This window comes from Medicago sativa, chromosome 8 (genome assembly GCF_051527215.1).
Source record: "Medicago sativa cultivar Bolivia chromosome 8, Bolivia_mono, whole genome shotgun sequence".
Classification (NCBI taxonomy): Eukaryota; Viridiplantae; Streptophyta; class Magnoliopsida; order Fabales; family Fabaceae; genus Medicago; species Medicago sativa.
The window spans coordinates 77915668-77980347 of NC_140756.1; the positions used below are offsets into that span (position 1 = coordinate 77915668).

General features: G+C 35.2%; 5 protein-coding genes, 1 long non-coding RNA gene and 2 pseudogenes across 11 annotated transcripts; 2 read left to right on the forward strand and 6 right to left on the reverse strand.

Annotated features, from left to right (window-relative positions):
* Nucleotides 1–317: 317 nt before the first annotated feature.
* On the reverse strand, nucleotides 318–2862 carry LOC146901810 (uncharacterized). Its single transcript, XM_085737083.1, has 4 exons — nucleotides 2299–2862; nucleotides 1229–1960; nucleotides 912–1049; nucleotides 318–815 (listed from the first exon to the last, which is right to left on the reverse strand). Exons 1-4 carry the CDS (start codon nucleotides 2860–2862, stop codon nucleotides 318–320), a joined length of 1932 nt encoding a protein of 643 aa, XP_085593209.1.
* A 5295-nt stretch (nucleotides 2863–8157) lies between these two features.
* LOC146901811 (AAA-ATPase ASD, mitochondrial pseudogene) lies at nucleotides 8158–10238 on the forward strand (annotated as a pseudogene). Its single transcript, XR_015022794.1, has one exon. The product of XR_015022794.1 is annotated as an AAA-ATPase ASD, mitochondrial pseudogene (transcript).
* Nucleotides 10239–11962: 1724 nt separating this feature from the next.
* LOC146901812 (DDT domain superfamily) lies at nucleotides 11963–19387 on the reverse strand. The gene is made up of 12 exons (XM_085735618.1): nucleotides 18859–19387; nucleotides 18655–18765; nucleotides 17407–17493; nucleotides 17264–17301; nucleotides 17101–17182; nucleotides 16427–16533; nucleotides 16145–16310; nucleotides 14700–14792; nucleotides 14425–14548; nucleotides 13576–13618; nucleotides 13261–13449; nucleotides 11963–13180 (listed from the first exon to the last, which is right to left on the reverse strand). Exons 1-12 carry the CDS (start codon nucleotides 19264–19266, stop codon nucleotides 12397–12399), a joined length of 2232 nt encoding a protein of 743 aa, XP_085591744.1. The 5' UTR covers nucleotides 19267–19387; the 3' UTR covers nucleotides 11963–12396.
* A 3158-nt stretch (nucleotides 19388–22545) lies between these two features.
* LOC146901813 (uncharacterized) lies at nucleotides 22546–25868 on the forward strand. The gene is made up of 2 exons (XR_015022795.1): nucleotides 22546–23641; nucleotides 24202–25868. It is a non-coding gene; the product is annotated as an uncharacterized LOC146901813 (long non-coding RNA).
* LOC146901814 (HIPL1 protein-like) lies at nucleotides 24494–29016 on the reverse strand. Its single transcript, XM_085735619.1, has 7 exons — nucleotides 28836–29016; nucleotides 28546–28706; nucleotides 26950–27750; nucleotides 26630–26846; nucleotides 26136–26314; nucleotides 25519–25760; nucleotides 24494–24950 (listed from the first exon to the last, which is right to left on the reverse strand). Exons 1-7 carry the CDS (start codon nucleotides 28930–28932, stop codon nucleotides 24554–24556), a joined length of 2094 nt encoding a protein of 697 aa, XP_085591745.1. The 5' UTR covers nucleotides 28933–29016; the 3' UTR covers nucleotides 24494–24553.
* A 1975-nt stretch (nucleotides 29017–30991) lies between these two features.
* ELF5 (proline-rich family protein) lies at nucleotides 30992–37813 on the reverse strand. Of its 3 annotated transcripts, XM_085735620.1 has the most exons (9): nucleotides 37559–37813; nucleotides 37261–37354; nucleotides 36336–36421; nucleotides 34517–34566; nucleotides 34359–34428; nucleotides 34030–34111; nucleotides 33518–33924; nucleotides 32295–32825; nucleotides 30992–31408 (listed from the first exon to the last, which is right to left on the reverse strand). In XM_085735620.1, the coding sequence occupies exons 1-9, from the start codon at nucleotides 37640–37642 to the stop codon at nucleotides 31175–31177; spliced, it is 1638 nt and encodes a 545-aa protein (XP_085591746.1). In that variant the 5' UTR covers nucleotides 37643–37813; the 3' UTR covers nucleotides 30992–31174. The 3 variants fall into 3 exon arrangements, with proteins under 3 accessions (XP_085591746.1, XP_085591748.1, XP_085591747.1); XM_085735622.1 differs by lacking the exons at nucleotides 36336–36421; nucleotides 37261–37354; nucleotides 37559–37813 and adding an exon at nucleotides 36019–36215; XM_085735621.1 differs by lacking the exons at nucleotides 36336–36421; nucleotides 37261–37354; nucleotides 37559–37813 and adding an exon at nucleotides 34952–35038.
* Nucleotides 37814–46745: 8932 nt separating this feature from the next.
* LOC146901816 (protein EARLY FLOWERING 5-like) lies at nucleotides 46746–52439 on the reverse strand. Of its 2 annotated transcripts, XM_085735625.1 has the most exons (8): nucleotides 52164–52404; nucleotides 51856–51949; nucleotides 50876–50961; nucleotides 50599–50751; nucleotides 49478–49527; nucleotides 49031–49397; nucleotides 47834–48355; nucleotides 46746–47382 (listed from the first exon to the last, which is right to left on the reverse strand). In XM_085735625.1, exons 4-8 carry the CDS (start codon nucleotides 50689–50691, stop codon nucleotides 47149–47151), a joined length of 1266 nt encoding a protein of 421 aa, XP_085591751.1. In that variant the 5' UTR covers nucleotides 50692–50751; nucleotides 50876–50961; nucleotides 51856–51949; nucleotides 52164–52404; the 3' UTR covers nucleotides 46746–47148. The 2 variants fall into 2 exon arrangements, with proteins under 2 accessions (XP_085591751.1, XP_085591749.1); XM_085735623.1 differs by lacking the exon at nucleotides 50599–50751 and having other exon boundaries at nucleotides 52164–52439.
* A 5134-nt stretch (nucleotides 52440–57573) lies between these two features.
* LOC146901817 (PKS-NRPS hybrid synthetase cheA-like) lies at nucleotides 57574–63954 on the reverse strand (annotated as a pseudogene). Its single transcript, XR_015023239.1, has 4 exons — nucleotides 63810–63954; nucleotides 59292–60534; nucleotides 57844–59161; nucleotides 57574–57765 (listed from the first exon to the last, which is right to left on the reverse strand). The product of XR_015023239.1 is annotated as a PKS-NRPS hybrid synthetase cheA-like (transcript).
* Nucleotides 63955–64680: the final 726 nt, after the last annotated feature.

The following is a 64680-nucleotide window of genomic DNA, read 5'->3' on the forward strand; positions in this document are numbered from 1 at the left end:
TTGTTAACTGCCGCTACGTGCTTGCCCATTTTCCAGAAGCTCATTTCCATCTTCCTAACCAATTTTAACTTTCATTTTCATCTAAAATTTTTATCAAATAACCAATTGAAAATTCTTCTAAAATTTTCATCTAATAATACCTAAACATATTCATCCAATATTTAACAGGAACATGGTAAAATTAAAACGCAAGAAATAATATAAAACGAACGAACGTACGTATATGTCATATAAATAGGAAAATGTATCGAACATGTCATAATAACACATCATGATCATCATAGTCAAAAAAATACAAAAAAAAATCCTAATACTAGTCAGCCCTGCCTACCCTGCCTCTGCTGCCCCCTGCGCCGCCTGGAAATCTGATAAGTAAGGACGGGCTCAGTAGCACTAACTATCCGCAGGACCTCCTGGACAACCTCCTCTTTGGTCATCTCGCCATGCCTGGCCGCAATATCTCGGGCTATGTGAGCCACATCCCGGACGATGGTCAGTGTGTCAGGCATCTCCCTGGCATGCTCCTCCTCAATCAGCTGCTCCACATTCGCCGGCCTGGGAGGGGATCCCTCATCAGGTGGGAGAATGCGAGGGTGAGAGACTGTGGCATACCAAGCCATGTAGCCAGGAACACGATGCCATGGTGTCTGACACCCATCTACCCAACCACCTACTAACCATGCAGCAGCGTCCATCAACACGGTAGTCAGCATCTGTGTAGGCACCTGAGGGACAGCTGAAGGATGTCTGGGAATGTCCTGCACAAAGGAGAACTGCCTCTTCACCCGCTCAGGCAAATGACGGTACACCCTCTCCTTCCCGCACATGAGCCATCCAGAGTAAGTGCACAATATCTAAAATGGGTGGACGTCTCTGCGATCACCATAGGTGGAAAACCTGACGTCATCCACCTCCATGCGTGATCGGTAATGGTGCACACTCGTATGACCTTTGGTAGTGAGCCATCTCCCAGCACATGGTGTCCGCAGGTCCCAATCCGGGTTACGCCTCCTTGGGTAAGAACCTGGCAAATGCTCCAAAATCCATCCCTGCAACAAAATAAATAATAGTCTAACATTATAAATGATAGTCTAACAAAATAAATAATAATCTAACAAAATAAATTATTCGAGTTAAATATTCAATAAATCTAAAACATTATAAAATAGTCTAACATGATAATAAAATTTATAAAATAAATTCATAAAGAAATTAAGATAAATATTACCATCAAAAGAGTCGCAGAGCCAGCCATCGTTGTGTTATTCAAGATAACAGAATCATCCAGATAATCATAGAGGTAGGCTAAGGTCATCCCTCCCCACGACCACTTCCCAATCGCCCCCAAGTCCGCCATGCAATCCAGATATATCAAGTTGATGTGTCTGTTCGTTTTGTTAGTGAACAGCGCACAACCGACAAGATATAAAAGGAAACTCCTCACACAACACGCCCTCCTCCTGGCACTCTCCTGCATCTCCTCCCTCGACTGTGGACGCTCAAGCCGTCTAGCCTCAGTCAGGTGCTCCTCATAAACCCGCTTCAGTGCGGGATAACTAATATGACCAGGAGATTCCTCCCTAACCTGATCTCTGGCATCAGCATCTGACATGCCCAAAAGCCTGGTCATCATATCAATCGATCGGTCCCGATCCATCGACTCATCGTGCTCCAACATGCGGCCGTAAATAGGAATGTGTAGAAGATTATGCACATCGTCCATAGTGATCGTCATCTCCCCCACAGGTAGATGAAAACTACTCGTCTCCGTGTGCCACCTCTCGCACAGAGAACGTATCATCGCATGGGTCACAGTCGCATACCCAACGTGTATCAAACCAAGGAGGCCAGACTCCTCCACAGGCTCCCAAAACCATCTCAAAGCCTCCTCCGGCTTATCAAGCTCGATCAACCTCTTCCCTGCGTTTACGCACTTATAACCCGCTTCATCATGCCACATCTGAAATTCAAGTTAAATAAGACATTGTCACTGTTTTAAATGATTCAAAAACTTACGCTACATTATATTTAATAAATAAAACACTTACGCTACGCTATATTAATTAATTAAATCACTTACGCTACGTTATATTAATTAATTAAAAAACTTACGCTACCTAATTTTAATTAATTAAATCACTTACGCTACATTATATTAATTAATTAAACAACTTACGCTACGTTATATTAATTAATTAAACAACTTACGCTACGTTATATTAATTAATTAAATCACTTACGCTACGTTTTATTAATTAATTAAACATTTAAAGAATTTTAAACAATTTAAACACTTACATTATTGTGGTTCACCCAAAGAGGGTTCGCCACGTGTCTCGCGTAGTCGGACAACAATTCCAAGGTCTGAGGTCCTCCAGGAAAGGGAGCCTCTCCAGCAGGATAGGGCGGTATCCGCCGAGCACGACCACCTCGTCGTGGCCGAGGCTGACGCTCAGGCTCACCCTCGGGAATAACATTATGTGCCTCCATATAATCTGCCACTACATCCTCTAGCACCCCCTCATCATCTCCCATCTCCTCATCCTGTGCCTCGGCCTCCGGCAGCGGCTGATAAAACATCCTTTCCTCCTCCATCCGATCATATCCAGCAAAACCCTCATCCGCATACCCAGCATAATCATGCGCTGGTGTCAGATCAACCACCTGGGAGGAGTCATCCACATGTGCCTGTGACTGTGAGCCCTCTCCATGAATCCTCGGGTCCCTGCGCTTCCGAGGCTTAGGGACATACGGGTCATCAACCCTCCTTTCTCTCCGAGCACTAGCGGTACTCGCCTCTTTACCTCTCCGCATCCTATCCTCTCTAATAACCCGCTGCTGCTCATCCGTATCCCTAGCCATATCTGTACAAAACAAATTTTAAAAAACATATATTAATATTAGTTCTATCAATTTAGAGAATGCATGTACTTCAAAGAAAATTTACAAGTACACATACACATATTTTAAAACATCTCATATTTACACATACACATAGTTAATAATATATTGAATCCGTAACAGAACATTGTACATATACATGCATTACTCAGAGTAGTTTTAAGTTCTTTATAAAAATAACTAATAACCAACACTAATAACTAACACTTACGCTAATCTCAATTCATAGCCAACTCATAAACAACTCATAACCAACACCAATACTAATCGCAATTCATAACCATAATACTAGATACATATATACATTATTAAATTTAACATATTTGGAAGAAAAAAAATCACAAAAAAAGCAAGATTATTTCACTTAGGCATTTCATCAAACACCTTAAGTGCATTTTAAAATACTAGCACAATTAGTGTTATTTCAACATCAAATTCAACTACATTGAACATAAACCTACTCTAAACAACAATGCCAGCATAACCAAGCCTAAACAACATCTAATTCTATCATAATTTCCAATTTTCATACCTAACCTAAACCCTAAACATTTTGCTAAAATTATGAAAACTAACAACCTAAACAGCCTACATTACATGTAAATAGGAAGAAAGGTACTTACTTGTTAATTACTTGAAGAAATTTGCCTCAAATCCGTGCAATTGAAGTTGGGGTGAAGTTGGTTTTGGGTTGGTTTTGTGTTGTTTTGAAGTTGAACCAGAAACTGGAAGCTGTTTGCGTTCTTAACATACAGAACTCAGCGGTTGTTAACAACCGCCAGGGGTATTAAGGTCATTTCCATGTGTCAATTGGAAGTATTCCTTGTCAAAAAAGCAACTCTCTGCCCTAAATTCCCATATATATGAGAGTGGTACTCATGCTATTGCTATGCATTTTTTTTTATGTTAGCCTTAATTTAACCGAGGGACCAAATAAATTGATAGAGAAATAGTTTATGAACTTTTTAATTAATTTTAATAGTTTAGAGACTAAGCGTCTGTTTGGTTCCACGTTGGGAGCCCATAAACGTGGGTTTGAGAGTTTTCACCGTGACTTTTCCATTTTGAAGTGTGTTTGGCTGTCTCTTCCAAAAGCCATTCAGCCTTGCAAACGTGATTTTGGGAGAAGCCACAAATCCTAGCTTTTCCAAAATCAATTCACCATTTACTGTAGCTGTCAATGAAATAACCCTGTTTCTTCCTTTATTACCCTTTTTGTTATTACTCTTTTAACTTTCATGATTTTGTGCTCAAGAGAAGAAGACGAAAATATTTGGATTTTAGGATATTCAACATTCACCCAGCCTCCCTGTTTTTATTTTTCCTGGTTATTTTTTTCCGCAGCTGCCATGCCTATCAGTTGGAGTATTGCAGTCACCACTCACCAGGTTAGGGAAGGAGTAATTGGGCTCCAAAACCCATTTATTTTCTTTTCTTAATAAACCCATTAACTTAAATAAACTAAAAAGCTAAAGAAGTCTATTTCGAACAAAAAAAAAGATATGAACAATACATAATATATATTTGAAATTAAATTCTCTATATTTGTAACAAAAAAAAATTCTCTATATTTTTTTGACAGGTATATTTAAAGGTTTTAAAAATCTATAATTAAGGCTTAAAAAACATCTATAATTATGTATTAAGAAAGTATATATATTTTTCTTTACAATGGATTACTTTATCATTTTTTTTTTACATATTTTGATGCTTATATTCTCTTAAAAATTACCCAATTGATAAAAAAAATTATTAAAAATAACTATTATAAATTAATATTATTTTAAAATGAATTTTTGAAGCAATAAAAATTCATTTATAAGTTGAAATAATTATCTAATGAGAATAATATATTTACTATAAATACAATTAAAAGGATAGTTTGGTCATTACACATTCAAAATCAATTTTGATTCAAACTATCCAAACAACATCAACTCATTAGAATCACTTTTAAGAAAGTGTATCCAAACATAAATCAATTCACATCCAACTCACTTTTAACCAAAATCAATTTTTTTAAACTCAATTCTATCAAAATCAATTCTCGCCACCACCATACCAAACACACACTAAACCGATGAAAAAATGAAAAATTTATGGATGAATCTGGTTATTTTTATACAAATAATGTGATATGCTTATGTATACAATATAATAATATAAGTGCAAAGATTTTTTTTTTTTAGGGAAATATAAGTGCAAAGATGAGAGTGGTTACTGATGGTAGTGCTATGCATGTACATTTCGGCTAGCTTCTATTATTGCTACACATATTTGTCTTGTTGCCGCATGCACACAAGTACACAACTCAAAATATGAAGAAAAATACTATAAATTGATTCAATTATTCTAAAAAAATTACAATTTACAAAAGTTCATATCGAATCATCGATCCAATCCAACTACAGCTTTAATTAGAGCTAAAATAATACGCAAAAAGTAAGTACAATAGAGCTTTCTTGCTTACTAGTGTATTTCTTTTCAATCATTTTCGTTTTTATCCTCCAAGACAAACTATATATTCCTTTATTCATTTTTAATAAAAACATTTGAGAGGAATTGGAAAGGTTTTGAGACCATTTTGTTGTAACAACAGTGGAACTTGTGTCTTTTTGTTGAATACTAGGGTTAAAGGACGAGTTTGCCACATGGGTGACAGTGATAGTAATTTTGTCTTCTTAAAGTCCTTTGCAAGCAAGCTCATCAAAACTGCATAAAGCTGTATGTTCCATATATAGTTTCTGTTACGGATTGATAGCTACTGAAAATTACTTTTGAGAGGGACTTAAGGGTAAATGTGTCATGTGATGAGTATAACATCTACAATACAACATGTTTAATATTTGTTTTGGTTAAAAAAAAAAAAATTGTTTTCCAACAAATTCTATGAGAGATAACCCAATTCAATGTGTGTGGCGCATCAAATGTGAGCACTTCTTTCAACCGAAATTTAAACCTTAATTCAGCATGTCGTAGAAGTTTAATATCTTCGGTTAGATCCAACTTTGTTAAAGTTTAAATAGCATTATTGGGGAAGTACTGCATGCCCTTGTCATCAATATATTTTTTTCTCCATTTTCTATGAGTGTTAGTATATTGGTGACATCTTTTGCAACGTCAATTTCTACTAGAACTGCATGATTCAGATTTCACGAAATAATTACGTGACAAACTTGAAGTGATTTCAAATCAATATGATGAATGCATGATGTGAATTAATCACTTAATGTGTGTAACTGTGTACTTTTTACTACCATGAATAAGTGAATTAATGTATGGTTACGTACCTCCTCATTTTCTCTTTAGAAATATAATATATATTTTCGATTGGTCATGCAAGCTATTTGATGTTACATAAAAAGAAACCCTGTTGTTATGTATGCTACAGACTATAGTATAGAGGATTGAATATGAATATGAAAATGAAACATAAGTAAGCAATTACTTTTGCTGATAAAAATGTATATAGGCATAGCTATAGCTATATGATCATATCAGTTGGTAACAACAGCAGGCATCACATGGGCATCACTTGCGTAGATAATAAGTTCCTCATATTCTGCTTCTGCCAGCCAGGTGTGATCTTCATAATTTTGATTCCTTTTTCTTCTTTTGGCAAAATAAATACGCGTGTCTCTCTCTTAAGGTAAATGCCATATGTGGATTCTAGTTCATATTGGTGAAATGTTTTGGTTTTGGATGGAGTTCCAGCCTGGCCTTGAGAACTTCTGATAGAAAAATTGTCAGAATAATGATAATTGATGATTAGAATTTTGAATGTTGAACCATAAATAAAATAAGTATTGCTAGAAAAATAATTGAAGGAAACATTATTATGGAAAATTTTACATCCATCAATGTACATTATAAAGAGTTAAATAAACTCTAGGGAGGCATTAATTTGATGACCTCATGGTTCTCTGCATCATTATGATAAGGGAACACTCGTCAAACATTTTAGACCACATAGTTAAACATGATTCAACTTAATTTAATAAAAGTGGTTAGTGGTTAATGGATAAGATTCAAACATCTAACATGGATCAAATTTGAAAAAAAAACATTAGTGGAGTAACTTTAACAACTTTAATTATTCTTGTCATTGCCACTGTGTTATTAATATATGCATGTTTGAACAACTTGAGGAAAATGACATGTCATGTATTAGACAATGAGAAGTAGACAGAAGAACATGAAATTAAGTATTGTCCCTTCAAAAAAATGAAATTAAGTATTGTCAATTAATGTTAGCATGAGAAGGACCCCATTATGTGTTATGTTGAGTTGAGAATCTCATCATCTATCTACATTGACGGCTAAGTACCAATTTCAATAGAATTTCACTTGTTTAGTCCAAAAAAACCCTTGATAAATTAGGAGGGGCCACATTTGTTTTAGCCTTTTAGGATGACACTTAATATACAGGAGTAAAAATAGTGTACTACTAGGCATCCAACTGATTTCAACCCATGTCATCGTTTTTATATGACATATTTAGATTTCAAGCACTAAATGTGTGACATATTTATTGATCATGGTTGCCCTATCCAAGCACTAAATGCGTGACATATTTATTGATCTTGGTTTCCTTATCTTAAGTTAATGGTGAAAATTATTGAAAAATTACTCGTGAAAGTGTAATGTGAGCCGCTTGATCTCAAATCGATGACAAAATTCAATTAATACATGTAATTGCGTGTTTTTTTTTAATGCAGCGAATCCATTTTATGCCATGCGTTGTTGCCACGCTGGCGGCCTCTGACATCCCTCTCCTCAGTTTTGTGAAATCCACTTCAACTACTCTTTTCTGTTCGGTCCACGCCTAAGCTGATACCACACCCTAGTGCCTCGCTTTTTTATACAAACTTAGCATTCGTTTGGATCCGCGTTCGTTTGTACAAAATTGCGGTGAAATAGCACGGAAGCACAAAAGCTTCACATTGTAGCTTTAGAAATATCACGTCCGACATGAAGAGACGTGAGATTTGACATACCAACGCGGATCCAAACACACCATTAGTGCAAGTTTGGTTTTGCTGTGAGTTTGTTCAAATCATAGTGTCATTGTGATTTCGTTAAATCTAGCGTGATATCAAACATGCACTTCATAAACTTCTTCTCCGGTCCCCATGTTCCTAGCCTCTATGATTAGTCAATTAATGTGCACATGTAAAGACACCTGATTCTGGTTTTTCCTCATTTCATAAAGCTTTCTTGTATAATAAGACACATATCATACAGCAAATCAGCACATATTTTTCAAGGTCTTAAACCACCCTCCACATCTATAGTCCCACCAAATCAAATAAACTTAGTGGAACCCAATATTCTACCTTAGTTGTCCTTTTCCTATTTTAATAAATAAAAATCACATTAGAAATTTGCATACTATATACTATCTTAGTGTCATTTGACTCATTTTGCTTATATGCATTGGCTCTTTCTCTTCTTTGTCATCTCCACTCAATTCTTCTTTTTCTTTTCCCCTCTCATAACCATAGAGGTTAAAGAAGAAATCTTTGTAATCTCTCTTTCAATATCATCCAAAACAACACAAAGAGCCACAAAAACACAAAACACATAACACACAAACAATGTTTTCCTACAAAATGACTGAAATGTGGACAACAATGGGATCAACCTTAGCAAGTTTCATGTTCATTTGGGCTATCATAAGACAATATTGTCCATACCAACTTCTACGTTTCTTTGAAAAATACAGTCACAGAATCATGGACTATTTCTATCCTTACATAAGAATCTCATTCCATGAATTCTTAGGTGACAGACTCAAAAGAAGTGATGCTTATGGTGCTGTTGAAGCTTATCTCAGTGCTAACACATCAAAGAGTGCAAAGAGACTCAAAGCTGAGATTGGAAAAGATAGCACCAACTTGGTTTTAACCATGGATGAATATGAAAGAGTAACTGATGATTATAAAGGTGTCAAGGTTTATTGGGTTTGTAGCAAAGTTATGTCACAATCAAGATCCATGCCTTATTATCAAGAGCAAGAGAAGAGATTCTATAAACTCACTTTTCATAAAAAGTATAGAGATACAATAACAGGTTCATATTTGGATCATGTGATGAAAGAAGGGAAAGAGATTCGTTTGAGGAACAGACAGAGGAAATTGTATACAAATAGTCCTGGTTACAAATGGCCAAGCTATAAGCAAACTATGTGGAGTCACATTGTTTTTGAACATCCTGCAACTTTTGAAACAATGGCTATGGAACCTGAGAAGAAGAAAGAGATTATTGAAGATTTGGTTACTTTTAGTAAAAGTAAGGATTTTTATGCTAGAATTGGAAAAGCTTGGAAAAGGGGTTATTTACTTTTTGGTCCTCCAGGTACTGGTAAATCAACAATGATTGCTGCTATGGCTAATTTGTTGGGTTATGATGTTTATGATTTGGAGTTAACAGCAGTGAAGGATAATACTGAGTTGAGGAAGCTTTTGATTGAGACTACAAGTAAGTCAATTATTGTTATTGAAGACATTGATTGTTCACTTGATCTTACAGGTCAAAGGAAGAAAAAAGGTGAAAGTAAGTTTTTTTCTGATGATGAGAATGAAAATAAGGCTAATTTTGATGCTGTGAGGAAGGAGGTGAAGGAAGAAGGAAGTGGGGGTGGGAATAGCAAAGTGACACTTTCAGGGCTATTGAATTTCATTGATGGAATATGGTCAGCTTGTGGAGGTGAAAGGTTGATTGTTTTCACAACAAATTATGTGGAGAAGCTTGATCCTGCACTTATAAGGAGGGGTAGAATGGACAAACATATTGAACTTTCTTATTGTAGTTTTAATGGTTTTAAAGTGCTTGCTAATAATTACTTAAGAGTTGAGAATCATGCATTGTTTGAGAGTATTGAGAAGCTAATTGGTGAAGTGAAGATTACACCTGCTGATGTTGCTGAGAATCTTATGCCTAAGTCTCCAATGGATGATGCTGATAAGTGTCTTTCAAATTTGATTGAAGCTCTTGCTGATAAAAAAGCTGAGGAGGTGAAAAAGAGTAGTGGTTTAATTAAGGAACAAGATGAGGAAGTGGAACATGTTGGTCCTATTAAGGAAAATGGTGAGGTTGTTGGTGATGAGAAAGAAGCTGATCAAGCAATGAAGCAAATTCAGAGGTAGCAAATTTGTGTCATAATTTTGTATGGAGGAAATTATGACATAGTTGAGGGCAAAATGTTAGGCACATTTCTTATCATTGTAAGTAGTATAATATTATATGTTTTAGCATATAAAATTTCTGATTTCCTACTATTTATGAGACTAATTTTGAACTTTATTGTTAATGGTATGAGTAACTCCTTTATTTCATTTTCTTTTACTCTTGAAAAATATTTGCGGTTACATTACATTGACTCCAATTTGCAACATACATATTGAATTTGGGTTGTGTGCAACCAAAGTCCGGCGTTACATGCAATCAACTACATTTGAATTGTTTGATCAAACTCAAACAGTTTTAGATTTAAAATTTGGTGTGTTGACTAAGCATGTGTTTGGAAATGCTTTTGCAAACCATTTTTCACGTGGTGAGGCATTTTCACCGTGAAAATACAAAAGCTACAAAACTAAACCTCTACGTTGATGTGGGTTGTCACCGTTTTAAAAACGTGCCGCTGTTCCAAACACATGCTAAGCGACTCTACACACGATCCAAATTCAAAAATATGATGGGATACACAAATGTTCTCCAAAGATATATAATGCTAAGGAAGTGTGAGCATATTAAGAATGTCCTTTCTAGGCTTTATAGTATAAAGTGTGTAGATATAGATGTTACTGATTGCATGCGTGGATCAGCAAATTCACATTTTTCTTTCTTCTCAATAAACCATTCACTTTTTAATGGGAAAAATGTCCTTTAATTTGGTATTCCGTTAGAAGATAAATACAATACACTTCTTTGCCCAAATTTGCTGAGTTGTATTAATGAGAAGACAAGACATACACAAGTAACTAATTTTAAATTGCGGTTACAAAGTGACAGTATAGTCACGCGACAAAATTTAAGTTCTCATTAAATATGGTATAAAACTATTTTACACCAACAATGCATTTTCATTGAACTGTACTAGAAAAAGACCCGCGCATGGTGCGACTCAAAATTATGTTTGATGTATTTTGCGATAATTTATAAAAGAAGAAACTAATCTTCAATACAACGAATACTATGAAGGATTTTAGTGTGACGGGTATGTCAACAGAAACGAAGAGGGATCAAATAAGCGTATTTTGAGATAAAGATGCAAGACTTTAGTTCAATTATGAGATACATTATGAAGAAAAAAAGAGATTTGAGAGGAGTGAGATGAATTTTTTAGCAAGTGAACTTGAGAAGGATTGTGGATCAATATCAAAAGATAATAGAAGATGATTACAAAAGAAGACAAAGTGACAGGAAAAATACCTTTAGAGAGAACTGAGGATTACAAACGCAAGAAGAAGCATGAGGTTATGATCTGAATATATCTCTAGGTGAGAACATGAATCGATATTTTATAAGATGTATCAAATTATTTTAATGTTGTTTTGTAACTAAACATGAAATGTGTAACTGATTTAATGACATAAATGCCTGTTGTATTGCTTGCTAATGAATTAGAGTGAACCCAAGAAAGATTTTCGGAGTGACACATTGGACTACAGAAGGATGTGGCATAATTTTGATTACATGACGTATATTTGATGAGTTGTCGACAAATGAGGTGTAGGTAGCAACTCAAAGATGTTCTATTTGATTTATCTGTTGGAGGGAGTGATACTGTCTGGAAAAAGAAAATTTCATTTACTGCCTGTTCTTAACAAGTCCTCAAATACATTTGAAACAATACAACATCAACTGTTTTTTTTTTCTTCATTCAATACCAAATCAACTTATTTGGCATAGAGGATCAATAATCTAGATCACTATTATCCATAATTTCTATCTAATGTTCGATTTCTAATAGAAACTAACTTGATTTACTCAAGATTCTTAGTCTTCCTTAGTCAGTTTCATTACTATTAAAAGACCAATTTTCAAACAGATCAGAATATGGAGAGAAAAACTCATGTCAGCCGAGACGCTCATATGTTCATGCTGATTAACATTGGGTTCAGGATAGAGAACTACATGTTTATAATCTGAAAGCCACTTCTCTTTAAAGTTACAGTACCTGTTAACAACTATTGTACATTGATTGGATGAGCTAAATAAATAACCCATAGCAATTTCTCATTCATTTTGGTGGGTGGGACCCTTTGGAGAAAAAATAACTAACTAACTAATCTACATAACTTAACATGCTTACTGTTTCTGGTGGTAAATCATGCACCAAGGGCTTCTCAGATTATGCCATAGGAGGAGACCTGATAATAACTTCCTCTGGGGCTTATAACAAAATTTATAATTCTACTATCACACACACAGGCTTCATCCCTGATATAGATAGAAAACTACAATCCCTGCACTCATACAGAAGAAGAAGCTTCAGTAGTCATTGTCTTCATCTTTCATAATTGTATTTGGACCATCATCAAAACCAGGGCTAGGGGCAAGCTCATTCAAATCAAGGAAACGTCTCTTTCCTGTGCCCTCGACTTCATCTTGACCAGGAGGACTACTTGACTTTTCAGGAGGCTGGTTTTGTTCATTCTCTTCAACTTTAGTGTCAGGGGCAACAACAGGCTCGTCTACTTTCATTTCATGATCTCCGTCTTCAATGCTATCTGAATCTTCACTTTCCATCACATATTCCCCATTCTCATTCTCATTATCATTCTCGTTCTCATTCTCGCTGGGATCTGAGTGATCAGCTGATGCAATAGACTTCCTGGGTTTGGTGAACTCGGTTTCTGAATCCGACATCTCATATTGTCGGTAATCTATACGATTTCTAGTAGCCCTCCTACTGCGTCTTGGACTTGATTGAATCTCACCCACAGACCTGCGTTTAGTTTCCCTTCTAGTTCGGCCAGGCAATCGTTGGACTTTGCGGGGTTTGTCACTATCCTCGCTGATGCTTCCCGAGTCTTCCTCATCATCTTCCTCTTCTTCTTCATCTTCTACATTATCATCATCCCATTCATCTTCTTCATCTCCTTCAGAGCTACTAGAATGCTTCCTTCTCTGCTTGCGTTTCTTGAGATACTCTTCATCATATACAGCTTCTCCAACAATATCATCATCACTGTCAAACTCTGGCTCATAATCTGATACTTCTTCAACAAACTCGTTCTCTGAATACCGCTTAGGTTTTGTTCTTCGACGACCGCTGATGTTAAAATGAAATTATTAGTCAAAATTTAAATGGAAGGCATCTGAGCTGATTTGGAAGAAATAAATATTACACACCTTCGGTCCAAATTGTCAGTATTATCATATTCATCAGAGTCAGAGTCAGAGCCGGGTGATTCTGTAGATGAGATACCAAAATTCTGATGTTGTGCTGCGTGTGAAGGACCATGGTTACCATTAGTTTGAGCGTCAGATTTTGCTATTGGTTCTCTCCTGGGCATAGGTTCTGGAGATGTCTGTTTCCGCCTGACAATGAAGGAAAAAAATACACATGCCATGAGAACACAGTATCAGTGAATGAGTATGACTGACCCATCTCCTTCCCCATACACAACAAATACAAACACAGAAGGAAAGGGTATTAGCACATACTTGGTTACTTTGATTGCCTCATTGATGGATCGATCATAATCATCTGCAACGACAATAATGGCAAAAGTTAGGTTGGTGTAAACAAGCACATAGCGTATACTCTGGATGTAAGATGATTACTGTCCAACCAAAAATAAATGTGACAAGGAATTTACTCATTTCTAAATTGCCTCACCACATATCACCACCACAATGGTAGGATGTAACTAATGATACTTTTGTTTGTTGGATCTTGAACCAAAATGATTTCAAAAAGAAAAGGTGGCTGATCATAAGTCTAAAACCATTGTGATGATCAGGAGGCAAAGGCAGCATGGGAGAAGTTGTTTCTACAACTAAAATCAGTGACCACGATGCCATAGGGTATCAAGTGCAATCTCACCATTGTGCTAAATCTCGCCTTATATTACCAAAAACCAAATATGGCATAAAAACTTTTTTTTTTTTTTGGTATCTAAAAACTTGATTTGTCAAAAAATCTACCATGTTGAAAAGGGCTAACCATCGTAGATAGGAAAAATTCAATATGACATTTATTAGATAGGAGTAACCAGAAAGTTTCAATACATTATCACTATAGCAACTCTACCAGCCCCCTCACCCTTGGGTAAAGCCGTAAAGGGCAGTACTACTAATACAGTTGAGTTTTTACGGACATTCTAGCATTTTATACGAGGACTGCAGACTAAAACACAAGGACTAGATAACTGGTATAAAGAACACGAGAACAAAAGGGAAAACTCCCTTCTGTCATATCAAAATTCAAATCCATCCTTATGTAATATAGGCATCAACTACCAACACCGTGAAAATGTTGGAACGAGTTATAATTGAAATGTTTGCTCTTACCAAAAGTGTAAGTTACATGTTTCCTGTCACGAAGTGCACGCCCAGCAGAAAGCCCATCAGTAACCAAGTAATTATCAAGAAGAAGAGCTTCTCTGTGTTGCTTTTTCAGCAATCTCTCTTTTTTCTGTGCCAACATATTTTATATCGGTTAAAAATGTAACTAAGATCCTTAAAGGAGCACAAATCAAGATTCTTTTACTTTTGTAAAAAATAGCACACTTTGAGTTGAATAATTAGAATACCAATTCTACTCAAATTTCTCAACCCTAGAGTACCTTGTGAACTTTCTCAATTTCTGGAAGCATGTCTATCTTCAGCTTTTTCCCAACAGAAGTCTCTGTTCTGTTTTTACTAGAGAAAAGTTTCTCCTGAGTAAACAGGTGAAAGAATTTATTAAATATAGGAAAAGTATATGCGATTTAAAATAAAAGCAGCAGAAAGGGTACCCAATTCTTTTCTTTGGTTTTTTATATCCTAAAATAACTAAAGATGGAAAGGAAAAAAAAGGGCGGAACCATTCATCAGGATTTAAACAAATATCAGCATTATTAAAATTTTATGTATAAATTAGAATAACACAGATAAAAAGTAGAATATCAAACAATTGACATGACAATTGCTTCCACATTAAACATCTGATTTCATTAAATAATTGTGGCAAATAACTTCGACCTGTGTGGTTAAAGATTGCTTGCGAGTTCAAAAATAAATAACTCTCTGATTCAATCAGATTTAGGTATTAACCATGAAACATGCTAGACAAAGATGGACAGATTTATTGGGTTTTTTGAGAGCAATTCATCCCAAGATTGCAAAAGATTTTGCATGCCTTTGTTTAAAACCACTAAAACGTAAAACCGATAAGCACTCATAACATATGTATGTTTAAGTTCTACTAAATTGGAGAAAATTGTCACTGGATTTTCAGAAATCAAGCTGTCATTTTATGCGTGATTCTCTGATAATTTGCACATGGTACTTTTTCCACCACAGATAGCAAATGGGATGATTCCAAAAGGGTATGTTATCGATTTTCTTCTACTTGCCTTGCTTCTGCAAGCATTAGCAAATTTCTCTTCCTAGTGTAATATAGTTTTTTTGTGCACATAGTAAGAAAAGGTTCCCATCGATAGTGAACCCATGAACAATTCTCGCAGAAACTTTCTCAAATCAGGTTAGTCAAATCCTATTCAACCACAAAAAATTTCAATCTGTCCATAATAGCTTCAGTATGCTAGTAATAATTTAATAGCAGCCTTGTGAAACGACATCGAATAATGATTTATTAGCAGCCTTCTAAAATTGAATAATGAGATAAATATTAATACAATCTTTAAGAATCTCTGGTGATTCTAAACATGAAATCATTTAACTTATGAATAGGCACTGTTAGATAATTTGTGAATTTAATGTATTTGTAATTCATAGACAATACGTAATTTGGAATTCCTACCCTGTTACAGTTTTGTATTTTAAGTTTCCTTTGAATACAAGTTGGGATTTCTAATAATAAAAAAAAAATAAAAACTAATAGGAAACATTTTGTGGTTCCCAACAAAACGATGTATTTATCTTTAAACTTTTTAAGTGATTTGTTATCTGGCTTAACAATTTATAACACCAACTCCAAGCAATCAACCCAACAATTACTACATGTTCACTGTTCCATGGAAAGTCGTAATTAACAAGAATAGATCAACCAGCTAAAGCAGCAACTTACAGAAACATCTTGAAATTCATCAAAATTGGTAGCAACTGCTTCCCACTGGTATGACGTATTAGAGAGAACCTGGGAACCTCTTGCTCTCCCTTTCCTTGGTTGAATCACTTCAGTTTTTCTTATTTCTCGATATAACCTATGACCAATCATGGGGTCATCTTCATACCTGCAGTAATCAAATTTCAAATGAATAAAACTACAAACAGACTTACATGTACAATAACTTTCTAATATAAAATTCCAAATTTTGACCACGATGAAGGGAAAGCAAAAGTATATTACCAATAAGAAATTCCATTTGAATCACCTCCTATACGCTCTTTACGGAATGTTGAAAGTTGAACACCATGTTTGACTGAGTTGTCAATATAATTTCTGATATCTTCTTGCTGCAAGATATTGCTCAAATTTGATCATTACATCAATGGTAAAATAGAAAAAGGGATAATCAGAGTAAGACCATGCCAGGCCATTGTTTCTCTGCCAAGGGGGAATTGTGGATGTACCCAGTGGGTTTTGACTACCCCCCAAAAAAAAGGATCCATGGAAAATAAGGGCTAATCAAACAGAGAAGGCTTTGGTCTTTGAAAAAGAAAATACCACACGGCCACAAGTAAATGTGGATTGTAATACATGACATGGCAATATATTGACGCCGATCAACCTTATTAACAACACAAGTATAAAGATCGGCTTTATTTGAAAGTTAAGATGCATGAAAAATAAACCAGAACAGATTCGTTGTAACAGAACAAAACAAAAACATACGAAAAAAGAGATATAATGTCATGCACATACATAATCGCAGTTCATTCTGGCATGGCATGAATCAACCATGCCTAATCATCCACAAATATTCAAGTTCGCATAAGGGAAAGGAATGTCATCCTACCATACCAAAGTTCACCCATTTATGATTAAAAGATAATATACAGATAAATCAACATTAATAATACCTCAACACGAATGTCGCACAATGCTTTTAAGATGATAACACGGATGGCTGGATCAAGTGATTTATATACTTCAATCTCCGCCCTGTCAAGTTAAGCATAAATTGAGACTAGGGAATTGTATAGATTAACATTATAGGAGTTTAAATATTGCAATAATATTTACCCTTGTGAAGCAACAATCGGAAGATCCCCCTCGGCAACCTGCACATGAATTCCATCCTCTTATAAGCTCTCAAATTTTTTAAATAATATAAATATATATATATAAATTAAATATAAGCACACAAAGTAAAAGTATATTATTACCCAATGCCACCAATCTCTCAATTTTCTGCATAATACGGTTATCCAAGTATCACGTGTGAGTGCCACTCGGGTAATTGGAGGGATTGCCTAGCAAAAGGTATAAAAAATGTTAATATCAAACCGGTATGAGCTTTGCAAACACGAGAGAAGAAAGTACAACTTTCTAAAGGTAATAAAATAGACGTTGAGAGATATCATTGTGGTGGCTGAAACAACTCCAGAAACCTCTTGCAGGATTTGAAGTACAGTAGCTTTTAAACAAGCATTCTTGACTTTGCCCTACACTAATTTAATATTAGCCACTAAACAACATATCCACCCCCTTACAAGAGACTAATGTTTTTGATTGCGGATGGCTGACCATGGCAGAAAGCCGGAAACCCGTCACGGTTGCATTCTACTCTTTAGAGGTAAATTGGGCCTTTAATTTAGAGCATCACAAACAAACAAGTCCCCAATTTCACACTCACATGGATTAAAGAAACTGTGCAAGTTCATATTTATCACTTTTAGAAAGTAAACAAAGGGCTTAACATATAACTAAACAATAAAAAAAACTCCCAATCAAGTACCTTCTCTCTACTTACCAATCTCTGTCAAGCATGCAATTCAGTCACAAGCAATTATTACCATCTCAGAATATTATATTGGTCAAGTTCAATGCCATATCATCAATTAGTAATGTAATCGGATAAAGTTTCATCACAAGTCCCAGCCGTTGGGCATCCGTCAAGTCTATCTCACCCGCGTTAAACCCACTCAGATAGAATATTTAGACAGGCCAACCCAACACCTTTGTCATACAGACATCCTCTAAACACATTGCTGCATTTAATCTTGGAACAAGAATACCCAAGAGCAACGCAAAATGTAAGTCAGATTCACTCAACTCTAGAAAATTTAGGCAAGTTTTCACCTATGTCATACAGACATCCCCAAATCACATGGCTTCATTTATGCTTGGAACAAGAATTAGTGAAACCAATGCAAAACGAAAATCAGCAATTTCCAATGAGTATGCAACAACAAAAAAAAAACCCACTTCACAACTCTGAAATTTCACTTATGGTCAAAACACACAATGCAACCAAACTAGCTAAAAAACTACAATTTGCAATTCAATGTGAGTCTAAGAAAGCACAGACATTGCAACATTAACAAAAATCAACAAAGAAAGCAAATAAGCATCATCATGATAGAATATTAACAATATTATCATTGCCATAAAGTTGAAGAAAAAGCACCAACCTTTAACAAAGGCATGTGAATGTAAAACAAAGTGTCATTGGGGTTAAGAAGAGCAGTCTCAAACTCTTCAGCAGAGAATTCAAGTGAGATATTCAGCAGAGGCCTAAAGAGCTGCAACAATAAAAAAAAAATCAAGCTTTTCAGAACAAAAGCAAAAAGTAACACAATCCAAATGAAAAAAAAAAATCACATTTTTAAGCTCACATTCAAGAAATTGAGTACGGAAGCTAACTCCCACATCGACCGGAGCTTCCACCGCGGCAACTGCGACTCAGACGGCGTTTCAACCAACGGCGTTACGATCTTACTGCATTGCGACGGAGGAGAAGGTGAAGACTCCGGAGAATCCTCCCTCTCCCTCTCCCTCTCACGCTGCCGCCGTTGTTCCTTTTTCGGTTTCCGTTCAATTACCGGCGGCGAGGAATAAAGCCGTTGAGCGGCGCGAATCGTGCACGCGCGGGAGGGACGATTGCTTCTCGTGGTCGGAGGTGGTGGAGCGGCGGCTGTTTCCTCCTTGGGAACCGCGTCGGCAACGGTGGGAATTTGGGAATCGGGTTCCGGCGAGGGTGGTGATCGGTCGGCGGGAAGCGGAGAAGGAGATCCATGAGACATGATGGAGAGAGGGTTTAGGGAAGTTATGGTGAGATCACATGTAGAGGATCAAAGGGTTAAGCATAAGCATTGGATTTGAAGAGAGAGAAAGATGAATGAAGAGATTGGAAAAGGAAGGACCAATTTCAAACCCTCAAATATAACAAATAAAACCCTATCTTATGAACACTGTTAATGTTGTTAATGTTAAATTATGTTAATAATAATAATAGTAATGAAACTGAAAAAAATCAGAGAGAGAGAGAGAGAGAGAGTGGTGTGATTGTTTTGTTTTGTTTGGTTGAGGGAAGAGAGACAGTACCACTACCTGAAATTTGGTTTCAAGTCAAGTTATGTTAGATTTGCTGCCTTCACTACACTAGGTTAAATCTTCTTTTGTTTGTTTTTGTTTTGTTGGATCTTATCTTTTACCCTGTTTTTATATTTATTTTTTTTACAGCAGATATTAATGGTTACCATGCTGTGTTGGTAACAGGGGTTTAATATGTGCTCCTTTGAATTTTTGAAATTTCAGTTAGTTTGACGAAATTATAATGATACTGCGACTTGTGATTTTGATGAAGTTTATGTGTATGTTTAGATGAATGGTGAAATTGACAAAATCATGGTAAAAATTATACTATTTTGTAGCTTCATAAAATTACGATGGTTCACTTGTTTTTTTTTCTTTCTTTTCTTTCTATCTCACCTATCATTCAAATATAGCATTTATATAATCACAATTGTTTATTGTGAATTCCATCAAGTTCGATGTGAATTCAAGTTGATAAGAGATCATCTGATTCAATTCAACCAAGAATGTAAATGTTAGGATAAGAGATATATCAATCATCTAAATTACAACAAGTATGATTTTTTTTTTTTTTTTAAGAACAAATATGATATTTGTATACTTTCATATTTCCAAGCTTATTTAACATCTCATTTTATCTTGTCTCTTTTTATATGACATCATGATTGTTAATCTAGTTCAGCAAATGAAATAAAATGAGATGTACAGCAAACATTTTCCAAATCATAATCACAATCTGTGTTTATCTAGTTCAAATTTCTATGTCCATAAATGCAATCAAAAAGAAATTCTGCGTTTACACAGAGGAAAAGTACAGTAAAATACAAAGAAGGAAAAGTACATCTAATTTAGCCAAAGTGCAATCAATTATGATAACATTTAACTAGTACAATTTAAGTTAAGTTGGTTTGTCATAAAACTTACATCATCATTATAATCAAAGTTTAAAATCTAATTGAGACAGAAAATAAACTGAACTCCCATTTCATGTAAGTAAATTATTGAAACACTTATGAATGAACAAAGTTAATTCATCTAAGAAAAACGCTTTAGATTTTATTTTTTTGGAGATTGGTATACTATATGTAAAATTTATTTAAAATTTAAATTTATATTAAAATAATTAAACGTAAAAAATAACATGAAATAAATGATTGGATATTGAATATTGTTTCTGACAAAAATTGAGGTACCAAAGTGTTAAGGCTCTGTTTGGTAAACCCAAAAAAAGAGCTTTTAGCTCTTAGCTTTTAGCTTATAAGCTTATTTGACAAAAAAAGCTCTGTTTGGTAACACTTTAGCTCTGTTTGGTACAACAAGCTTATAGCTTTTTCAGGAGCTTATAAGCTATTTTTCAGAAGCTATTTTTCAGAAGCTACTTCAAGTAGCTTTTGAGCTTATAGCTTTTAGCTTCTCGTTTTTTCTTCCATATTTACCCTTATTATTCAAAGCAAAAGCTATCAGCTAATTTTACCAAACACTTCAACTAGCTTATCAGCTAAAAACTATCAGCTAGTTTATCAGCTAAAAGCTATCAGCTAGCTTATCAGCTATCAGCTAATTTTACCAAATAGAGCCGCTAATTGTGTTTTTAAGAAGAGAAAAAGTAGAAGCTTTAAATTAAGCATGCGTCTGACTATGTGAGGAAGTTTTTCACAAGAGGACGAAAGATGTTTTGATGAAGCATGTATGACTTTAATAATTGGTGAGTGAGTGAAAGAGGGAGAGATAGAAAGAGAAAGAGGGACCTCACCTCATAAAACTACAGTACTAAGTTTTGTTGTGTGTATGTGGGGGGCATAATGCATACTCCATGGGTGATTGATGTGTTGATCATTTGTACTAGCAAAACTCTAGAGAAAGGAAACATAAATAAAGAACAAGCATTGTAATATTACTTGGAATGACCACAAGTTTCATTTCCACTTCGTTGCACTTTTTATGTTTCCACTTTCCACAAACAAAAGATGAATGAATGTGTGTACTTCTCGTTGTTTGGTTTCTCCTTCAAACATGGAGTAGTACATACATGATGATCGGCTTAATATAATAGATGGAGCATAATTAAGGTTTGTACCCTTAACCACGTCTCGTCTCGTCTTAGTAAATTCATTTATTGAGAAACAAAACAATACTCCTAAAACGAGCTACTATATTTCCTTAAGAAGTGTGTTTTGCTTTGATTTTTAAAACGTAAGTACTAGACAAAATCATACATAATAGTATATGACAAGAATTATGTTTTTTGTCCAATTTCGTTGTTCATTAAAATCTCTATGTTTTTGAGTAAATCAAATACACCACATATGTCAACAAAAAATAGTTGTATTTTATAATTTGTTTTTTTAACACAACTTCATTCATTTGTAAAAAAACAAAAAACAACTTCATTCCTCCCTATTTTATTTTTTCTAATAATCATGCTTTTTATATTAAAAAGTATCTATCAATTTTGTCAATGAGTAATATTCGCAAAAAAAAAAATCTTCCGACAACTTTTAGTGGAGTTTCTTTTTAGTGTTTTTTATCTATAAGATTCAAATGAGACATTGTTTTGAAAGAATTTGAGTTCGGTTTTTAAATATTTTTATCTCTCCACTTTTAAACATTTATATTATATTTCTCAATTTTTTTAAAAAGTAAAGTAAGTTGTGTCAATTTTTCTAAACAAAAAGTACATTGAGTGTTTTACAACTTCAAAAAAGTTATACTCCCTCCACCTTTATTTATAAGACTTTTTTTTACTTTTTCTTTATCTCTCAATATAAGATAATTTGCGAAATTTCATATACATTAATGATTATTTTACAAACATACCCGATTTATTTTACTATTGAAAAATGCAAATATATTTTCTCTCTTTTATAATTTAAATAATTGTAGGGGTAAATATGTAAAACTAACAGAGTAATTTGAATTTTCCGAATAAATTGCATGTATTATTTTCTGAAAAAAATAGGAAAAGAGAAATTGATCCAAGTTCATTGTAGAAGATGAAGATAGAGGGAGAATTCAGATTATGTTATTCATGAATCTTGAGTTAGTTACAATTGAAGCCAAAGGCTTCTTTATATAGAGAGACCAACTACTACTGACTTAGCATAGCATAGTTAGTTTAGTTACAAGCTTAAGGGTCTGTTTGGTAGTAGCAATGTAAATGACTACTATCTCACTTACTCTAATACCTCCCCTTCAAACCAAACTGAGTTGCTATAGGATAGACTACTTTTATCCACTATTTTTTATGTACCTTTAGGAACTTCGTCCTACTTACCCCAACGAATTTTACATGCAGAATTTTCAGATTTAGTTTAAACACCATGCAACTAATGAGGCGGGAACTTTTTTCATTGCAACCTGCTTTGAGATTTGGCGAAATAGAAACGAAGATATATTTCAAAATGTGAAGAAAGATACTAAGGCTTCAGTTAACACTACTTTCTTATCCTTCTTCAATGGTCCATGCGCTTGGTCCCACTAACAAGCATCATGTGATTCATCAAGTTCGCTGGGGTTACCAAACATAATTCATTATCAAACACAATTTATATGAACTATACTTAAAGCTGCTTATATTCATGAGTAAATTGGAAAAATATTGGGGGTGCCGTAGCATCCCCTTGTACAGCTAGCAGTAGTAGCTTGTTTAGAATTCTAGTATTTGGAAGTTAGTTGATTTCTTAGTTTCATTTGCTAACAGTCTCAACTGTGCATTGCAGTAGTAACTGTAACTCAATGTTATAAATAGCTTGCAGTAAATGAACCGGTGGTTTTGTATTGGAAATAATCTCTGTTACTCGTGTTGATGGTCTGCAATCTTGAATTATCTGACTAGATTTGCATGAATGGAGATGCTCTATGAAACTTATACTGCTTCCCCCCTCCCCCTCCTCTCCTAAGATCACGAGTTTAGTCATTAATACTTTATTTATGGTTTTAAATGATTTTATTTCACGTTTGTACATTATATTTTTACTCTCCTGGTTTATTTATAGCCCCTTAATAAAATTGCCTTTGTAGGTACGGCTCTGGGAATTCCATTTTGGAGTGGTCTGTCCTTCTGATTGATGATTCAAATTGCAGGTATGCTAAACTTGGAATGGATTTGTATGAGCTAACTTATGCTATGTTATTATATACCATATTATGAAGTAAACAAATTGTGTATTAGCCTTATCAAATCAGTGAATACAAGAGGTATTTATAGACTGCTGATGCTGTACAATAGTGAACTCTAAGGTAGCATACAGCAGATTAACTTGACAGACAAGCTAACTCAGTAAATTGTATTGTTGACTTCTTTCATCTCATAATGCAATAGTCTGATCTTAATATATTTGGCAGTGGGTCGGTGAACTTTTTTATTCCACAAGCAGGTTCATCAGTATTCTTTCTCATTTCAGTTCATTTTATGGCAACTGATAAAGATTTGTCTGATTTTTTTTTTTTTTTGCAGCTGACTTTATTTGTGACCATGCATGTATAATAATTTTTCAAAATGATTTTGTGAAACTGACACATGTACTGAACTGAAGTTTTTTTGGCATGGAGATGATATACATGTCTAAATGTAGAGTATCACTTCATTCAAGTGTGTAATGATGGACTACAGTTGACTTAATTGTTTTTACTCTTCTTTGTAGGTCAAAAACATTACTCCGCTATAAAGGGTGGTAATCCTCCCTTTCAATGCAAATAATGCAGCTAAGTAGTGCCTATGAAACTTCCAAGGTCTCTAGTCCATAAAGCTCATGATCGTTTATTTCTCAAGTCTCAACACTGAAATGGAAAACATGTTGCTGTAGTGTTGTTGCATGCTTTATTGAAGATTCTGTACCAAATTGATATGACCAATTTGTAGTATTTTAGAATCTCCATCCACTTATATACTAGTTATCAAAAGGAGAGACAGAATAGTAGAAAGCAAGAAAGAACTTGTGAATAAAACATTCTCTTATCTATCAGTAATTTAAGAGTTATCATAATTAGCATATACTACATAAAACACATCAAAACCAACAATAAAGATGAAAGCTGCAGAAACATATATCCATAGAAGCTACTCAAATGGGTTGCATGAGAAGGAGAAGGAGAAGGAGGAGTAGTAGTTGTTGATGCCTTTTCCTGTGAGCAAGTGTAACTGCAGCGACTTGGACGAACAACTCGGTAAACACCAGAACTTGCAAGAATATAAACATCTTTGTTGTTGTCTTGCCCAAATGAAAAGATGTATCCAAGAGCTGGAAGGGAGCTACTGGGTGCTGAATCACACGGTATAGGAGAATCGTGTGCACAGCTGAAAGGGATTTTGCTAGTCGTGAAATTTCCACTATTTGAAGGATCTTCGGTGGCAGCCCAAAGCGCACCCGCGTAAAGATCAGCATACAGGTACCTGAAAAGCACCAAAGCGTTTTAAAATAAGTCCCATGGCAAATATGAGCAAACATCCACAGCATCAAGCGATTTGATGTCTATGATATGTGACCAAATCATGACCACAACTGAAAACACACCAACTGTAGTATTTGGTCGTGATTCTCTACAATGTTGAGGGTTGTGACATTACAATCGTTGTTGTGACTGCAATTTAATATCTTGACACCAATCAATGAGAAACAACTCATAATGTTGCACACATGTGTACTATTTGTTCTTGTGCAAGAGTTAAGTATTGTGCTGGATAAATTACAATTTGTTGTTGCAATCACTTCTTCACACCGTCCCTGTAGTGGACATGTAAAGCATGACCCGAGTGACAGAATTTAGATAGACTCTGAACTCATCTTAAAAATTTTGGTTAGGTATAACTCATCCATACAAATGCAGCTTGTAAGGTGAAGGGCGTCTGCTACTTATAACATTTTTTCAGACCACATCTTATTCTTTCTGTGACTCTCAACAACTTACATAATATGAAAAACCAGATGAAGGCCAAAAAGGAAAAGAAAAGGCTTCAGTACCTTCCAAACATGCAAGGATCAGTCATGGATCGATAAACATATCCCCCGGTAATTGATGCTGATCCTTCATTCTTGTTTATTTGGGAATGGTTGTATCCTGCTATGGGGGGAATTGGATTTATGGATTTAAGGGATGTATTTCCTCCAGGTGACTCTGTAGTAGTGAATGGATAGAGTCCCTCATATACACGCCAGCCATAGTTTCCACCTTTTGTGATGAGATCCACCTCTTCATAAAGATCCTGCAAATCAATTGTGTAACTAAGAATATTGCATTTCACTTTTTTCCTTGTAGAAGTTATTAAAAGTTTATGATTGAGGAAATTGACAACTATTTTAGCCTCAAGAAAGACGCATGCATTCTTTTTGTTCTCTTAAACGGTTATACATCCATTGAACTTCCTTAACAGAGAACTCGGTTGATAATGAACGAAGTAATGGTTAATGAAACTCGGTAAGTGGTTAATGAGTAATCCTATATTGCCGTACTCATTAACCAAACTCCATGTTTCATTAACCCTAATTTCAAACATCCTTAACTAGCGTTGCAGGTTTAGAATTTTTCAAGTGTACAAATATCATTTCTGAAATTTATTTTGAGATAAGCATTCACAAACCTGTCCAACATCTCCACAAAAAAAGTAGGAAGGTTTTTCTGAATCAAAACTGCATCGCCAAGGATTTCTTAATCCTAAGGCCCATATTTCAGGCTCCAGATCTTTATCTTCACTGAATGGATTATCCTTAGGAATTGAGTAGCTACCCCAAAGTCCAAGTTTACTAACTTCTGATGCACCTGAAAGGTTCATGATAAATATAATTGTCAATAGTGAGGAATTAAAAAATATTATCAGTACTCAATGAACTTTAAATGCTAGTAGAAACAGAACAACTAGATTCTATTCAACTATATGGCCAGCATTTGTTTGACCAATTATTGGTAGAACATTTTATAAAAGGAAGCGCACAAGCTATAGAGCTATGAAGCATCGACAAAGACAGGGACACCAAGCACAAAGCTAACACTAACATGTCAACACCGGTAATAGTTTGAGAAAATAGAATGATTGAATTGTTTGTGCTATATATATGAAGTGTTTGTACTACTCACTTGGAATGTTGTCTACATCAAGCCTCATAACCTTTCCAAGCAGTGATTTCTTGTTTTGGGAAAAATTGTATGGATCACCTGTACCTCCTCCATCTCCCATCATGAAGTATAAATACCCATCATTAGGTCCAAAGAGTATCTGACCACCGTGTTGAGATGTAAATGGGAGTCCCATGGTAAATATTCTTCTCACCTCAGTTGGTTTAGCACTTGTAGCCTGAAAATCCGATAATGATTAGATAGTTCTATTCTATTATATCCACTGAATTAAACACCTTATAGAAACTATTGTTTCATATGTATGGTGTAGAAATGCGTACCGAGGATGGCTGGGACCCGGTGCCATTAGCAGTATATTCTGCAATAACAGTTTGATATTGACACGGTTGAGCGCCATTACTAGTACCTATCTTTGATGGATCACAATTAACATTTGAATTACAAGAACATATTCCATTGCAGCCAGACCATTTATCTTTATTACAGTTAAACGAAGCGAAGAATCGGCCGTTGTTTGCAAAATTTGGATGAAACGACATTCCCATCATTCCAAATTGAGTATCAAAATAAACTTGATCAGTTAGATCAACAAAGGGACTTGATTCATCAAGCTCCAATTGTCCTCCTGATCCTTCTTCAGGAATAGTTGCCAACCAAACTTTCCCCATTTGACTCGAGAAGAACGCGCGGTTTGAGCCATCAGGATGAGCAACCATATTGAGATAAGATCCATTCCCAATTTTCTCAAGGCATAAGCCATGGGGAGGGATAATAGTCTCATTGTTACGTAATGCAACAGGTTCCCCCCCAAAGCATACTGATTGATTATTGGAAGCTCCACCAAATGCTTTACAAAAATCGTTTTTCGATTGCCACAGTTCATTCAGTTTGGTTGCATTGGTATTAGCTGGTAATCCACCTCCTTGACCTTGTAAGGAAGGGGAAAATGGTGAGTTTACTATTGACACAGTTTGACATGTATCCCATACTTCAGAGCAGAAGTCATGCACCGATGCCTTTGATTGAGAAGAATTTGCCGGAATGGCAGAATTGCAAAGCACGGGAACTGATCTCGGTGTGGATTGAACCGTAAACAGCTCGCCTGAATAAGGGTCACACCTCTACAAACAAACAAAGTTAGCTAGCTACATACAAGGCATAGGTAAATTGTTGAACTGAAAAAAAGTGGTTACTGGCAGGTTTTTGAAAGAAAAAAAAAGAAAAAAGAAAAAAAAGCTCTGCAACAACAATCTAAGTCACGATATAAAGGTTTTTGATGTCTCTGTAACCGTAAATGAGGCTGCATCAATCGCATAAGACTGTGATTCTTCGGAATGTTTAGGATCAAGACTGTGATCACAACTGCGATTTAAAACATCGGTTACTAGTATAGGTTTCAATGTATCAAGATCTCGTCCCAACCCACGTTGAGACACTGAAGGAGTACTACGCAAAAGGTCTAGGGCCCAATCTTTGCTACTCACTTCGTCCCTATTTATAAGACCCTTTGGAACTTTTTATGCATATTAAGAAAAGTTGATAGTCTAATTGATGTGTATAATTTGTTTATGACTATTACTAAATTACCTTTTGTGTATAAGTGTGTTCAGTTGACTTTTCATATTTCAAGACCAATTGATAGTTATTAATAAGGGATGTATTTGGAGAAAGAGTAATAGTATCTAGAAATTTGTACAGTCTTATATTAAGGGATAAACAAATCTTTTAAAAGGGTCTTATAAATAAGAATAGACAAAGCACAAACTAAATTAACCACAAACACTTTCCTATAAAAGAATATGATGCTGTCTCAAGCAATACATGACTATTTTTTGATATAAAAAACCTTGAATATATACTTTTTCTTTAGGTTCTCATTAAAATAAATAAATGTTTTAGGGATAAAAAAGACCTACCGCACAAAGTATTGATTTCAAAAGTGAGGCACAGGCAGTATCAGATACATTCATCTGTTGGAATTGCTTCTGAATTTGTTCATCGTGTATGGAATTGCAGCAAGTACTTCCATTGTTGTAAGGACAAAATTTGAGTGTGGTATTCAAGGTAAAGGGTGCCTCTACACACACACACACACACACACACACACACACAAAAACAATCAATATAAACATAAAGAAGATATACACATCTATAATGAAAAACCAAAAAAAAAAAAGGATGGAAAAAGTATAAAAGATATGCATACTTGAGTCAACACATAGAGGAAGTGAAGTTGAAGAATCCAAAAGTAGGAACAGAAGGGAGCAACATAACAAAAAACCTGTGGAAAGAACAGTCTTCATGGCAGGCGCCAAAGAATGAAAAGGTTACTATGCTAACAGACAAAGAATCATCTATGCTTCACTTTCACATAAATCTCAGAACATGCTCCAAATATCAATTTTCAGTTTTTGTAATATATTAGTAGTCACTTTCAAATTTCAATTTGTCACCCTCTTCTACTTCTTTTATTCAAAAATATATATTATATGGGCTCTCATATAGTTTTATAATTTGATCCAACCCTCTTGATGTAAGTGCTGTGCCCCACGGCCTGACCTTACCTTCCCTAGTTGACTTATTGTCCTTTAAATATGTATAATAAGATAAGATTACCAATGGTATGACAAACTCAACTTCTAGAGCTGCAAGTGGGTGTATGGATGGGAATACATGTGATGTTGGTTGGTTCATCCATGTATTTTGAAGCTTTATGTTATATTAATTAGTGGTGCACCACAGGTAGGTACAATGAAATATTAATATATGTTATACTGTTAAATATATGTGTGTGTTTGTGTATTTATTGGACTGTTTTTTAGCCGAGTTTCTAGCTTCTAACTAAGCACTAGAAAAACATATTCGTGTTCATATTCAATATTCAACGGATAGAATCCACTTGGGATTACCATAAAGTCAAATTACTCGTAAGTCAAATAAATACTAAAATATCAAAGGGGGGAGGAAAAACAATGGGAGATTAGTCACTTTAGTCTCTGAATAGGAAAGAAATCGTCATTTTAGTCCCTGAATGCAGATAAATTGCAAAATAGTCCCTGAATGTAGACTCTGTTAGTCAATTTAGTCCCTGAATGCAGACTCCGTTAGTCAATTTAGTCCCTGAATATAAACTCTGTTAGTCACTTTAGTCCCTGAAATTGACTAACAGAGTCTACCTTCAAGGACTGTTTTGCAATTTCTCTCCATTCAGGGACTAAAGTGACTAATTTTTTCCCATTCAGGGACTAAAGTGACTAATTCCCCGAAAAACAATGGACAAACAAATATATGAATTTTCTTTTCTATTTTTACCAAACAGACAAAGATATGATGAGAGAGATATGTAAGTTGAAATGAGAAGTGGAGTTCATTATTGGATAAAAAAATAACATTATGGGGGTAGTGTTTAGTCAAGCCAAGGTGTGCTCACGTTAGCAATGGCGTATGTATTGTATTATTAGCGAATATTCGTCTAACTGTGTGTTGGCAATGTTGGAATTCAACTATGTTTTGCAATTTTTCATTTATAGAATGGATAAACATGATGCCAAATTGCCAATGCTTCCAAATAAACAATCTCCTTGTTACTTATCAGTTTACAAATATTGAAAGCCGCAATTCAAACGGCACCCAACACAAATGATCAAATTCCAAATGATTCTTCAACACTCTCTACTAGACTTGATTCTCAACATTCTCAATAAATTGCATCATTCTATAGGGGATATTATGATATGAGATTAATGAAATTGAAGCAATTGGTATAAATAATAGAGTAATGATATTTTGACATCCATTTGATGACAACTTTGTTGACAACCTTGTTTTTATCACTTCTTATTGGTCAAAAACAATGGAGAGAGAAAAAGGAAGAGAGATGATAACAACTTCATGTGAGTATGAGAGATAAAGTTGTCCAAAAGTTGTCAAAAAATGGTTGTCAAAATATCATTTCTCTAAATAATACACCTAGCTATTTAAGTTGATTGACAAATACAATTCTCACGAGTACAAGTGAAATTGTTTCACATATTATAGTGATGTACACTCTTCAAATAATATAATTGTTATACAAATTAAAAAAGTAAAAATTACAGAAATATGCAAATGACTAGCTTGCCAGAATCCATGTACAAAACTTCTCGAGTACATATAGAGAGATCGATCACAACCAATGTTTAAAAAAAAATCTAAAATCTCGTTATGTTAATAATACCATTTACAGTGACAAGCCATTAAAAAAGTTCAATCATCATAACCAATATCTAAAGGAATATTTTTTTTAAGATATAATGTCAATTTTCCGTCAAAAAATAAAATAAATGTCAATTATAAAACTATAAAATAATAACAGTGCACCCATTTGTTTTTAGAAAAACCAGTACGTCGACTTAAACTAAAGAGAGCGGGCATGAATTAGAATTACACGACCTTTCAAGGTCTTATAAATACTTTATCAATAAAAACAAAAGAATTTGTCATTTGAGTGGTTCATTGAATACAAGCTACTTCGCACAGTCTCGCCATTTTGCTGCTTCGCCACTCTCAACCATCAAGTGCGCCAAGGGCTTTCATGTCCTCTAAGAAAGCTGTGTATGAGTCATCAATGCTTGGTGCTTTTGGAGCAGACGACGAGCTCACTGACTCTGCTTTTAAAATAGTTGGCCCAGGTGTCACAGAGACTGTCCTAGATGTTGACACTGACACTGTTGATACAGATGGTTTTGGTTTTGTTTTGGTCATTGCAGTCTCCCTTCTCACCCGCACAGATGCAGGAACCTAGTAAAAAAAACATGACCCAGACTATATAAGAGCAATTACATATACAAAGAGATCAAAATATTAACAAATGATGCCACTTTAAGTGGTCGTGGACAATTTAGGACATCTGTCAACTTAATTAACTGAGACATTACTCAGAAACATCTCTGAGAATTCAAATTTTGACCACTACCTAAAGCCAACTTTTCTCGACACTTGAATTTATATGCCCATGTAGCAGTGAAGTCAATTAATTATTTGGTTGCATCATCATGAGAATCAAATTGTCATTAATCGTTGATAAAAAAAAATTGGCAATAATCAAACGTGTAGATGTAGTCTCCATAATTAAAACAGTTTTGCAACCACTAATTTGTCCTAGTTTGTTTACTTGTTCACCTGTGCATTAGACATGGGGAACTGCTGATACAAACCAGAACCAACAGAGAAATAATGGAGCATTAAGAAATGGCTAATTTAAGGAATGGATCGGTAATACGGTATTGTTGCTTGTGCATGGAGGGGTTTACAGAAGAGATGTGACTCCGACTGCCATGGAGATATAAGCTCCTACAGAGTGCTACTGCTCTCCATTCATAATAAAATAACAGAATTTTCAAAATAACAGATCAAGTACAAAGGTTGGTGTTTACGTGCAAACAACAAAATTATTTTGGTCTGGATCAATATTAGCATCAGAATATTTACAGTATGTTGTCATTAGCTTATTCAGCCGTCTGAAAATATTAATATACACTACTGCAAGAAACTTTACTTGAGAAGACATTATGTTTCAAAACAATTTTGAACTAGGTGTACTTAACAGAGGTATGGGGAAGAATAAAACTCGAGAGCTGAAATAAATGCAAAGCTATAAATAAGAAAACAACTTGAATCAACTTACCATAGATGTGAGTTCTGGAGTGTGCTGAGCTAATGGCCTTTTAACAACAGTAGAAGCAGCAGATTTAACATATGATGGTTTCGGAGCAGGAAGTGGCCTAGTTGCCATATGATCCTCTTCCTGAAAGTTCGGAGGAGGACCAGGTGGAAGTGGTGGTCTCATCATTGGAGGAGGCCCAGGTGGAGGACCATATGGGGGCCTTGGGATTAGGGGGACCATCATTCCAGGAGGTGGTGCCTGACCAGGAAGTCCAATCACAGGTAAAGGAGGCCTCATATCAGGTGGTGGGGGTGGGGGTGGTGGGAACCGAGATATTCCAGGAGGCAATACATCAGGTACACTCGGGATTAATGTGGGTCCCGGACCAGGAAGCTGTTGCCTTGGAGGAGGAGGCCCAGGAACCAATTTTTGGATCTCCTGGTTTGACAAAGAATGCTTATTGTCAGTAGAAACTACAGCACCATCAAACTGAATAGCACCAGAATTTTGTGGCATACGACTTGGTGGTGGAGGGGGCGGAGGAAGCTGCACCTACATTTCAGGGTGAAAAAAAAATGTTATTTCCATAGAAGCTTTTGTTAAGATATAATAACAACAGGACAGATTTTCAAACTAAGAGCAATCAAAAGTAAGGTGTTCCCATTTGGGCATTTGGCAACTATGACAAGTGCCTAGTAGCCATATATGAAGCATGAATTGACAAAAACCTGTGGCATATGGTATACCTGAGATCAGATATCAGATAGTCATATACAAGCAAGAGACAACAGCATATACATATCAATCTTTTTTCAGCTTGAACGTACTTTGAAATGTTTAAAAACAATGAAAACTGGTACTGAAACAAACTAACACAGCAAAATAGACTAAAACTTGTCTGCAGCCCAATTACAACATTTAAAAGTCTTTAGTATTTCTAAACAAATGATAACATACTGATACTATTTAGTATTTACAATTATTTAGTAAACATACAAATATTTTCTTTAAAAAAAATATTTATTAAATATTTCCCTGCCATACTCACATCCTACATTTTGAAAAACATCAGCATCCCCACACTGAATCCTTTTGAATTAAAAAAAAAAAAAAAAAATGCCGACAACAGCACCGATGCTTCTAAACTTTCAATAAATACATACAATTTCAGGTCCTTTCATACTTATACATTCAGATAATGTCTTGAAAAAAAGCCTAAGTCATTAACTAAAAATGACCCTAACCTGACCAGGCTCCTTGGAAGATAGATTATCTGGCAATGCATACTGATTTCTCTCTTCACCTTCACTGGTGCCAGGTGGAGGTGGCTGAGACTGTTTTAGAGGTGGAGGAGGAGGAGGGGGTAAAGGCCGATTTACAGCTTGCTCTTTAGGTGGAGGACCAGGAGGTGGTGGCGGCAAAGGAGGTGGTGGTAATGATGCAGGCACCGCAGTAGTGGGATTTGGAGGCATGGGAGGTGGGGGAGGCAGTGGCAAAGATGCAGGTAAAACAGCACCATCAGCTGAACTAGCTTCGGGTAGTGGTGGTGGTGGGGGAGGTGGAGGTACAGCTAATACACCATCATCGAACTCTGTTGCCGAGGATGATGCAGCAGTACTTGACGAAGCACCAAACAAGGGAATTCTAGGTCCTGCAGTTCAGCATGAAAACTGATTAAATAAAGGAGATGTCAAAACAATATCATTTACAGATACATTATTTTACCAATCAAATATGAAAAAGAAGTTCGGCATACCTATAGGCGAATGATACATGGGAGGTTTCCCTGGCGGTGGAGCCCCGGTGGGATTTAATTGAGGATGGTAATAAACAGAGTCCTGTAGTAAAAATCAGTTAGTAACTCGAAACCATTTATAACACCTGGACAACTCTAGTTTTGTAAGAATAGGAAGAAGAATAAGAATAAGATGGTAATAAACAGAGTCATGTAGTAAAAATCAGTTAGTAACTCGAAAACCATTTACAACACCTAGACAACTCTAGTTTTGTAAGAATTAGAAGAAGAATAAGAATAAGAAGAATAAATACATAAACATGCAAACACAAGAAAAACTTAAATCATACCTCTGGCTGTGGGTGATTAACTCTATCTTCCTCTTCTGCACTTGTTCTCCTTTGTGGAAGCCCCAAATGACTGCTCAAAAGACATCCAAGGACTTATAAACTACACAAAAACAAATTGGGCATAAATTTGTACTTGAAAATAGTACTCAATTGCTCACCTGAACATAACAGGGGCCTCACCCTTCTCCCGCTTTTTCTCATCATATTCCTGTCCAAAAGATATCAGATTTAGATAATCAATAGGAACTATTTAATAAAATCATGCATACAGTTGACTGGAGCGTTCGAATTCAAGCTGAATTCAGTATCCTATGCTAAATAAAAATACAAATGCACAACACAGGCAGCTTCAGCTACTAACGCAAATATCAAACTCAATTCATGAATACTCTATATCCATAAAGTTCTGCTTTTTCCTTTTACCAATCAAGACTTGAATGTTCACCAAAAAAAATGCATGGGTCTGTCTAAAGTCAAAATTAACAATGACCCGTTACAAGTTTATTTCAATAGAAACGCATTGCAGCCTATGGCTACAAAAGGACAACCTTTTTACATTGGACCAAAAAAATATCAACAACACTACCACTTACAGATTATGATAAACCCAATACGTCCCTTCAGCTACTGTTAGTGGAACTTGCCTACGGAGAAGAATTGTACGTCAACAAAGTGCTTGTTTCAACTGGTTTCAGAGTCATGTAATTAGCAATCACTCTATACGGTATAACAATAAGTTTCTTAATTATGTTGAAGAGAGAAACAATTATAGACGATAAGAAACAAATAAATTTTTGCATCAGAACATGTGCTTGGTATATGTTCTCTTGGTTATGAGGTTGTCTTTATTTTTATTAATTGACAGCATCCCATTTCTGTCATACTCTGATCAACCAAGCAGTATTATCAATTGCGGAAGGCCAAAAAACTGTCATTCTAAGGTACCATTTCCATCATAAAACATCATAGTGTCGCCTTTCTTCGTAAATGGGCCATAGCAGTAGGCGAAAAAATCCACCACCGCCATCCACCATGGCCTGACAGCACTGATAAACTACCACTTAGAGGCAATGATAAACCTAAGAGGGACCTTCATCTACTCTTGGTGATACTTATCTATGGACCTTCAGCTACTCTTAGTGATACTTATCTATGGACAAGTATAGTACATTAACCACTCTGCAAGTTACAAATGGTGTTCAGAAGCATGAAAGTAGCAATACTTTATGCTCCCTCCGTCCCTATATATAAGCCTCCTTTGCATTTTTCACATTTCTTAAGAAACGCTGTTAGTGCAATTAATGTGTCTATTTTGTGTGTTAATATTACCAAATTGTCCTTTGTTTGTATGTGTATTAAATTTGACTTTTCATAGTTCAAGACAAGTTAGTAGTATTAATTAGGGGTATGTTTAGCATTAAAAAAAATGCATCTAGTAATTTGAAAAGAGGCTTATATTTAGGGACAAATTTTTAGTCAAATGGGTGCTTATATATAGGGACGGAGGGAGTATGTGATAACATTACGGCGAAGAAAAATGAGACAATTAAAAACCAAAAAACACATGTATCAGCAGACATATACAGTGATCAGTACTCTGAATTGGTGATTTAATGAGCTAATGACTATTTTTCATGTATTGCCAGTAGCAAGTTTCTACCTTGAAAGAACATTAACTGAATCTCACAGTATCACTATCTTTAAACACACCAGAATTTCCTTTACTTCTTCGGGTATGGGAAAGAAGTTTGATAGGAAACCCTCTGCAAACTTGATAGGCTCAGGGTATTGAAAAACGCCATAGTCTCATCGAGAGAAAACAGATATTGGCCTCAATAATCCAGAAGTCAGTTCTCACTGTTTTATCTTTTTTACATTCAAGAAAAAAAACAATTGCACATAACTACATAAAAATCTGAAAAGTAATGTAGAGGAATAAAAAGTGGCCCAACAAAACAGATATGTATGAGTTGTTACCTTCTGCTTCTTAATGACACGATTAAGTGTATCTTCTAGTTGCCTCTTTTTGTGCTTTCTTGCTTTATCCAAGGCGCCATCAGCCTCTGCAACAACAAACAGTGCGCAGTGGTTTTCAATAGGCAAAAGTATATAAAATGTCATCTCAATTGTAAGTTATAATTAAATTATAACTATACTACTAATGCATGCCAGGGAAACAACTAAAGGATTGTTATGTCCATACCACATTTTGGAATAAAAGTGGAATACTGGGGTAGGGATTAGGAACAGACTAAGAAGAATACAAAATGAAAAAGTCAGCAACTGTAGTGTATAGTATATTGAATACAATGTTTATTTATATATGAGAAACTTTATGTTATTTTTCATTATGTTTTTCATTGTTACGATTTGATAAGATTTACGGTTCTCTAAAATAAGCCTAGCAGTTCTATATTTGATTTGTATGATTAGTCCTACTCCCTGCAAATTAGTTTTCACAAGTTCATATATCGAACTGACTGTTCAAACCCAGACAACTACTAGAGTAATCCTTTTGCAATGCCCGGTACACCTTTTGCCAACATAGTGGAGTGTTAAGCTGGTTTGGCGGTTTAGGGAGGGAGAGACACAAAGTGGTTTGAAAGACGAATCCCTAGTGAGATTTCTAACCAACTATTCCCATTCCCATGTGTCACATAAGATTCCACTGTTCTGTCACATCAGCCTAGGCTTCTAAATTAATATTAAAACTAATAATATGAAGTATAAGGTTGCAAAATAAATGGCTTGCATTGGATGTCAGTGTAAAACTAATTTAAACAGATAGCGTATAATTGCTAATCTCTAAACAAAATTGACTATACCAACAAAAATGAGGGTGAAATTCCAGTTCCTCGGAATGCAAAAGCTAGTTAATAAAATAAAGCACTACGCAACTTACTCATCATTTCCAAATTCTCAATCTGCTTCTTGAGTTGATCAGGATCTTTCTTCAAAATCCCCACATCCCTCACTTTCTTTCTTTCTTTTTTATTCTGCAAACCAAAACAACAAAGCAAAAATGTGAACTTTAAGAACATAAATCAGTGATTAAGTCAGTATTTGGATAAACGGTTTAATTAAGCTAGCGTAAGTATGTATGAAAAAACCATATTTGCATAATTGAAATTCAATTTTGCAAAATAAACACTCAAAATTTGAATTAATTGTGATGAAAGTGAAAACAGATAGATAGTTACCCTTTTCAATTCCTTTTTGCGAAGCTCCTTTCGATAAGCATCGGTAGGGTTCATCACCTTACCGCCTTTCGTGGTCTTAGTCATTGATTACCGAAAACCCTAATTCTCACCCTTTCAGAAATTTCCTTGTTAATTTTATTGTTCCTCTTCGAAAATTCGATTGTTTGTTCCTGATGAAGAGATTTCAAATAGAGATAGATAAATAAACGGGGAACACGAAGAAGATAACACACGTGAGATTGTATCTTTTCTTCTACGTTCAATCTCCACTGTTAGCGTAATGTAATGATTCTTCGTTGTTTCTCACGGGGAGAATCACCCGAATCAGATCCGGCCCAATAAACCTTTGGCCTTATTGTTGTCAGTCTACCTTTCCCTTGTTTGAAAATTGTTCTTTAACCATTTTGCCCTTAACTGTGGTTAATTGTGGTTCGCTCTCCAACCGGTAGTTAATTGTTGTTGCGTTTTAGTAACAAAGAAATAACATCTTTGATAGAATTGTTGTTTTATCATTCATACATTTAATTATTCACATTGAAATAATTTATAAAAGAAATTAAATAAAGTTAAAATCATTAATTCATTAATAAATTTTGTCAGAAGTCGAAGGTAGAACATCAGAAACCTGCTGGATTGATGACACCGTTAGATGTACCAGAGTGGAAATGGGATAGTATATCCATGGATTTTGTGACAAGTCTGCCGAATACTCCAAAAGGGAATGACGCTATTTGGGTGATTGTTGATAGATTGACGAAGTCGGCACACTTCATTCCGATCAATATTAGTTTTCCTGTAGCTCAGTTGGCAGAAATTTATATTCGAGATGTTGTGGAGTTGCATGGTGTTCCTTCAAGCATTGTGTCAGATAGAGATCCAAGATTTACTTCGAGATTTTGGAAGAGTTTGCAAGAGGCTTTAGGCTCTAAGTTGAGATTGAGTTCGGCTTATCATCCCCAAACAGATGGTCAGTCGGAAAGAACGATTCAGTCACTCGAAGATTTGTTAAGAGTATGTGTACTTGAGCAAGGAGGAACTTGGGATGGTCATCTCCCGTTGACAGAGCTCACTTATAATAATAGTTATCATTCAAGTATAGGAATGGCACCTTTCGAGGCCTTGTATGGTCGGAGGTGTAGGACTCCGTTGTGTTGGTTTGAAACAGGTGAAAGTGTGGTTTTAGGACCAGAAACTATTTAACAGACTACTGATAAGGTGAAAATGATTCAAGAAAAGATGAAAGCGTCGCAGAGTCGACAAAAGAGTTACCATGATAAGTGTAGGAAAGACCTTGAGTTTCAAGAAGGAGACCACATGTTCTTGAGAGTTACTCCAACGATCGGCGTTGGTCGTGCATTGAAGTCAAAGAAGTTGACTCCGAAGTTTATTGGACCTTATCAGATATCTGAGAGAATTGGCACGGTGGCTTATAGAGTTGGCTTACCACCGCATTTATCGAATTTGCACGATGTGTTTCATGTGTCGCAGCTGAGGAAGTATGTTCCAGACCCGTCCCATGTGATTCAGAGTGATGATGTGCAAGTTAGGGACAACCTTACGGTGGAGACTTTACCTTTGAGGATTGATGACCGTAAAATGAAGACGTTGAGAGGCAAAGAAATACCTCTAGTGAGAGTTGTTTGGAGTGGCACTACTGGTGAAAGCTTGACGAGGGAGCTAGAGAATAAGATGCGGGAGTCTTATCCAGAGTTGTTTGCTTGAGGTAAATTTTCGAGGACGAAAATTTTATAAGTTGGGGAGAGTTGTAACGTCCGTCTTAATTATTTAATTAATTCGATGAAGTTAGAGTATATTTATAAATATATGCTTATATGATTTATGATTTAAGTGATTGAGATGTGTGAATTATATGATTCATGAGGTTGAGTAGTTTATATGATTTATAAATGAATTGTGTGGAGTATATGATGTTGTGAAGTTGTTATGTTGGTGTGACTTATTTTATTATTAAATAAAATAAGATATGAGAAAGAAAATAAAAATATTAGAATTTGGGCTGTGTTGTGAGGTGAGTAAGTTAAGTGGTGAGAAGAGTAATACAAGTATTATAAATAGAAGGTTTAGGTTGTGAGAATTAGTTTACAACGTACGTGAAACGTTTTTGGAGAAAAAGGGAGAAAAGTCAGAAAGAGAGAAGAACCAAGGGAGGGCTGCGATTCTGCTATTACCAGGTAAGGGTGAGACTAATTTTCAATATTATTAAGGGTATAATTCTATAGGATGAATTTAGCATGATTAGGTTAAGTTTTGGTGAGAATTGGGAATTAGGTTTAAGATCAATTTTGATGATTGAATCATGAACAGATGTTAAATTGATGCAAAATTAGTGTACAAACCTTAGATATTACTTAAGATGATAATTAGATGCTATTTGGATGAGAGAATCATGAATTTAGGTGAAAAGTTGTGATTTTTAGGTTTCTGGCCGTACTGACATTCATCGCTCGCATCTGCGAGCAACGACACTCGCAGCTGCGAGCTAGAACCCAGAGCTCGCAACTGCGAGCAATGCAACTCGCAACTGCGAGTGACCTGTAAGCTCGCCATTGCGAGCAGAATAACTCGCCACTGCGAGTAAGGACTTAGGAACCCAGAATGCACACTTTGCTCGCCATTGCGAGCAAAGTTACTCGCCACTGCGAGTTAGGCTGATAGTTGCCCAAAAATTGTCCCGACGCGATCCTTTCGTACGTGTAGTCTTGAGTTGACCTTAGCAGTAAGTAAGAGAGCTGTTTAGGATACTTTCATAAGCTCCAGAAGTTTGTTCAGGTAACTGAGATTAGTAGTGTTGTTGCATGAATGTTATAATGATGCTTTATGATACTTATGTTGATGTAATTCATTCCTTAGATGATGTTAACGCAATCAAGTGTTATTAAATGCTGTTTCTTGTTGCTGTTCCCTGCTATTGACTGTTAGTGTCTTGAAGTTGCATGAGTCGGTCTATGTTGTTGGAATTTAAGAAGTTGTCCATGATTATGAGTCGTATGAGTTGTTCATGTTGTTGTCTAAGTTGTTGGAAGTTTGAGTTCATTGCATACTCATTAAAGTTGGGGGCTTTAGGCCCGGCAGCCCAGCAGCCTTTGTGCTCATTAAAGTTGGGGGCTTTAGGCCCGGCAGCCTTTGTGCTCACACGTTGAAGAGCCTATTATGCTCATTTTTGTAGTTGATTGGTACCACATGCATTTGCATATCAAGAAGTTTCATGATGGTTTAAGCTGTTAAGTTGTTGAGTTGATAGAGTTGCATGGTCAAAGATGAGTTGTGTCGTCAAGTTGAGTGTTAAGTTGATTATGATTTGAGATGAAAATTAGTAATAGTATTTGATGATTGTATTTGTTATGAAATAAAAAATATGCTAAGTGTTAATTGTTGAGATGTTATTAATGTGTAACTTGTTAAATGCATTTTATTGGATTATATGCTTAATGTATTGATTATGAAATCTCACCCCTTCTGCGTATATGTTGCCTCGACCGTGGGTAATGTGCAGATAATAAAGATTAGAGGCGTTCGTGAGTGGACTCCTCACTTGGTGTCTAGGTGCTCTGATACGTAACGGGATGGGGGCTTGCTTTTACTTCTATTCCTTACGTGTCTCTTTTATGAACTAATTTATGAGATTTTCCAATAAGGCCTGCGTGCCAAGACTTTTAAATGTTGAACTATTTTCCGCTGCAACAGTTTTAAGATTTTCATAATGTTGAATTTGAAGGATAATTATTATTATCCATTTTATGATTTAAATGAAGTATGTGACATTCCGTTTGTGATCAAAATACTCTGATTTTATGTGAAATTTTAAAGTTGGGAAAACGGGGTGTTACACAATGCCTGATGCATCAGAGTACGCCCGAATCGCGAATCCGAAGTACAAAAAATTAAACAGAAATGAGAATAAACACTTGAAGATTAAAAAATTAAGGGTTAATAGTGTTTTTCACCCCTGTAATATAGGTCATTTCCGGTTTTCGCCCCTGTAAAATTTTCGGTTTAATTTGCACCCTTGTAAAAAAAAAATCCAGAAAACACCCCTCCCCCGTCCAACTCAGCAAATTCGCTTACGTGGCACTGATTTGACATTTTTTTTCATTTTTTATTATTTCCACATCAGATTTTTATTTTAAAAATTAATTTAAAAAAAAAATCCAAAAAATTATAAAATATTCAGTTTTTTTCCAAAAATTTAAAAAATCGAAAAATAATTTTTAAAAAAAAAATCCAAAAAATATTCAGTTTTTTTCCAAAAATTTAAAAAATCGAAAAATAATTTTTAAAAAAATTCAGAATAAATATTAAGATTTTTTCGGAAATATAAAAAAACAGAAAAATAGTCATATTTGTTTCCAAAAAATTTAAAAATCGAAAAAAAGTTAGATTTTTTTCAAAAATTAGAAAAAATCAGAAAATATAATCAGATTTTTTTTAAATTAAAAATATTTTAAAAAATTCTGGAATTTAATTTTCAAAATTACAAAAGAGGTCAGATTTTTTGAAAAAAAAAATCTGAATTTTTTTAAAAATCTGTATACAAATATAGAAAAAATTCAGATTTTTTATTCGAAAATTTTATACCACAATTTTAATAAAATATTGGGAAAAAATCATTTCATTCCACAAATTTTTTTTTTCCTAATGATTCTAACAAAAATCCATTTTGGGGCTATAATAAGAATTTTTATTTTCAAATAATATCAGAGGGTTTTGCCATCGTCGTGGAAAGATTTTATAAGATTTATGATTTCTACCTCCTCTAAGGAAGAGCTTAATTATAGGAAAAATGAAATTTCCATGACTTTCAAGGGTGGACAAACGGTCGGTCTCGGTCGGCGCCGGACCAAAACTGCCAATCCGATCAAACCCACGGTTGCACAATCAAGGCCCAATCCCGTCCGTTCATGTACTCGGTTTACTCGGTTCTCGGTTTGGACGGGTGGCGGTTTTTTCGGGTGGTTTATTTCGGGTTGTTCATCTCCATTATCAACCAAAATCCAAGAATAAAAACAAAAAGACAGAATCAAAGAGTGGTGAAAAAGCTATGTGTTTGATTTAGATCAAAGACTATATGTCTCCTACACACCAGCAGGTCGAGAGATAAGTATGATAATAGAAGATGAAGAGGGGGGTTTCAATCAAGAGGAAGATCTTTGTTCCGCGCACTATTTTCTTCTTTGTTCATATGTTTTTGTTCACAGATATAAGGATTTAATCACTTTAACCACCAGCTCTCTTTGAAGCAAGAAACACAATGAAGAAAGAAGATGATATTTATACAATGCAAATAAACACATCATCTTGCTTCACATTTCATGAACTTGTGGAATGTGTTGACAGAAAAGAGAGAAAGACTAGTGTGTTGGCGCTAATCTTGTGAGAGAGAAAAATGCAGGAACTTGTATTTGTGTTTCAAAGCAAGAGAAACAATTAACAATTGATTGAGAAAGTGAAAGTCTAAAAGAAAATACTAGACAAAGTCACGTGATAGCCTGTACAACTTTGGATTCCCAAGATATTAAGTAGATATAGCTAGCAATCTGTACACTTTTTTATATAGGATAGGACAAGACACAGCTTAGCCTATAATAATAATACTAGTAAACTAACAAATTCGGTCGGAGTCGGATTCCGATGGTTCAATTTTTGTCATCCGAACCGACCCATTCATATCCAACACAAGCCGTTATTTTAACCCACACAACCCGTTCATCCGATTGAACCCGCCCGTTTCGGTTTTCTATGGACCGGTTTACGCGGGTTCGGGTGGGTTTGGATATTTTGTCCACCCCATTGACTTTTATAAAAACCTCTAAATTTGTATTCAGATTTTTTAAAAATCCAGAATTCTTTTTTAAAAAATCTGAATTTTTTTTAATTTTGAAAATTAAATTCCACAATTTTTTAAAATCCTTTTAATTTTAAAAAAATCTGATTATATTTTCTGATTTTTTTCTAATTTTTTAAATTCCAAAAAAAATCTTAATAGTTTTTTTTATAATTTTTAAATTTTTGAAAAAAATCTAATTTTTGTTCGATTTTTAAATTTTTTGGAAAAAAATATGACTATTTTCTGTTTTTTTATATTTCGGAAAAAATCTTAATATTTTTTCGGAATTTTCAAAAAACTATTTTTCTATTTTTTAAATTTTTTGGAAAAAAACTGAATATTTTTATGATTTTTTGGATTTTTTTTAGTTTTTAAAAATTATTTTTCGATTTTTGGAAAAAAACTGAATATTTTTTTTTGGACTTTTTTATTTTTTAAAAATTATTTTCGATTTTTAAATTTTATGGAAAAAAAACTGAATATTTTTTGGATTTTTTTATTTTTTATGATTTTTTGGATTTTTTTTACTTTTTTAAAATAAAAATCTGAAGTGGAAATTTTTTTTTAACACCTGGCCATTTAAAAAAAATAAAAAATGAAATTTTTTTGCCAAATCAGTGCCACGTAGGCGAATTTGCTGAGTTGGATGGAGGAGGGGTGTTTTCCGGAAAAAAAAAGTTTTACAAGGATGCAAATCAAATCGAAAATTTTAGAGGGGCGAAAACCGAAAATGACCTATATTAGAGGGGTTAAAAACACTATTAACCCAAAAATTAAATAAATAGAAACAAGAATAAACACTTACATCAACGTCATTTCAAACTTAAAGAGCAACATGATCTCCGAATGATGGGAGAAAAGATAGATCAGAAGGCCCTCCAAGATAGGCATCAAGTGTTGGTGGGGGTATCAGTGCGTCATTCTCAAGCTAAACCTCCAAGATAAGTATCAGAAGACCAAAAACCTTTAGTTCCTAAGTTCATTAAAAGTTCCCTCATTTGATTTTCATGAGATTCTCAAGCTCACTCAACAAATGGGTCAAAGAGTGCTTATATATTGTTCAGATCCAGGCAAAATCGTGCCATGATTTGCCCAGATCGCGCCACGATTAAGCTCGTACACAATGATGTACTGCAATCTGATCCAAAAATTGTGTCATGATTTAATCATGACAGAACCACCCAGTTTTTTCAGAATCACCAAATTGTGCCATGATTTTTTGAGAAACACACATCAAAATTTTGAGTCAATTCAACACAATTGTCAGGGAAAGAGATAAAATTTCGTTCATTTGAAATTCTTTGATCATTGTATAAAAAAGAAATCTCCACTCAAATTTGTCTTTAAATTTGCAAAATTAAAATAAAATAATAAGGGGTATTACATAATGACACATGCACTATATCTAATCCAAAAGGGAATGGAGGTTCCCATAAATACATATCAATAACCAAATGTGAAATCAACAATTTAATACAAGATAACATTAGATCTTGTAGGTTACATAATCTAATCTTCATTTTTCATAAACAATTTATCTCGTCTCAACTCGGCCCCTTATGCAATCTTCAAAGGTGGCTACTAACAAAAATTTGGAAGAGAAGCATGGAAAGAAAAAGAATAAAGGGCTAAATTACGCATCAACTATAGAACCAACCTCAAAAAAAAAAAATCTCAAGCATTAAAATCATTGATGAAAATAATCACAAGCATTAAATTTATTATTTTATATCATTAATTTTTGTATTATTTTGTATTTCTTTTTTTTTTGACATTTGTATTATTTTGTATTTCATTAAAATGTAATCTGTTGTTTATATTTATTTGTTTTTTTACTAATATTTATTTATTTTTTTGACAAAACTAATATTTATTTATTGTTTTGTATTCCATTGTAAATGTAGTTTTTATGTATTATTGTTGTGTATTTTTTTATATTTTTTAATTTTATATATTTATTATTATTTACAATTTGTTTAGGTAAAATTTCTTAAAATCATTTTCTTACAACTTTAACAATTAATATTTTAATTCATTTTAATCAAAATAGTTAAATTAATATTAATTTTGAAACAAAACTAATTGCAAATAAAAAATATAAAACACGTGGGATCAAATTTCAGTTCTTTCTAAATATTTTAAATTTTAATCAAAATAGTTAAATTAATATTAATTTTGAAACAAAACTAATTGCAAATAAAAAATATAAAACACGTGGGGATCAAATTTCAGTTCTTTCTAAACAATCGCTATTAAAGTAAAAACTGATTAACTATGTATTGATTAAATCCTCCATGACAATTTGACCCCACAAAAATAACTTGGTTTACCCACTTTAGTTCATCCATTAAAGATGTTCATAGTGGATTGATCAAATGCCCAAAGGATTACCGGTAATCAATTTAGCTAATCATTGACCCATTGACGGTGACGTTTAGCCTGGGAATGGGGAGTTTTTTCCCACCATGGGAAAGCTCCCCTTTCCAGGACACCTGTCAGTGATAAACCTCTTTAATAAAAATAAAATAAAAAACTGAAAATTGTTATTTAATGTTTTTTGTTTTTTCTAGTGCACCTCCCCTCTATTTCCTCTTACTATTGCTCCACCTTACTTCCATTATTTCCAGCAGACCAATTCATTCATTTCCTTCTTCGACCTTCTCTCCAACAAATTTTTTTCTTCTTTGACAACAACCAAACTCCTTCTCTCCAACTCCAACTCCAACAGCTAAAATCGAAACTCAACATATCCATGGAAAAATAATCCCAATAGTTTTTCAAACTATAACAACTAAATCCAATCCAAGAGTCTCAATTTACAGCTCACACATATCATTAATTCATTTGGATCTACAGCTCAATAAAATCCAATCCAAGAGTTTTTATATATCTAATGCATGTCAATAAACTCCTTTTCTCAGTTTTCAATTTATTTATTCTCTGAAACTTTCTTAACTTTTCAGATCTGATGAAAAATGAAAATAAATTATTTTTGCAGATCTAATGAAAAAGGAAAATAACGGAGGAAGAATGAGGAAAACACCTAATCTCCATGAAACACCCAAAAATGATCGAAAATGAATAGAATTAAAAAATTTGGGGAAAAAAATCTGAACTAAAGAGAAGAACCGAGAAGTGAGCATGAAGAAAGAAGAACTGAGAGATGAATGTTTGGAAGAGAACTTTAAAGCCATCGAATAATTGACGAGTGTTCTTCATTTTAATTTTAATTACCTTATATATATTTTTGTATTAATTAAAAGAGAAATTCTAGAGCATTCTTGTTTTGATATTAAAATAATTTTGAAAGTGATTTTAATTTACAGTATAAGATATTATGACTATGAGAGACGCTGAATTTTAATTTGAGTTAGAACAAAACAATCCAAAACAAACTGCCAAGCCCTTGACTTATTACAAACAAATAAAAAATTGTTGTTTAATAAATTGATGGGGTCCACTGCTGTGGTTCACAATACCAAGCAACAAGTTAAAACAATTAACAAGTGACAAATCTTAACCATCCAAATAAAAAACTATTAAATCTATGGTTGTAAAGGACACTTTCCCATCATGGGAAAAAAGAATCCGTTCCCATACTAAACGTCACCCCCATTGACACATGTTTCACGATTATCTATCCACAAGGTTTCTGTGGCCCCCATTTTGCTAATCTCTTAAAAAAAGGTATCCAAAATCTTTGAACGACAACGACTGAGAGGTTACTCCACCTCTCACAGTGATCTCAACCATCAAGTGCGCCAAGGGATTTCATGTCCTCTAAGAAAGCTGTGTATGAGTCATCAATGCTTGGTGCTTTTGGAGCAGATGACGAGCTCACTGATTCTGGTTTTACAATAGTTGGCCCGAGTGTCACAGGGACTGTTCTAGCTGTTGACACTGACACTGTTGACACAGGTGGTTTTGGTTTTGTTTTGGTCATTGCGGTCTCCCTTCTCACCCGCACAGATGCAGGAACCTAGTAAAAAAAATGACCCAGACTATATTAGAGCAATTACATATAAAGAGATCAAAATATTAACAAATGATGCCACTTTAAGTGGTCATGAACAAACAATTTAGGACATCTGCTAACTTATTTAACTGAGACATTACTCGGATTGTTTCTCTGAGAATTCAAATTATGACCACTAATTAAAGCCAACTTTTCTCGACACTAGAGTTTAAGCCCATGTAGCAGTGGATCACTGGTAGCATCAAAATAATATACAGTATGTTGCCATTAGCTTATTCAGTGGTCTGAAAATACTAATACACACTACTGCAAGAAACTTTACTTGAGAAGATGTTATGTTTTAAAACAAAGCTGAACTAAATGTGTACTTAATATAGGTATGGGGAAGAACAAAACCTGAGAGCTGAAATAAAAGCAAAGCTATAAATAAAAAAAATAAATTGAATCAACTTACCATAGATGTGAGTTCTGGAGTGTGCTGAGCTAATGGCCTTTTAACAACAGTAGAAGCAGCAGATTTAACATATGATGGTTTCTGAGGAGGAAGTGGCTTACTTGCCATATGATCCTCTTCCTGAAAGTTTGGATGAGGACCAGGTGGAAGTGGTGGTCTCATCATTGGAGGAGGCCCAGGTGGAGGACCATATGGGGGCCTTAAGATTAGGGGGACCATCATTCCAGGAGGAGGTGCCTGACCAGGAAGTCCAGTCACAGGTAATGGAGGCCTTATATCAGGTGGTGGTGGGGGCGGTGGGAATCGAGATATTCCAGGGGGCAATACATCAGGCTGTAAACTTGGGATTAATGAGGGTCCTGGACAAGGAGGTTGTTGTCTTGGAGGAGGAGGAGGCCCAGGAACCATTTCTTGGATCTCCTGGTTTGCATAAGAGTTCTTATTGTCAGTACCATCAGACTGAATAGCACCAGAATTTGGTGGCATACGACTTGGTGGAGGAGGCGGCGGAGGAAGATGCACCTGCATTTCAGAGAGAAAAAATGTTATTTCCGAAGAAACTTTTGTTAAGTATAATAATAACAAGACTGATTTTACAACTAAGAGCAATCAAATGTAATGTGTTCCCATTTGGGCATTTGGCAACCATGACAAGTGTCTAGTAGCCATCTATGAAGCATGAATAGACAAAAACCTGTGGCATGTGGTATACCTGAGATCAGATAGTCATATACAAGCAAGAGATAACGGCATGTATATCCATCTTTTTTCAGCTAGAAGCCTTGAACATAATTTGAAATGTTTAAAAACACTGAAAATTGGTTCTGAAACAAACCAACACATAAAGAAATAGACAAAAAATTTGTACGCGACCTAATAGAACATTTAAATGTCTTTGGTATTTATAAACAAGCGAAAACAAACTGATACTACTTATTTTCAATTATTTAGTATTAATTTAGTAAACATACAATTTTTTTAAAAATATATTAATTAAAAATTTCCCTGCCATACTGACATCCTAAATTTTGATCAGAATCCCCGCACTGACTCCTTTTGGATAAAAAAAATGCCGACAAAAGCGTCAATGCTTCTAAACTTTCAATATATCTATAATTTCAGGTCCGTTCATACTTATACAGTCAGATAATGTCTTGAAAGATAAAGCCCAAGTCATTTAACTAAAAATGAGCCTACCTGACCAGGCTCCTTGGAAGATAGATTATCTGGCAATGCATATTGATTTCTCTCTTCGCCTTCACTGGTGCCAGGTGGAGGCGGCTGAGACTGTTTTAGGGGTGGAGGAGGAGGAGGGGGTAAAGGCCGATTTACAGCTTGCTCTTTAGGTGGAGGACCAGGAGGTGGTGGCGGCAAAGGAGGTGGTGGTAATGATACAGGCACCGCAGCAGCGGGATTTGGAGGCAAGGGAGGTGGGGGAGGCAGTGGCAAAGATGCAGGTAAAACAGCACCATCAGCTGAACTAGCATCAGGAAGTGGTGGTGGTGGGGGATTAACTATCTCTTCTTCTTCTGCACTTGTTCTCCTTTGAGGAAGCCCCAAATGACTGCTCCAAAGACATCCAAGGATTTGTAAACAACACAAAAACAAACTGGACATATTTTTTCTTGAAAATAAATTTTTCACCTGAACATAACAGGGGGCTCACCCTTCTCCCGCCTTTTCTCATCATGTTCCTGTCCAAAAGATATCAGATTTAGATCATCAATGGAAACTAATAAAATCATGCATACAGTTGACTAGAGTGTTCAAATTCAAAGGCTGAATTTGGCATCCTTTGCTAAATAAAAATATAAATGCACAACACAGGCAGCTTCAGCTACTTAAGCAATATCAAACTCAATTCATGAATACTCTAATTCCATAAAATTCTGGTTTTTCCTTTTACCAATCAATCAAGACTTAAATGTTCACCAAAAAATTCCATGGGTCTGTCTAAAGTCAAAATTAACAGTGACCCATTACAAGTTTGTTTCAATAGAAACACATTACAGCCTATGACTACAAACGGACAACCTGTTTACATTGGACCAAGAAAATATCAACAACACTACCACATACAGATTATGATAAACCCAATAGGTCCCTTCCGCTACTGTTAGTGGAACTTGCCTACGTAGAAGAATGGTAAATCAGCAATATCACTCTATACGTTATAAAAATAAGTTTCTTAATTATGTTGAAGAGAAAAACAATTATAGACGATAAGAAACAAACAAATTTTAGCATCAGAACATGTGCTTGGTATATGTTCTCTTGGTTATGAGGTTGTCTTTATTTTCATTAATCAACAGTATCCCGTTTCTGTCATACTCTGATCAACCAAGCAGTATTATCAATTGCAAAAGGCCAAAAAACTGTCATTTTAAGGCCCCATTTCCACCATAAAACGCCATAGTGCTGCCTTTCTTCATAAATTGGCCATAGCGGTTGGCGAAAAATCCACCACCGCAATCTGACATGGCCACTATTTAACATCACTGATAAACTACCAATTAGAGGCAATGATAAACCTAAGAGGGACCTTCGGCTACTCTAAGTAATACTTATCTATGGACAAGAATAGTACATCAACCAATCTGCAAGTTACTCATGGTGTTCAGAAGCATGAAAGTAGCATACTTTATATGTCATAAACATTAAGGTGAAGAAAAATGAGACAATAGTAGAGACAATAAAAAACCAAAAAAAAATGTATCGTAACAGACATATACTGACTCTCACAGTATCACTACCTATAAACGCACCAGTATATCCTTTACTTCTTCAGGGATGGGGAAGAAGTTTGATAGGAAACCCTCTGCAAAGTTGATAGGCTCAGGGTATTGAAAAAATGCCATAGTCTCATCGAGAGAAAACGGCTTGGATATTGGCTTAAATAATCCAGAGCTCAGTTCTCACTGTTTTGTCGTTTTACATCAAGAAAAAACAAAATAATGCAATAACATAACTACATAAAAATCTGCAAAATTATGTAGGAGAATACAAAGTGGCCCAACAAAATAGACATGTATGAATTGTTACCTTCTGCTTCTTAATGACAAGATCAAGTGTTTGTTTTAGTTGCTTACTTTTGTGCTTTCTTGCTTTATCCAATGCACCATCAGCCTCTGCCACAACAAACAATGTGCAGTGGTTTTCAATAGGCAAAAGTATATAAAATGTCATCTCAATTGTAAGTTATAATCAAATTATAACTATACTACTTAATGCATGCCAGGGAAACAACTAAAGGATTGTTATGTCCATACCACATTTTGGAATAAAAGTGGAATACTGGTGTAGGGATTAGGAACAGACTAAGAATACAAAATGAAAAAGTCAGCCTAGACTGACCCATCTCCAGTTGTAGTGTATAGTATATTGAATACAATGTTTATTTATATATTTGAAACTTTATGTTATTTTTCATTATGTTTTTTCATGATTATAATTTGATAAGATTTACAATCCTCTAAAATTTGCCTATGCAGTTCTATATTTGATTCGAATGATTAGTCCTACTGTTTGCAAATTAGTTTTCACAAAGTTCATATAATGAACAGATTGTTCAAACCATGACAACTACTAGATGTATGATATCATTTTGCAATGCCCAGTACACCTTTTGCCAACATAGTGGAGTGATAAGCTGGTTTGATGGTTTGGGGAGAGACACAAAGGGGTTGGAAAGATAAGGTATTGCAGGTTCGAATGCCTAGTGAGATTTCTAACCAGCTATTCACATGTGTCACATAAGAATAATAATCCACTGTTCTGTCACATCAGCCTAGTCTTCTAATTTAATCTGAAAACTAATAATATGAAGTATAAGGTTGCAAAATAAATGGCTCGCATTGGATGTCAGTGTAAAACTAATTTAAACTGAGTGTGTAGCCATTAATCTCTAAACAAAATGGATTATACCAGCATAATGCTGATGGTGATGCAAAAAAACGAAGCTGAAATTTCACTTCCTTAGAATGCAAAAGCTAGTTAATAAAATAAAGCACTATGCAACTTACTCATCATTTCCAAGTTCTCAATCTGCTTCTTGAGTTGATCAGGATCTTTCTTCAAAATCCCCACATCCCTCACCTTCTTTCTTTCTTTCTTATTCTGTAAACCAAAACAAAATAAAAATGTCAAATTTAAGAACATAAATCGGTGATTAAGTCACTATTTAGATAAACAGCTTAATTAAGATAGCATAAGTGCTCATCAATTATCTTGTATGAAAAAACCATATTTGCATAATTGAAATTCAATTTTGCAAAATAAACACTCAAAATTTCAATTATTGCAATGAAAGTGAAAATAGATAGATAGTTACCCTTTTCAATTCCTTTTTGCGAAGCTCCTTTCGATAAGCATCGGTAGGATTCATCACCTTACCACCTTTGGTCGTCTTCGTCATTGAATACTGAAAACCCTAATTCTCACCCTTTAAGAAGTTTCCTTGTTGATTTACTGTTCCTCTTCGAAAATTTGAGCGTTTCTAATGCAAACGATTTCAAATATAGAGATAAATAAACGGGGAGCGCGAAGAAGAAAACGCGTGAAATTGTATCTTTACGTTCCTGCTCATGTAAATGGAATATTTCTTTTCTTTTTTTTTTTCTCTTTTGTTAGATAAATAGTTAATTTGTGTTGTTTCAAAAAAAAAAAAAGTTAATTTGTGTGTTTTTGGCTTTCGTCATCGTATATTGATTTTGGTCTTTGTAGTCGACATCAGTTACAAAAACGGAGGTTGACATACGATGTTGGTTGATGTGTCTATCCATGTGACTAGTCATCAAGTTTAAAGGACCAAATCAAAAAATAAAAATTATCCGAGAGACTAAATTCAAAAAAAGGCGTTAATAAAAAAAAATCAAATTAAAAACACATTTATCTTCTTTCTTCTTCCTCACTTCCATCTTCTTCTTTATATTTCGAATATTATGACCGACATTGTTTGGGAAGCACGATCAACACACGTAACTTATTCTTGTAGTCAGAATAAACATAAATATTAAACACAAATTGCAAATTGTAGCAACCTAAGTGATAAGCAACTTTTTTATTAAACATGAAACATAAATTACAAATAGCAAGAACCTAATTAAAGGAAAAGCATCTTCCTTGATTGTTTTTGTTTTTGGAATAAACAAAACATCAACAAAGGTGATTTTTGTTTAAGCTTGTAACTAGATCATCCGTCAAGCAAGCTCTCTAATGGAACAAAAGGTCTTCTAGGTGGGCGTTTGATAGTCTCGTTGATTTGATTTTGGCAGGCTGCTCTTATGTTAAAGGTGAGATGAGGGCCTTATTTTAGATCTTTTAAGAAGAGTTTCTAATCAGATTCCCACTTATCCTGAATAACAACTATGTCATTCTCTTCATCATAACTAGTATCGGTAATCAAAATTGCAGCATGAAGGTCGCCAATGGTGTTGGTGTTAGCTCTTCATCTTACTCCTCTAGAGTCATAACCAAGAGCATTGTCACCGGGTTTCAAAATACGACCAAGATGAGTCTTGATTTGAAAAGTTATGATGAAGACATTACAGGGCCGTCTTAACAAATTCATAGGCCCGGTTTTAGTTTTATAAGGGGAAGTTATACCCCACACCCCTACACTTATACCTTCACCCCAACAATTGACACAAACTACCCAATTTACCCTTTATATAAAACAAAACAAAATTAACCTTTCACTTTTCACCCCCACACACCCTTCGCTTGCAGTTCAACGGGTTCAAACTTTTTTCTGGAAAAATCAATCTTCAACAAACAGTAAGTTCTATGTTCTATTCATCGTTTCTGTAATCGTGTTCCATTCCAACAAACTTTTCCTTCACTGAATCGTGTTCTTGAAATGACAATTCCGGTAAACAATGAATCAATGATGGGGGTTTGCTAGGTTTTTCAAGGTTTTCTGGGTTAATGGTTAGGAATCCTTCACTGAATCGTGTTCTGGAAATAACGATTCTGTGAAATGCGTTCGTCAGAAATCGTTCCCGGAATCGTGTTAACCAAAGCGTTCCGGTTGATATCCGGAAACCACATGCAAAGTGTTTCGGGGGGTTTCAGAAAACTCGTGTTCCGGATAATTCTTTCCGGAATCGTTTTGTGAAAATTTCCGGTTAATTTTTTCTCCCGTTCTGGAAATGATTTTTCTTTTTTACGTTCTTAATTTTTTTTTATTTCTGGTTCGGACAACTTTTAATTTCGTTGTCGTGCAAAGCTCTCTGAAATAGCTTTGGGTATGACATACTACTGATCAAGGTTACTTCTATATGCAAATTATTGGAAGTTGAAATACAATTACATTCTTTTGTAGCAATTTGAATTCATTTAGCTCTTCATACTCGATACATTACCTAGTGTGTTATTTTATAGTGACTTGGTTGTCTGCTGTGCTAATATGATAGCGTTGTGGAACAAAATGTTAATGTTGTGGCTTTTGAAACTTTCATATGTGTTAATGTTGTGGCTTTTGAAACTTTCATATGTTTTTGCTTTCATATGCTTTTGAAGCTTTGTTCTTTGTTCTTTCTCTTAATCATTCAATGGATATGAATTTGTTAATCGCTCAATGGATATGCCAAATAGTCCAATTATTTTTATTAGTTATAGATAGAATGGATTCAAATAGTAAGAAAGGTTTGCATCAAATTATAGCATTCATCAAGATACCAAATTTATACCAGGCTTGATATATTTCAACACTTGCTTGTTTTAGTGTATATCAATTATCATTATCATTGTTTAGCTTGGCTTGATAGGACAAACTCATTAAACTACATATATATGATATAAACTTCAGTTTTGGTTTTCTGCTTGGCTTTCGTGCCATTATACTAACTATACATATCAATTTATCTTTTTCTCTTGGTGAAAAGAGATTGAAAATCAGGGTATGTTGTCAATGATTCTGTTGCATATACATAATTCAATTATTATCAGTATTCTCTAATCAAATTATTACCAATACCAATGAATTTAATGGGTTATGGGTGTGACATAGTTAGTTAAGCTTCTGTGATGTTATTGTTTAAGTTTAATTCTTGTCTTTTTTTAATTAATTCTTTGTCTTTTTTTATTCAGTGGTTCGGTGCAGAGGACGAGGTGGCAAGATTATACGCATAGGACAAAACGATCGACGACATGAGGGTGTTCGGTGCAGAGGACGAGGTGGCAAGATTATACGCATAGGACGAAACAAACGACGAAATGAGGTGGTTTGGGATCAACCAGCCTTACATCAAGCGGAGGAGCAACTCATAAATCAAGAGGTAGAGCAGCATGGACTTGTGGCAGTAGAGCAGCATATGGATCAAGATGTGGAGCAACCCGCACAGAGGTATATGGGTGGACCTTATGACTTGTCTGTTCTCACGCGGTATGAGGTCCATGTTGCCCGTAGGCTGTGGTATGGTCAGGTAAGTAATTAACACACTCTTTGCTTATAATGTATACTGTATTTGTTCCCTTCAAGCCACACTTTGTAATTCGAAGGGGTGTTTTTATTCTATTAGTCATACAATAAGGTTTATTAGTTTCAATTGTTTTACTTATAGATTTTTTATTTTTTTTACATAATAATATTTTATCATCTTCCATTATTTCGATTTTATTAAATTATACAATAATGATTCATTTTAAATTTATGTAGGAACGCGGTAAAAAAAAAATATTTAAAGGTACCATCCCATGGGAAAAAGTTGGAAGATTGGGTTCCTCCACAACTTCCCCCTCGGATACGGGATTGGCTGAATGGTTCTGGACTAAGCGCACTTCAGAGGAGTAGCATGAAGATGGTTGATGCCAATCTTTTATCTGCATTTGTTGAGAGATGGCGTCCAGAGACGTCGTCATTTCACATGCCATTTGGTGAAATGACGATTACTCTATATGATGTGGCATGCTTACTTCATATTCCGGTGAGGGGAGAGTTCTACGATCAACCTTCTGGTTTATCCGAAGAAGCAGCAGCTAGAGTTGCTGTGGACCTATTGGGGGTAAGTTATGATGTCGCTAAGGCAGAGACGGCGAGGAACAGAGGTGGTTATTATAGGCAGGAGTGGCTGTATGATTTGTTCAAAAGGCATCGCCAGACTGGGATGTTTGACTGTGGTGCTAGGGCGTACATGATGTTGCTAGTTGGGTGTACTATATTTGCAGACAAGACTTTTAGTCTTGTAGATGCAAAATATTTGCCGCTATTTAGGAATTTGTCAAATTGTGGCAGATTTTGCTGGGGTGTAGCTGCTTTGGTTACATTATACGAGTACCTAGGAGATGGATCTATGTTTACCACCAAACAACTTGGAGGATATGCTACACTTCTTCAGGTATTTTTATAATAATGTTAAAGACGAAATATTTATTATTATAATAATTTATTATTGTTTCGATTTATAATTTTTAATTTTTTTTATCTATTATGTAACAGTGTTGGATTCATGAATATTTTCCGACTCTTGGAAATCGAGCTGAGAATCAAATTTCTTGTGATCAACCTGGAGGAGGTTACCCTCGAGCTATGCAATGGAAATACAAGCAAGGGACTCTAAAGGTCGATCAGATACGGAGATTGATAGATGATCTAACACCTACAGATGTCATATGGCGTCCATTTCAGAGTCACTCTCGGGTAGTCCCATTTGATAAAATATGTCTTTATAGTGGTTGTCTTCGCTGGTATGACACTATAGTTCCTTACTTACCTGAGAGGTGTATCCGACAATTTGGATACATACAGGATATACCGCCACCACCTCTAGATTGCCATGCCTTTGATGTTGGTGCTGAGTGGATTGATTACCATTCCAGCGTGCATCAGGTCATTGAAGGAGCATCTCTTGTTACATATCCATATGAAGTCACAAATACATACATGGAGTGGTACTACAGGGTATCACATCCTCGTTTGACACGGCCTAATGAGGACCCGCATAGACCAGTCCCTGTTCCAACATATAGAGTCCCTGATGATGCAGGACCTTCTGACCCGAGGATGTCTTTGATTGCTTCTAAGCTACAGGATTACTTGGATGCGGTCGGGGCCACAAAAGAGGAATCCCAATTTGAGCATTTGTATGAAGCATTAGACCTGACTCATGGTGGACCTTTACCTTAGCTATATTAGTTTATTTATTATATATTGCATTATCGACTTCTACTTTATTTTAAATTTGGTATTATCAAATTTTGCTTTATGATATACATTGTACTATCGACTTCTGGTTTATTTTAAACGTTATATTATCGACTTTTGGTTCATGATTATACGTTGTACTATCGACTTTGCAATATTGGGATATAATATATAGTGCTCGTGTTGTTGCTTCAAAGCCTGTGATCAATATTTATATATGCAGGAACCTTTTTTTGTTTTTTTGAACGATAATGTGGACCTTTTTTAAGAGCCTGTGATCAATATTTATATATGCATCCTTTTAAGTCGAGACAGGACACAATCATGCATATGTTTCTGTTATATTACAATCTCTAAAGTTGAGATAGTAATATATGAATCCTGAGAACAATGTTATATTTAAGATAGCTATGCAACCCAAAATGAGTTACATCATCTCTTATTGAAGATGTCATGTTTAAACTTGTGGAAAATGCAAACAAATTCTTAAATACAAAACAGTACAATAGTTTTTTTATCTATGGGGAAACCGTGGAACAACTAGAGTATTACAAACATAAGTTTGTTTATTTATTCTATTAAATGAAAAAAAATAGAAACACAGTTTCAAATCATAAAACAAGACTCAAACTTCAATTACGCCAGTGATGCGTGGCACTACCGGTGCAAGGCATTGCCACTGTTGCAAACGTCCATCAAATGCTACCATCCAAGATGTTGCTTCTGGTAAACAAAATTTCTTCCAATCCAATGTAACTTCGGGCATTGGAAACCCTTGCTTCATCTTTACCTATAATAAAAGTTAAATTATTATTTTAAACACAAGTAATTATTATTTCAAATTAAAATAACTAGTATTCGTATTTACCTGAACCCAGTGATCCTTGACAAAACCAATGCAAAAAAATCTAACACCAGTGAAATGTGAAGTCCTCATAGGAAAGAATGTCTTACTGGGACGCCCTAACGTTACTAGAATAACATTATACCGATTTGCTATCACGTAACCCATATGCGGTATGGTCATCCATCTCTCTCTAGGCTGAGGGCCCAATCCTGATATCTTCAATGAATCTCTTACTTATTGCAGACAGTTTCCAAATAAATTTTTGTAGAAACTGATATTAGCTACTATCTCACTATCCAACTCTCTGCGGACTATAGGCCATCCTTCTTCACCATATCCGAGTAATAGTGCAATCGCCCTAAATCCACAATTTCCATCAGGAGCAACATTCACTATGTCTTCAACATATGGATGAATATGATCAGGAAATTGTCCCAATAACCTATGAAACTCTTGTTGTTTCTGAGAGGGTTGCTTCTGGGATGATTGAGACAATTGTATCTGAGAGGGTAGTTTCTGAGATGGTTGTTTTTTAGATGGTAGATTTTGAGATGACTGTTTATGAAAGGGTAGCTTCAGAGATGGCTGAGATGGCTGTTTTTGAGATGATTGCTTTTGAGAGGATTGGGATGATTGTGTACACAACCTCTTCGACGATCCTTGAGAGTCATAATATTCATTGTCAACATGCTCCCAATATGAAGGATCACGGTACACATCATATCCCTTTGGTCCCTTGCCTTTATCCTTCTTCACTCCTCCTTTGGTTTTAACTTTGTCGGGAGGTGGACACATGGAACTCGTAGCTGGATAAGCAAGTTCAAGAACCTTACTCTTCAATGCTCGTTTTCCAATAATGTCAAGTGACCGAAACCGTTTCCATAATTCCTCAATTGCATACGTCATGTCTAACTCAGATCCAGTTTCCGTGTCTTCCTCTTGTTGACCTTCCATGCTTAATTTCTTCCACTGAATGTGAATTGAATCTAATGGTATAGGCATACCGCTAATTTTATATCTTCCTAACTCACAAGCACAAGGCAATCCATATGTTGCTCTGAGTTTGCAACCACATGTCGATTCGTCGATTTCCATATATCTAACTCTTTCAAACTCAACAACAATGCGCCTCAAGGCAGCTCTAGAAACAAATCCACGCAATTTTTCATAAAATGGACTTGTGTGTGCATGTTCAACTTCATAAAAACTTTTTTGAAATGAAGCTATGATGTTTCCTAATTGCAACTTCATGTTATCATGCATACCCTTCCAACATTTGCACAAGTCTCCTTTGCTGTTTTCCAACATTTGCTTCAGTTTCCAATGAGCAGACTCTACCCTAATATGAAACAAAATTAAAAATGAACATCACTAAAAATGAACATCACTTCAGTTTCCAGAGTTATTCTTTTCCAACATGTTCAATTAAACATTAAAATATATAAAATAAAATTTCAATTCAATCATACCTATTAGTCGTTTGGTTACCCAAATGCATCACTTTGTCGACCCATGCTCCAACAAATTTTTGTCTATGAGGATTTAACCAAGTTTCTTTCACATAATCGACAAACGTATTGCAACCAACACATGTTTGCTCAAACTGTTGCAATCGTTGCTGATACTCAAACTCATTAGGCGATTGTACAAGATCTTTCCACAGTTTGATCACCACCTTTCGCATATCCTTGGAAATATATTTCTTGCATTTTGCTTTAACATTTTTGTCTATGTGAAACTGGCAAAGCAAATTAACACTATTTGGAAATACAATTTCAATGGCGTTCATCAAAGCAGAATCCCTATCAGTCAAAATTACTTGGGGATATAAGCCTTCCTTAATAAACATACCTTTTAGCTTCTCTAATGCCCAACAAAAGTTTTCTTTCCGCTCAGATTCCATATAAGCAAATGCAACCGCAAATGTGCACTCTGTAGATGTCATACCTACAATTTCGAGCAACGACAATCTATATTTATTAGTTTTGTATGTGCTATCCATAATCAACACAATTGGAAACAAGTTCAACAACTTGACTGAGTCTGGATGCGCCCACATTATATCTCTCATTACATCTGAGTCATCTCTTCTTCTACTCCAACTGACATAATTTTCACCATCTATCAACGTTAGCAGCTGTTGTGTATCTGTTTTATTACCCCTCACCTTTTTTTCCAGCGTACTCTTCTTCTTATATATTTGTGTGATTCGAGTGACATTCTCCGGGTCTCTCTCTTGCAATGATAGAAGTATGTGTCTAGGTGGAACACGACGCTTTGCCAAATCTTCAACATGTTTATGTTCATCTGCATTTAGACGTCCCACAAATGCATGACCTTCCAATCTATCAGGTAACTCGTGGTTGTGAAATCCACATTTTACCTCAACTTTCCACCCGAGACCATCTTTCAACGGTGTTGATCTAATTTTGAATGGACACCCGCATTTTTTCGTAGCACTTTGTGTTGAACTTTCAGCTCGCTTGTACCTTCCACCCTTGTCACAACCCAAGATTAATTTATCACTTCTTCCTCTCTTTCCAGTCTCCTTATCTGATCTAGTAATGGTAACAGTCACTTTATTTCTAATTCCTATCTCCCTTGCCCAGCTTACAACAGCTTCTCTTGTATCAAACCTTTGTGTAGGTGTGAATGCAGCAGTGGTGTCTACACATGGTTGATCTTTATCATATAATTGAGGTATGTCAGTAACTATTTAAAAATGATATACAAAAATAGAACATTAGAAAAAATGAAAAACTATAATATAATTTTTTTTAATAAGAAACTATTGCTAAAATGAAGATTTAAAAAATAATAATACAAACAAGTAATATAAGAATCAGGACAATTATTTGGTATTGTAGTAATTTAAGTAATACAAAAATAATCAGGACAATTTTATTGTACTAATATAATAAGTAATACAAACAAGTAATAATAGAAACATTACAAGAATAAGAAACTAATAAATTAAATGCACCGATACATTTTTAATTGGTTTTAACTAGTATGACCCTTCCCTCAAAAAAAAAAAAAAAACTAGTATGACCTTTCCCTCAAAAAAAAAAAAAAAACTAGTATGAACCGGAAAGCTAGGTCTACTGGTCTTCCGGATTTTTTTCAGAAACGTATATATAAGTATTCCGAATTATTTTCGGAAACGTATATATATGAGTATTCCGAAACATTTTCGGACAGGTATATATGAGTGTTCCGAATTATTTTCGGAAACCTTTTATAGCGAAAAGAAAAAGGAAATAAGTACCTGAAAAAATGTCATGTGGGGGTGAACTCATCCTGAATTAGGAGATGTTGAAAATGAGGGTGAAAAATTTATGTGTAAAAGATTATATAGTAAAAGGGGTAAAATTGGAATTTTCAAAAAATTGTTGGGGTGAAGGTATAAGTGTAGGGGTGTGGGGTATAACTTCCTTTATAAGGGATGCAAAAAAAAAATTAAATTCTGGGCCCCAAAAAAATTTAAATAAGTCATTTTAAAAAATATATTCAAAATCACACTTTGGTGGGTAGTTTTATAAGGGATGCAAAAAAAAATTAAATTCTGGGCCCCAAAAAAAAAAAAAGTCATTTTAAATTTTAAAAAATATATTCAAAATCACACTTTGGTGGGACTTGAACAATTTTAAAAAATATATTCAAAATCACACTTTGGTGGGACTTGAACCAATGACCTCACACTCAACAAAAACTAGCTGTGCCACCAAAACAAGCTAAACATATTTATTATTTTTGCTTTTAGTAGATATATAACCATTATTTTAGTGTTTTACATAAACAAATATTTTGGGCCCCAAAAAATTGGAGGTCCGGTGACATAGCCCAGCCTCGACGGACTATGGGCCGTCCCTGAGACATTCTTAGGTGTGTGATTACAAGGATAGGGAAGATGAAGATGAAGATAAAGAAGAAGTTGGAAGTCAACACCATTATGGTCTAACTTCACACATTATTTTTTGTCTTAAATGAAATTAAATATTTTGATAAAAAAAACACGTGTTTTATCAAGTGCTTAAATAAAAGTTTTCCTTAAAAAAAGATTTTGAGTTAGAATGGCTAACTCGGAATTTCATTCAAACTCCCCTCGATAGTGTTTCTTCCGCCTTCAAAACTAACTTGAGTGGTCAAGTTGAAACTCACACCTCGTCCGACCCCTCAATGGATTGGTGATGATTTTTCAATATATGCATGATTTTATTATTTTTAGTCTTTAATTGTCTTAGTTTTCTTCTATCATTGGTTAATTTTAGGAATTACTTGATACATAGTTTGTTGATTTTTAGTTATTAAATTCAATAAGATAATATGTTTATTTTTTTTATTTTCTTGATTAATCATCTTTTTATTTTGTTTTGTTTGTTTATCACATTGTTGAGATCTAGTGACAAAGAAACATGACCTTTTGCGGTATTTCAACACATGTATAGCCGTAGATGTTCAAATTGAGTTAAATCAGTTGCAAATAAGACTGAAAATGAGTTGAGATGAATTGAACTCAACTCTTGACAAGTTTGCAAACAACTTTCTTAAATTCCTTAGCTCGAATCACTTTTTTTTTTTGAAACAGCAAATTGTATTTAACCACCATGTCCCTCTTCAAGACGAACAAAGACAGGTGAAAATGAGAATACAAACAACATGTGCCGTATATAGGCGGAACACCTGAAAATCAACACCCTAAAAAACACTCCTGAGGACAACACCCACCAAATACATATCACCACCTAATACCGACTCATTCACGAAAACGACAACTGTAAAAACGATATCCCATATCACCCATCGTCACTACTCACCCCCAACGAAAACACCCCTCAAAATTAAACTCTCAGTCCTCAACATCAAAGTTGAGTCACATCCGAAAAGCTCCTATCCGAAAAGATCAATCAGCTTCCACCACCTCTCAACCTCCGATCCACCGGAAGAAACAATAAAAAGCCCAAAACCACACTTGAGCCAAAAGAATTGGCTCCCGATCTCGAATCAAAAGTGATCGGCCCACCAGACTTTAGGATCAAATTGGAAGGGCACCCATCACCTCCGGTTCACCAGAGGAACACCAAATCAAGCCAAACAAGATTGCAGCTAGACACCGACTCCCGATCTCGAAGCAAAAGTAACCGGCCCATCGGAAACCAACACACAAAAAGTAAGACAAAAGACATGATAAGCAGAGGCGCAAACAACAAACCGATCAAAAGGAATAAGCACAGCTCAACTAAGCCCGCTCCCTCCAAACACCCTAAACATATTACCAACCCCTAAAAAACGCTAACAAGAGCTAGTGACGACGAACAAGGACTCAAGTAACATAGGCAGCTTCCCGAAGAAATCATCCCCCATAAAGACCCACCTCCTCACCTAAACCACACCAGTCACCCCCTTATATAGCTCCCGTCCGCAAACCGTTCCAACACCAAATTTGAGTCCAAACAAACCACGACCACACATCACCACCACCACCACAACAACACAGAAACAACCTCAAAATAGTAAAAATAACGAACACATAGTGACCTCGGGGGAGGTCTGCCACCAATTCAAGCAAAATCTGAAGCCCGCGGCCACACGCACAAACAAAGTCCAACCACCACGATCCTTATGACGATAAATGATCCGGGAGTTCATTGAAGGAGGATTAATCGTGAATGAAAGAGATGCCACCACACCTGCAGCCACCGGAAACGGACCACACCTATCAGCGCCACACAACACCCCCTCCACACCACATGTCCGTCACCACCATTGACCACCCCATCACGACATACACTCCAACCGGACCACCCACCAACAGCTGACACACCTTCCACCACCAGAAACGGACCACACAGTTCGGCACCGCATCACCGCCTCCACCACGCATTGCCACAACCACCACACCTCGCCAACTAAACACCACACAAAACACCCATAACCACCACGATCACCACCACCCAAAACCCCACTTCAGCACCACCACAAATCACCACTACCAAACACCACATGAACGGGACAACACCAAAGAGAGTGGCTGTTCAGCGAGCGAAGAGCATAGCCGCAGGATCTTTGAGCAGTAGCAGCATGTAGTTCCGGCACAAACTGAACATCCAGCATGTTGACACCTTCGTGCATTACTGCAACCCAAGAGCCCAACGAGAACAGAGGCAAGCAACTGAAGCTCCTGGAAAAGGGACGTCATCTGCATCTGATATGTTCAGATTCAGGTGAAAAGAAACTGCATCTGTGTTGTTCCATGATCGGAAAAACAGCGTTAAAACGCACCGGCACGGACACCTAGACCAAACGCGAGCAACAACACCTTCTCACACCACCGTAACCTCCTCCATCTAGATCTGGAAAGCTCGAACATGGACAAAAACGGAACCGAACCAACCACCAGGACGGAAAACGGGAACCACCGAGAGGGGACAAAAACGGTGGAGCGTAGACTTAGTCTCGTCGCACCACCCTGGCCCTAGATCTACATCTGACCGGCCGGATTTGGAAAAGGGGAGAAAGGCAAGAAGATTTGGCTAGAGAGAAGGCAGAGAGCAGTTTTTTAGAGAGAGAAAACTCGCTCAAGAGAAAAATAAAGTATTCGAATCACATGATTCAAAAATCAAACTTTTATATCGATAAATTATAAAATAGTGATCTCCTAAAAAAATATAATTTATAGTGATTTTGTTTAGATAAAATAATTATTTAATTGAAAATTTTAAATGCCAATTATAAGGTATGTGAAAAAACAAGTTGAATATGAAAAATTGAATGTTTTTTAAAATTTATAAAAGTAATTATATACATTTTAAAATGAAATTGAAAATTTAAGTATTATATATTTATTGATTCAACTCG

What these genes read in the sequence shown, in the direction of transcription:
- LOC146901810 (XM_085737083.1), bottom strand. Translation starts at nt 2,862, where the DNA reads ATGGCTAGGGATACGGATGAGCAGCAGCGGGTTATTAGAGAGGATAGG. An exon ending in TTTGGGTGAACCACAATAAT is followed by an intron (nt 1,961 to 2,298) that starts GTAAGTGTTTAA and finishes CTTGAATTTCAG; the next exon opens with ATGTGGCATGATGAAGCGGG. An exon ending in ATTACCGATCACGCATGGAG is followed by an intron (nt 816 to 911) that starts GTGGATGACGTC and finishes ATGTGCGGGAAG; the next exon opens with GAGAGGGTGTACCGTCATTT.
- LOC146901812 (XM_085735618.1), bottom strand. Translation starts at nt 19,266, where the DNA reads ATGTCTCATGGATCTCCTTCTCCGCTTCCCGCCGACCGATCACCACCC. An exon ending in TTCACATGCCTTTGTTAAAG is followed by an intron (nt 17,494 to 18,654) that starts GTTGGTGCTTTT and finishes ACCTTTTGCTAG; the next exon opens with GCAATCCCTCCAATTACCCG. An exon ending in CCGATTGTTGCTTCACAAGG is followed by an intron (nt 17,183 to 17,263) that starts GTAAATATTATT and finishes TTAACTTGACAG; the next exon opens with GGCGGAGATTGAAGTATATA.
- LOC146901814 (XM_085735619.1), bottom strand. Translation starts at nt 28,932, where the DNA reads ATGAAGACTGTTCTTTCCACAGGTTTTTTGTTATGTTGCTCCCTTCTG. An exon ending in CCGGGTCCCAGCCATCCTCG is followed by an intron (nt 26,847 to 26,949) that starts GTACGCATTTCT and finishes TCGGATTTTCAG; the next exon opens with GCTACAAGTGCTAAACCAAC. An exon ending in TGATGTAGACAACATTCCAA is followed by an intron (nt 26,315 to 26,629) that starts GTGAGTAGTACA and finishes TGAACCTTTCAG; the next exon opens with GTGCATCAGAAGTTAGTAAA.
- ELF5 (XM_085735620.1), bottom strand. Translation starts at nt 37,642, where the DNA reads ATGACTAAGACCACGAAAGGCGGTAAGGTGATGAACCCTACCGATGCT. An exon ending in CATGTATCATTCGCCTATAG is followed by an intron (nt 33,925 to 34,029) that starts GTATGCCGAACT and finishes GCTGAACTGCAG; the next exon opens with GACCTAGAATTCCCTTGTTT. An exon ending in CTTCCAAGGAGCCTGGTCAG is followed by an intron (nt 32,826 to 33,517) that starts GTTAGGGTCATT and finishes CCTGAAATGTAG; the next exon opens with GTGCAGCTTCCTCCGCCCCC.
- LOC146901816 (XM_085735623.1), bottom strand. Translation starts at nt 52,247, where the DNA reads ATGACGAAGACGACCAAAGGTGGTAAGGTGATGAATCCTACCGATGCT. An exon ending in GCAAAAAGGAATTGAAAAGG is followed by an intron (nt 51,950 to 52,163) that starts GTAACTATCTAT and finishes TTTGGTTTACAG; the next exon opens with AATAAGAAAGAAAGAAAGAA. An exon ending in TGAGAACTTGGAAATGATGA is followed by an intron (nt 50,962 to 51,855) that starts GTAAGTTGCATA and finishes TTGTTGTGGCAG; the next exon opens with AGGCTGATGGTGCATTGGAT.